This window comes from Girardinichthys multiradiatus, chromosome 10, assembly GCF_021462225.1.
Source record: "Girardinichthys multiradiatus isolate DD_20200921_A chromosome 10, DD_fGirMul_XY1, whole genome shotgun sequence".
Classification (NCBI taxonomy): Eukaryota; Metazoa; Chordata; class Actinopteri; order Cyprinodontiformes; family Goodeidae; genus Girardinichthys; species Girardinichthys multiradiatus.
Window position 1 is genome coordinate 20458086 of NC_061803.1, and position 60948 is coordinate 20519033.

General features: G+C 40.9%; 1 protein-coding gene across 3 annotated transcripts; it reads left to right on the forward strand.

Moving 5' to 3' along the window:
* The first annotated feature begins 10928 nt into the window (after positions 1–10928).
* On the forward strand, positions 10929–60739 carry etv4 (ETS variant transcription factor 4). 3 transcript variants are annotated; one of them, XM_047376911.1, is made up of 12 exons: positions 10929–11121; positions 11621–11711; positions 11835–11882; positions 20376–20429; positions 43341–43467; positions 45091–45273; positions 45390–45787; positions 53246–53314; positions 53939–53986; positions 55668–55840; positions 58377–58478; positions 60225–60739. In XM_047376911.1, the coding sequence occupies exons 1-12, from the start codon at positions 11065–11067 to the stop codon at positions 60450–60452; spliced, it is 1578 nt and encodes a 525-aa protein (XP_047232867.1). In that variant the 5' UTR covers positions 10929–11064; the 3' UTR covers positions 60453–60739. The 3 variants fall into 3 exon arrangements, with proteins under 3 accessions (XP_047232867.1, XP_047232866.1, XP_047232869.1); XM_047376910.1 differs by having other exon boundaries at positions 10931–11121; positions 43338–43467; XM_047376913.1 differs by lacking the exons at positions 10929–11121; positions 11621–11711; positions 11835–11882; positions 20376–20429 and adding an exon at positions 41577–41729 and having other exon boundaries at positions 43338–43467.
* Positions 60740–60948: the final 209 nt, after the last annotated feature.

Below are 60948 nucleotides of genomic sequence, written 5' to 3' on the forward strand. Positions count from 1 at the left end.
TAGGATAGTTTACTCAAAACTGGCACTATGTGAGCAGTTAGTGTGAGAAGGAAAGACAGAGATGTCATCAAAGTGTCTCTGTGTCTTTTTACAGCCATCCAACTTTTGGAACCAAATACCCATTCTCCCAACACTCTTTAGTCTCAAAGCTGTTCCTCTGATTTACAAACGAGGACTCCTTTGTACTGTCAATCTCTAAACATGAAAACATGCATATTTGTGTGGACCTTTACATATGGCTGTATTTATATAAATTATCAAATGTAATTGCAAGGGTTCAATCTGTTGAAAATGATTTGAAATTAAATATAACCCCATGAAAATATATAACAAATATTTCTTTCGAGCAACAATTGACTCACACTTACTTAATTTAGTGGTAGTGTTTAAGTGCTTTTGGCTCAGAATACATGACCCTAATCTAAGCAATTGGTGCAATTTATTAAGTGTCTATACCATGGCTCTTTGTTTTTTATTGACAGAAATGTTTTGAAAGAGTGTAATCTAGGTAGAATTGTACTAGCCTTCCTCAGCCAGTTGATTGGCAGTTTAAACAGTTGGTTTATTAGCCATGCTGCTCTACTCTAAAAATCACAAAAGCTCATTATAATGAGAAATTAGTTAGCAATGAGTGTAAACTGATTTAACTGAGTTTAAACTGATTTTAAACCTATTATTTTCTCATTAAAGGTTTATAACTTCCTTGTTATTTGTTCTCTCTAGCGGTGAGAGACATACGTTGTGAAAGAACCAAATCTCCAGCTGAATGAAAAAAACATCTGCAAACATTAACTGTAGGAAATAACCAAACAAAGAACATTCTGCTGATTTTCTGTAAAGAAATGGTTCTGATCAGTAAACAAATCTTACTGATTGAAAAGACTTTTAAATCAAATGTCAATTTGGCTGTGATGTCATTATACGAAATTCAATTCAGTTTATTTATATGGCCCAGATTCACAACAAATGTCATCTTATGGCACTTTTTTACAACAAACAGATCCAATTAATATAGAGATATAGCAATTGGTACAACATTTCTAAGGATCAGCTCCAAAGTGTAACCTTACAGGGTTAATAAAAAGAATCATTGTTTTTGTATGAGTTATTTACATATTTACAGCAGATCTCAGCTAAACTATAACTGGATAAAACTTTAAATAGAAAACCTATTCAGTATTTTGTTTAAATGTATGTTAGCATGTGGGGTTTTGAGTCAGCTTTGTGTTTGTGTTTCTGGCAGCTTAACTAGGCCGGTGCAGCTGCACAGCACCCACTCTTCTACAGGGCCACCAGTCAAAAACACCCCTATAAATGCTATTGTGTTCACCTGATTGATCTTTCACGGGCCCAGGGCAGGCCAGACAGGCTGACTAAGGAGCGGAATGGCAAAGGAATGGCCGGTGAACAAACAAGCAAGCCAGTGTCTGCAGTAGGGGAGGTTGGGCCGCAGGTGGCTAGGAGGCACGCTTGGTCTGGCGCACCAGCTCTCATCACATGCCAGCAGTGACATTTCTGGACTATGGCTTTACACAGGGAGGAATCCCAGCAACAGCGCAGTGTGATGAGGGAATGAAGAGAGAGACCATGGGTGGGTTTTACAACAGACATTGGCAAAAGAGGAGGAAATGTGTGCAAATGCACACATCTATAGAGACATGCATAAAACATGAAACATACACTTTCTCATTTAAAAGATCACTTTCAGTTGTGTTGTGTTTTCACAAACATACACACCCCCACTGAAGGTGGACTGAGGCAAGTGCAGCTTGTCAAGAGAATGAACAGGACTGCTGGGAATTTACATGGAAGTTACTTTGCATAATTTCTTTAGGGGCCAAAAGCTATTACTGAGATCTATAAATTAAATTCTGGAATAAGGTCTAAACTAACCACCATTTATTCTTACTCTTTGATCTCTAAAACAAAGTCAACTGTTGTAGTTCCACTGTGGCTACAAGACCTTGTGAAAGTGTACAAACCTGTTAAACCTTTGCACATTTTGTAAGTTGCAATTTATTGGAATTTTAGGTCATAGACCAACAAAATGTAGATATTGATTCAGGAATAGCAGTTGTGGAGGGAAAATGTTACATGGTGCCAAAATCTGAGTCCAAAACTATAGGGTGCATTTGTATTGAGCCCCCTTTTATTCTGTCATCTCCTAATACAATCTAGGGCAACCAACTGCCTTAGTACAAATCCAGCTGTTCTGTGAAGGTGTCATGTTGTTTTTAACGGATTTGACCCACATGCAGAAAGCAATTCAGGAGACAGAGTTTTACGGTAAAGTGTTTATTTACAGTGTAGTGAAATGGGCAGGGGAACTGGAACCGGGAAACCAACTGTAAAATAAACAGGATGGTAAGCAGGGAATACTCAGGGTCAAAACTCAAGAATAATAATTCAGCCTTACTGGGTTGGTGGAATGATCCGCCAGAGGGTGAAGCGGAGAGACCAAATAGTTGTTTACCCGTGAGATAGATCATGGTGGAATAATGGTGTGCCAGGATGATAAGATGGTCCAGGGCTTTCAGAAGTTGGTGCAGTGGAAGGAGGAGGGTGGACAGGGTTCTTGAAGAGTGATCCAAGAAGCGAAGAATTCAGGAGGCTGCCAACCGGTGTGGTCCAATGAAGTAACGAAAGACTAGAGTCTTTGATCATGGAGCTGGATAGCTTCTTTCCAGAAGTGGTTAATCCAGACAGAGTTCCACACAAAAAGGCAATCAAGGGAATGATGAACACCTGTCACCTCTCCTCCAGGTTCCCCGCCATCTAGGGGCTAAGCACAGTAAAAGCACCAAACAAACAGATAAAGCACAGATCCTGACAGAAGGTCTTTGAGGTTTGCAGAAATTTTACTGAACAAACCGCATCATGAAGACCAAAGAAAAAGGTAATGGAAAAGTTGTGGAAAAGTTTAAGGCATGGTTAGGTTATAAAACACAATTCCAAGCTTTGAAGCTCTGTTAAGTCCATTATCTGAATATGGAAAAAGTATGGCACAACTGCAAACCTACTAAGACATGCCTGTTCACCTGAACTGACAGGCTGGGCATGAAGAACATTAATCAGAAAAGCAGCCAAGAGGCAAATGGTAACTGCAGATATCCACAGCTCCGTGGGAGAATCTGTTGACAGGACAGCTATTAGCCATGCACTCCATAAAGTTGGCATTTAATGAAAAAGGACCGAGAATAGAATCTCCAAGTCACTTTTGCAGTTTGCCATAAGTCATGCAGGAGACAGAGCAAACACGTGGAAGAAGGTTCTTTAGTTATATGAGCAACCACCCTAATCTAAATTTTTCTCAAGCTTGTCACAGGTGTAATTCCGGCATGGCGTAATACTTAGCTCCATCCATCTTCCCATCAACCAGTTTCCTTATCCCTGATGAAAAAAAGCATTCCCACAGCCAGATAATAGCAGCACCATTTTCACTGTGTGGATAGGATGTTCAGTTTGTTTATGGTGAATAAAAATACCATCATAATACAGTGCACTTTGCATGTAGACCAGAAATCTCAAATTTGGATGGGAAGATGGATGGAGCTAAGTATTACGCCATGCCGGAATTACACCTGTGACAAGCTTGAGAAAAATTGAAATTAGGGTGATTGTTCACTTTCCAGCAGGACAACAGCTTTAAACATATAGAATCAGTTAGATCAGCAGTGTCCTGTGTGTTTTAAGATGAGTTCCTGGTCCAAAACAGTTTATTCAAAGGCAGCTCTTAGCATGTCAAGTTCCAGAAGGACATGCTAATGACTCAGTATTTTGATTCAAGTGTGTTGGAGAAGGACCACATCTAAAACATGCAGGATAAGTGTTGGAGTTTGATACACATGATTTAGAATAAAACATATACTCACGATTGAATGACCCAAAAAATCTCCAGACCTGTATCCAATTGAGAATTAATGGAATGACTTGAAAACTAATGTTCACAAATTCTTTCCATCCAATCTGATTGAGCCTGAGCTATTTTGTGAAGTAATTTGGGCATAAATGTCAGTTTCTAAATCTGTAAAGCTGGTTGTTTGGATAGCTTCCATTATAATTTTAAAACTGTTTTTTTTATATATCTACTCGCTATCTTTATCTGATTGTAAAAATAGTTTTATTACGGAAAAATAAATTTGTAAGGGCAAATTTTTTCCAAAGTGCTGTATCTCAAAAGACTTCCAACTGTAATTGTAGCCAAATGAGGCTTTTCATGGTACCTGATTCAGCGAGACTGACTGCAAAGGTATGTCAACCTTTTCGATTTTTTATTTGTAAGAGTTAGTAGAGAGAATGTATCATTTTCCTTTCATTTCAAAATTCTGCAATACTTTGTGTTGGGTTATTACATTCTTTGGGTAAAAGGAAAAAGAACGTGGACTGACAAGCCATGCTTGTGAACCCCTTAAAGGTTTTATTTTTCTATCCGAAAAAAAAACAACCTCATTTTAGCATGGCTGAACATTCCAAACTTTTCAGATTTTTGTATCATACGTGATCATTTTGTGTCCTGTGACTTTTTCTTTACACTTTACAATGAAGCACTACATTGTCTTTTTACAGCCAACACTATTTGGCTGTAAAAATGAGTGCTCGCTGTAAAAAGACAATCTTGCGCACCACAGATGTCTTGAAACTAAGACATCTTTACTGTAAAGCATGTCTTCTTGGAGCAAATCTTTGAGGAGCAACATGATATGAAGTGTTGCTTCTCAGTGTTGCTGTGAACAGAGGAATCTTTTCAGGAAGGTCACGAATTGAAATAATCCAGCTTGACCTTTGGAGGAAGCATTTTAAAAATAAAAATTACGCAACAAACAGAGTGCTCCCTGTTTTGACTGGAGTTATTTTGAGGTGTGTATTGTTCTTGTAGGAAATACTGTCCTGAATGTAAACCAGCCACTTTGTGTTTCACACTGCAGGCAGGACACAGGACAGCCCTGGGGGCTCCGATTTGGCAGCAGAGATGTGAGACTGTTGGGAACTTACGGAAAGGTGTTATTGTTTTTTGTCATTTTAAAAAGACACTATACAAAACCTTTCTGGGTACTGCCAAGCAAGAAAGATGCAAGGGATGTGAGACTCCTGCACTACTGTCTCAGAGTCTATATTAGGAGTACTTTCCAGTTGGTGTGGTATAGGAGAGAGGGTTGCTCCTCCTTGCTCATTCCAAACAACACAGATTTCTTGACAGAGTGTTAGGTGTAAATGGGGATTGCACCGTGGCCTAGTTGGTAGCACTGTTGCCTTGCAGCAAGAAGGTCCTGGGTTCGACTCCCGGCCGTGGGTCTTTCTGCATGGAGTTTGCCTGTTCTCCCCGTGGCATGCGTGGGTTCTCATTGGGTACTCTGGCTTCCTCCCACAGTCCAAAGACATGTCTCTCTAAATTGCCCCTTAGGTGTGTGCATGTGTGTTACCCTGCGATGGATTGGTGACCTGTCCAGTGTGTATCCCACCTCGCGCCCATAGACTGCTGGAGACACCAGCTTCCCCGCGACCCACTATGGAAGAAGCAGTATAGAAGAAGACTGACTGTTTTTAATGGATCTGAAACTGTTGCTATACCACAGCAGATATGTATGAGGTGATCAAAACTAGCTGAGAAGTGAAATATTTCACACAAACCAATAAAAAAACCCACAAATTTTACTTACTGACACAAGAATTTACTGCGTTGCTTCTTAGCATTTATGCAGGCAATTTAGTATTCTAAAACAGTTTTATGTCTAAATGTATACAACCAGCCATTTGCACTGACTCTGATTTTGGTATTTTTTCCCTCAATTTCCGCTGTTTAAAAAATAGTGCAATACTTCCAATAGAGAACAATTCTAAAAATCTCTATGAAATATCTTTTAACATAGGTAGGTGTTATTGATCAAACAAAGTAAGGAACTTTTTGAAAAATATATTTTGTTGACATTGTTGAACTTTGAAAGGTAAATCTGTGGTCAGACAGACATTAAAGCCATGTTAATAGTCATCCTTTATTGATTTATTTGAGCTGTTCTCCTTCCAAGGTGAATTGATTTTTAGAACAAGTTAAAGCAAGCATTAAGAACAAACATTTTGTCATAGTTTTAAAACAGAAATAAAGCCTTGTTTACTAAAGAGCTGTGTAACACAGACTGCTCTCTCTCAAACACACACACACACACACACACCACACACACACACACACACACACCCACTGTGACATTGCCTCAGGTTCTAATACACATAACGAGAGTTAATAAAAGAAAAGCTCCACAAGATTTCTTTATAGTTGTAATAAATGAATAAATGATCTAATAATTGAACACATTTGACAGTAAAGCCGAGCTTTTTCTTGACAAATGTTAAGCTGGACAAAGCTGTCATTAACTGTCTGGATCTTACAAAAATAATGGAATTTCTATGTTTCGAGGGGTGCAAAGAAGAGAGAAAAAAGTCAGTGTAATATGATCTTGTTTGTAATGGACTCATGTTCTAATTTATTTTTTTGGCTGGTTTTATTTAGAAATATTTGTAGATTATAAGAGATGTGGATAGAGAAAGCACTGTGACCTCATCCTGTTTTTAAGAAGTGAAGCACAAAATTCTGAAAGTAGAAAATGCAGTTATGTTATTTACATGTTATAGCATTTAAAGGAAAATTAAATGGGCAAAATCGGTATCAATGGGGCTCAACTTTACAAAATCAGAAGTCAGAAATCATCCACCAAATTTCTAAATGGTGCTTTTCCAATTGTTAGTCTTCCATTCAGGTATTAAAAAACTGCTACGGAATTGATTGTTAGGGTCATGCATTATGCTTCCAGTAATCTGTATGTGATGTCCTTGCATTATCAGGTTCCTGTTTCTTCATCAGTCACCATCGGCAATGGAATGGGAGGAGAGAAAAAGCTTCAGAGAAAGGAAAAGAGCAGAACCCAAGAGGTGTTGTCGACAAGCCTTTCTTACAACACCCTCCCCCAAAGACGCCTTGCCTCATGAGTCTGTCTTCTCTTCTTTTCCTCTTGCTCTATGTGCGTCTTTCCATCCATTTCGTATTTAATTTGACTTTTTTTTTTTTAAGTATTTCATTCTTTCTTGCTTCCATTTCAGCACTCTCTCCATAACTACAACATTTGAGGCTGTAATAACATTTCATCCATCCATCAAGCACAGCCAGCTTTGATCAATAAGCACTTTGAGTCCACTCCACAGTGCTGCACTGGTCTTAAAACGTCTCCCGTCTGTCTCTGTCAGTACTTATCTCACTGCTGACGAAGCTATATTAGACTCAGAGGTGGATGACTATTACAATAGATTTCACAATGTTTTCCAGCACTTTGTGTGTGTGTGTGTGTGCGTGCGTGCGTGCGTGCGTGTTCTGTAAATGAAATACATGGAAATCGATCAATAACTACTGCCAATGGTCTTCACTTTTACAATTCATCCTAAATGGTCTAAAGATGTTGTAAATCTTGTGTGACTTGTAGCAACATGATGTTGTCAGCATAGCAGCATATATCTCTACAAGTATTTTCCATGCATTTGCTATCTGCTTGCTTTCTCTTAAATACATAATCTCATAATGCTGTTGACTTTGGTTCAGATTTTAATTCAGTTATTAGTCACATACATTTAATAAAATGTAATTTAGTTTTCGCCTCATTTAGTCAGCTGCATTGTCTTTAGTCTTAGTCAAGTTTCGGTCAACTAAAATATGAAGCAATAGAAAAATGCATTTATATGGCCATAAAATAAAACATTTCTTTACGCACAAGTAACATTTTTACAGAGGATCTTTTTAGGAAGTCAAAAAAACAATGGTTGTTTTTTTTTTGTTTTTAAGATTTTACACATTTAATGCAATATATTTATCCTGTATAATTCAATCCTGTTAAATGTAACAACTAAGAAGTTTGTTTCTAATTGGAAATTAGATGGTCATCTCTCAAGTGATTAAACAAACATTATAAATGGAGTACTAATTTTGTTTTAAATAATTTAGCAGTTTTGTTTGAATTTGAAAAGAAGCAGGCTTGTTGAAAATTATTTATTTCCTTTTCAGTAATCAAAGGAAAAATCCTTTTTGTTATAGCAAACAAGGTCTTCTTATTTTCACCGACCATCTTTTATGCATGTTTCTGGCTCAACTGCGTACACCATGGAACAATTAAGAAAAAAAATTTTTAAGGGTAAAAAGTTATTCGAGCCATCCTGGCCATTGATTACAGGGCCACAGAGCCAGACCAGCATCTCAATTAGATTAACTTTGACCTTTGACTAGGCCCCTGCAAAGCCTTTATTTTGCATCCTTCTTTGAGCAAGTCAGAGGCAAACTTTGAGGTGCTTGGGATTGTTGTTTCGCTGCATAATCAAAGTGTACTTGACCTTAAGGTCACAAACTGATGGATAAACATTGTCCTTCAGGACTTTTTGCTTGACAAAAAAATACTCATGGTTTCATCAATTATCGCAAGTCCTCTTGTTCATGAAAAGCCCCAGAACATTACACTACCATCGCTATGTTTGGCTGTTGTTATGATGTTCTTTTTCCTAAATGCTGTATTAGTTTTATGTCAGATGCAATGCATTGTCACTCGCTGGAGTTGTAAAGCCTTGCAAATAGCTTTGTAACTCATTTCAGACTGATAGATGTCATTCATTTTGTTTTTCATGTGCTCTTGAGCTTCTTTAGAATGAGGCATGAAATGTTGCTTTTTGCGATATGTTAAAGTAAAGTCTACTTTATGTTGACAGATGTGTCATATTTGGTTTATTTCTTGGTTAGTTAAAATCAAAGCTTCCCAAAAACATTTGTTTAATCACAGTTAATTCATGACTTAATGGTCGGGGGGGTTACTATTTCACATAGGGCCAAGTTGTTTTTGAGGTCCTTTCCCTTCACAATGAAATCATCTTTTAAAAACTGCTTTTTGGGAGCTCTCATAAAAAGTTTGAAAGAAATCAATAGATTGTTCAACAGCTTTCACATCAACTTATGTGGAGTTTTTAAGAGTGCAACTAACAACCATAATTTAAATTTGTTTAAGCCTGCCTCGTACTATAGTGAAATTTATCAGCATTAGAGCAGACCTGATTCAATATTTATAGCCTGTTATGTATATCTAAATGGGCATCTAAATATCATTAAACAGGAAGTAACTTGTACAGTGCAGATGAGGCACCAGGAAGAAGAAGACACAGATGTTCCTAACATGCTTCATGAAATATCTCTGAATCTTATTCACTGCTGAAACTAAACGTAAATCCAATCTAAACTCTATGCCTTATGTTTCCAATAGTGCCATAAAGAGGGGGCGGGAGGTGGTGGCGGGGTGTACACTTCCTTCTGGAAATAGTAAAGTAGCTACTGATTCTAAAATTGATAAGGTCCAAGAATTTTCAAAATTTATTTCTTTATTGGTTTGTTTTTCTGTTGGTCAAAATGTAGTTGATAACAATTAGGAGAGTGGCAGCCTTTAAAAATACATATTTGGGAGGCTAACAAAGCTAACATGTCAACACAGCTGATTTTGGTATATAGCTACTTTAGCTGGACTGTTAGGTCGTTTAACATTTTATTTTATAAAACGTTTGGAATTATATTTTATTTGAAGTTGAATGTGGCTGGCTGCCCAGGGCACCATCCTCTCAGAGGGCAGTGATATGTGTGCATCATGGTTGACAGACTATAAATGGCATTGTACTACATGGAACCAAGATTCCAGCGATTACTGTTTTACATACAACCAGATAGGTTTAGATTGTTTCCCCTTAATTAATGAAAACTTCATTTAAAAAGTGCTTCTTCATGTATTTACTCAGGTTATCTTTGGCATTATGAGACATATAGGGGGGATTTGGGGCAGAGGGAGGGGTTTGTCTATGGCCCTGTCATACAAGAACTGCCCCTGAGCATTTTAAATGCTGTGATTTCCTTGTGAGGTGGACTTAAACCACAACATTTGGAGAATGGAAATTCGTGTGCTTCTAGACGTCGGTTTTAAAACTCATTTTTGAAATACCCAGAGAGTGGAGAGGTTGTTTTTCTTCCAAGGCTCTGATCACAGCTCTCATAACAACAGAGCCAGAGGCAGGAAAACAGGTAAACAACAGGATTGTTGCATTTTTAGGTTTTCCTAGGCAAAGGTGAAAAAACATATCAGGACTTTCATGCGAAGGCAAGTTTTTATGAATGGGGTTTTTCCTCCCTCTCTCTCTCTCTCTCTCTCTCTCTCTCTCACCCCCCACCCCCCTTCCTTTTTTGTGAATGAAAAACAACTGGAAAATCCAGTAGAAAAAGCCCACAGTCTGCTAAGAGTTTGATTGGCTGCTTGAGTGACATCTCCGCCCATTGTTGCTAGGAGCCCGACGATTAGCTGTGTGATTGGCTAACAGAGCGAACCGAGACTTCATTCAGAAGTCGGTGAATTCAACCGCATAAAGGCAAGAAATTCGAGTCCTTGAGAAGAAACCAACCAATCACAGACGTGCAAAGGAGCCGAGCTCGAAGAGTGAGTCTCACCAAAATTAGGTCTGCTGGAGAAATAACAGTTCACTCCACACTTTTAAATCAATTCCACATAAAGCTAATCTAAATTCAGATGAATTTGGAGGGGCGGAAGGAGCGGGGTGAGGACTCAACGTGAACGCAACATCTGTTTCCCTTCACACTTTCAGGACTTGTCTAGAAACAAACAGGGAAGACGTGGCAAGAAATAAATAAAAGAGAAGGCAAATGAAACCATTCAGAATTTTTTCACCGTTATAAATATGATTTCCAGTGCAAAAAAGGAAAATCCCATCATTTGATGAGTGAATGTGGAATAATTGTTTATTTGCTTGTGAAATCAACGCGCACACACTCACTCACTCACACAAAAGTGCACAAAAGATATTTGTAAAGAGGGCCGAAGCTCACTGGGTAATCACTCGCCATCACTTCCCCTCGGCATTTTTTGTGAATGGAGCTCATTATGCATGCAGCCTCCACGCAGCTCCATTCACAAACAGCGCTCCCTCCTCTTCCCTGCAGCCTGCGTGGATCCCACTCCAACTCAGCGCAAATGACCGCAAACGGTTAAACGGATGGATTATAAGATGGATGGATATTTGGACCAGCAAGTGCCTTACCCTTTAGCAAATGTACGTTTTACTCAGTTCTTATTGTTGATGCTTTATTTGATAGATGTGTTTTTTTCAAGCCTTGTTGTTTCGCTGCTTGTCGCGGCTTTATTCGTGCCTGCGTCGCTTCTGCACGAGTTTTGACTGGGATAAAAGTGTTTGCCTGCCCTAACTACGACTTCCAGGATAGAAAAGCCTCCACAAAGCTACTTCTGTGTGCATTTAAAAGTGATTGTCGAGTTCTTTTGTTGGTTTAGTTTGTTCCAAATGACTACTTTGGTCAAATAATCCCCCTAACTGACATATGCGTGGTTTTCTTACGCATGATGAGGTCTTGTTAAATATGCATCACAAAACATTTTACTGTATTATGCGTTTTTATGATTTTTCCCGGTCAGACGTGCACAATTGGTGTCTGCTGCCCAACTGAAGAACTGTAAAGAATCGCCGTGAACTGTTTTTCACAGTGATGTTGTTGAAGTGCCCTGTTGGATTCTGTTAACATCTATTGCTTTTGCAGAAGTCGCAAGGAAATGGGCCCCTAAATAGACTGTTGATGGCAGCAAAAAGGAAATTCATGGACACAGAATTACCCCCTCAGGAATCTGAAGGTAAAGAGTGAGAAACTCAACAGATTTGTAATTGACTGAAATGATGTCAGTTTGTCAGAAAGTGAAACCTAGCTGTTTTATGGTGAATATTCACTCTTGCCTTTCTTTTCTGTTTCCACTCAGACCTCTTCCAGGATTTAAGCCAACTACAAGAGACATGGCTTACAGAAGGTGAGTCTTCTCAGTGCATTTTTATCTGTGCTGATTGTGACAATCCTGCTAATTAATTTAATGTTCAACACAAAAGCACAGAGGATTTGATGTGGTTCCTAAAACAGACCCGAGTCTTGCTAAGAAACTGATATTTTATGATGAAACACGCACAGGGTCAGCCTAAGGCATAAGCAAACTAAGAATCCTCGATTTCTCACAGAATCCAGATACCTTATGTTTTGTTATTTTCAAGAAAATGTATCTTGCTTTTAAATTTGCTTCGAGAGTTTATGTAAAAGGATTTACAATTATTTAAAATGTATATTATATGTATATTTATTTACAATTTAAAGCAACTGACATGTAATCATAAATATATTCATAGTTTCATAGCTATGTTAACAGTCATCATTTGTTTCAAAAACATGTGGTCACATGTTCCACCTGTGATTACACCAAAATTCACAGTGGAAAATGTTTTCTACAAGGAAGATTTTTCATGTATGGAAGCCTATCCCATGTGTTGTGTTACTACCAAGTGAAATTTTCACATGTGAAACACAAAGGAAAATATATCAAACCTGGAACACATGTTTCATGTTAATACACAATAACATTTCCACATACAAAGTACGTGTTCAATTGTTACTACACAATATTTTTCCCGCATGTGATTTGATACAAATGTGGAAAACATGGGACAATATTCCATTTATTTCACATACAATGTCCAAATGTGAAACAGGGTTTTTACATATTTTGAAAAAACTTATATTCACATGTGAAACACACACTACTTTACCACTTTAAGTTACCTAGCGGTCTGTATACCGGTGTATGAATGTACAGTATGGGTGTTGGCAAGTGAAAGAGGTGAATGTGATGCATGGTGTTGAAGTACTTTGAGTGGTTGATATGACTAGAAAAGTGTCCCTCAACTGAATAAGTCAGAGAAATAACAGAGCTTACAATTTATTTACTGCTTTATTAGTGTACATCATGTGAAGTGTAAAGTCTTAAGCTAAATATTGTGATTGCTAGTAAATATTTTTAGGGTGTTAAATACCCAACACAAAAACATTAAAAAATAAATATTTTTGATTAGTTTAACTGGAAGTGGGACCCAAAATCCCATTCTGCTTAGGTCCCCATACAGTCTTGGGTCGGCTCTGCTCACACACACTCACACGCCACACAATCCCCCTTTTTCCCCATGAAAAAGCAGCCTGAGTGAGCACAGACAGGACATTATTGGCTTTGAGCACATCCTACTTTGGCCATGTTGGCATGTGGAGAGCGTGCCAGACTGCAGCCAATGCAAACAAACTGCCTGTTTGGCTTGTGTCATTCAAATGCACATAGCGATGAAATGAGGCCCAGTTACAGACAACTGTCAATGAGCTGACCTAATAACAACACTGCTGACGTGAGCTGTAATACAATAATTTTGCAGCATATGAAGAGGGAAGGGAAAGTACCAAAAGATGTAGGTCATTTGGAGCATCTGTTGTGGTGATCTGGACCCAAGCGTTGATCAGCACAGAGACTGTAAATGTCCATAAAGGAGGACCGCAGTCAGAGGTGTAAATTTTGCTGTGTCTGTTGCTTTGATGTGCTTTGATGTGGAGATTTAAAGGGTGAATGCTGCTCAGTTTTGACATTTATATTCTAATGTGAACCTCATCGGGCTCATGAGTCCTGTTTAAAGTTTCCCTCTCCATCTTTTTTGTTGTTGTTGTTGCCTTACTTGCACAGTGATGAATCTGGCTGTTTTACATTATTGTGTTCTTAAAGGAGATTGGTCCTTTGTGCTCACCTCAAGTCTTAATTGAAAGCATGTGCTTATGTATCCTAACACAACCTTAATTTCCATTAATGCTTTTGGTTTATATTCAAAAGCTACCACTGAAGGCGAAGTAAAGGCTGTGGGTTATTTTGCCCATTTGTCAATTACTACGTCTATTTTGTTATCGTGCTTTGTCGTTGCCTCGTCCTCTTTTCTTACCAATGTGCTTAACCATTTTATTTAAGTTTAGTTCTCTTGAAAGTTAAATATCCCTGATGAATTATGGAGATTATAAAAATGCTTAAATCTCACATGAAGGTGCGAAGACTGATTTAGAGGAAAAAATGAATGCTATTTCCAATGCCCATTGAAAATGTCTGTTAATCTTTTATCTTTTATCAAAGTTGGTCTAAATCCCAGCTATATCTTCAAACCTGCAACAATATTGAATATGATTAATATTTTTCTAAACCCAAACATATATTTATGCATATTTTCTTTAGGAGTGCTGAAATAGATTTACAGTGGCCCTTAGCAATCAGCTTCTGACCATACTTTGACCAAAACTTTGGAAATTTGACACATATGCATAAAGTTTAGAGAGATACCAAAAAGTCCTTTGGCGCCAGCATCCAAACTCTATAGCACTGGAGTCAAACTTCAGTTTTTATATGTTTGAATGTCTAAGGTGTAAAGTTTGCATGTAGTTTAAAGAACTGTGCAACTATCGCCCAAATCACTATGTACTTTCTGTGCCACGTCATATAACTGATTACTTTTAAATGACTTTTTATTCATTCATTCATCTTCTATACCGCATATTCCATAGTGGGTCATGGGGGAGCTGGTACCTATTTCCAGCAGTCTACGGGCGAGAGGCAGGGTACACCCTGGACAGGTCGCCAGTCTATGAGGTTTTTTTAGCTTTAAATATGCAACACATCTAAACAAAATTCTAACCACTGTTTTGTCACTACTCGAGATTCTTACATAAAGCCCAGTGTGATTCATATCAGTTTTTACAATTAATCAGCTCCACCAAAAAATGACAAGGTGTGTTAATCCCTTTCAATTTTCAAATGATCTGATGTTTCCCTAAGAACAAGGGACTGAAAAAAGGTTTGTGACTCTGTATTTCCTCTCCCATTTATCATCCAAAGAACCCTTGGATTAATCTGGTGTCACTGTAAATCCAACTTTATACATAGCAGTTTAAGTTAGCTCTTCTTCCTGAAGCCTCACTTGCAGGTTGTTGCTTGCACAGCAATTAAAACAGTCAGTCAGTCATTTTCTACCGCTTATTCCATAGTGGGTCGCAGGGAAGCTGGTGCGTATCTTCAGCAGTCTATGGGCGAGAGGCAGGGTATGCCCTGGACAGGTCGCCAGTCCATCGCAGGGCAACACACAAACAACCAAGCACACACTCATTCATACACCTAAGGGCAATTTAGAGACCAATTAACCTAACAGGCATGTCTTTGGACTGTGGGAGGAAGCCGGAGTACCCGGTGAGAACCCACACATGCACGGGGAGAACATGCAAACTCAATGCAGAAAGAACCCCGGACGGGAATCGAACCCAGGACCTTCTTGCTGCAAGGCAACAGTGCTACCAACTGCACCACCATGCAGCAAATAAAACAATTACTTGTAATTGCAATATATACTGTAGGCAATCCTTTGCAGAGTTGCACTGTTAAATAAGGACTCCGAATACTATTTTAAACACACCATGGATGAGTTTGTAACATCTGCGGCAGCTTTAAATGTGTTCTGGGACAGAGTTTCGTTCTTCCTAAAGATTATAAAATGTTAATGCTAATATAAAACATCACAATGCAATAACTATGAGTCAGTCACAGCGTACTGAAGACTGGCAAATTTGTAAAGTTAAGCAACAGCAATCAGACACTGTGGAAGCATCTGTACCATTTTGATTGAACCTATCCTAAGGACAAACAGTGCTGCATCCACATTGGCTTTTACGCCTTTTCTCATGCAGCGTCAAAAAGCTGCAAACCCACTTCACACCAGCATCCTACTCAGACAAAGACCAGTACCAATAAAGCTGCAACAATAGGTGTCGCTTCAAAGGTGTCCGTAGACCTCACTTAAAGGTTCAGATAAAAAAATGCACTTTTTAACTAAATGCTACAAATACAGTTGCCTCTATTGTTATTGGCACCCCTTGTTAAGATGTGAAAAAAAGCCTTAAAAGAAATTGTTATGGAGATTTGCTGACTCCAAGTTCCCGCAGTTTTACCATTCTCCTCAATATTTCCAGCTGTTTAAGCTTTTTAATCATTGCTCCAGTGGTAGATATGTTTAAGTAGCCACCTTTTTGTAGATATGTCTTGACTTATGTGGCTCAAAATTTGCCTGCCTTACTTTAACGGGATGATCTCCCATCTTTATATTTTGAAGAATTATGTACTGTTTTTTAACAGGAGCACATTACATCTAGTGACCTTACAGTTAGAGTGCCTCGCAAAAGTATTCACAACCTGAAATTTAAATGGATTGTTTGAGAGTTTGCACAATTACCTTTACAGAACATGCGTACAACTTTAAAGATGCATATATATATTTTTTTATTGTGAAGCAAATAAGGACAAAAAACCAAAAAACTTCAACGTTCATAACTATTCAAGTCAGAAATTTGTAAAGCCACCTTTTGTTACAGCTGCAAGTCTCTATGGATAAGTCTCTATAGGCTTGTCACATCTTGCCACTGGGATCTTTGCCATTCCGCAAGGTAAAACTGTTCCATCTCCTTCATGTTGGATGATTTCACTTGTGAACAGCAATTTTCAAGTCTCAACACAGAATCTAAATTGAATTGAGGTCTGGACTTTGACTAGGCCATTAGAACACATAAATGTTTCCTCTTAACAACTCATGTTGCTTTAGCAGTATGCTTTGGGTCATTGTGATGGCTCTTGCTTGGTGGTGCTGCAGCTTCTGGGGCCTTTTAGAAAATGTGTGTTTGTATTGACAGGTCATGTGACCCTTAGATGGTACACAGGTGGACTTCATTTGACTAATTATGCCACTTTGAAGGTAATTGGTTGCACGTACATAAGTTGCACTTTTTAGGGGCTTCATACCAAAGAGGGTGAATTTATATGCACACAACAATTTTCAGTTTTATTATTCTTCTTTTATTCTTCTTTTTTTTCATTTTACTTGACCAACTTAGACTATTTTGTACAGATCCATCACATAAAATCTGATTAAAAACTAAATAATATTCACTGTTCATCATCTAATATATAATTGGAAAAAATCTGTGCAGCCAATGGTTTGGCTCTTGAAAACAGTCAGAGTTGCTTATGTGGTTATTTGAGGAAATCAATTGCTGACAATAATTTTTTTTAAACAGTTTAATTTATTCTAAATCATTGGTTGAATTATGGGTTTTATATCACTTGCTGTAAAGAACAAACACCTTTGCCGGTACTTCACTGCAACATATTTTTATCTTAGTTTTGGGTTGTCATTTTCTTCAGTGGAAGAAATAATCACATTAAATCCAATAATGACACATCCTTTTCATCTCTGGGAAGTTTAAGTCATTATTTCCTATTATTGGACAAAGCAGCCTTTTAAAGGATGCCATGTCTTGAACTCACAAATAATGTGATGGCTTATTGTTGACTCTCAGAAAGCGATCAAGGCAACAGAAAGCAGGGAGATGGAAGTGTTACCCTATCAAAGCGTTATTTAACCTTAAGTACTGGCTTGTTTTCAGCTTCCCCTGGCTAAGACCTTCCTTTCCTGTTGCATTAATTAAAGACCCTATCATGACTGATTGCAGTTGTGACAAATCCACCGCAGTTGTAAAAGCTGGTTAGCTAGAGGGATATTTTCTTTTTTTTCTTGTTGTTCACCAAAGAAGAGCGGAAGCAAGGGAGAGACGGAAAGGGTGAAGTTCTAAAAGGCAAGAGTTCAGGAACTTGTCACATCTTGTCTCGTTTTGGCCTTTAGGTTTATATTTCTTCGGCTGCTTGACTCCTCCCAGGATCTCCTGCTGGGAAGGAGGAAAAAAAACTTTTTCAAGGTGGTTGGATGTATCTGGGAGAACATGCGTCTGGGCTCATATAAACACACTTCTCTTCTTGTGCTGACTTGCATCTCAAAGCTCCTGACGGGGTGTTCCTGGAAACAAATCAGATCCACGTCCACACACAAAAACTCAGGAAAGTGTGCAGACACAGACAGTCAAGGTTGCGATAATGTCTGAAGCTCATCATTTCTTTTCTGCTGCTTTTTATGGGGTCCTGCGTGTTCTGTTTTGGACATGTTGAAACTAGTGGAAGTGATTGATTGGTGTTTCTGCCAAACTAAATACTGGCCTTTGCTCTGTCTTATACAGGCCCCTCCTGAGGCCAAATGACTAAAAACTTAAAAGAAGATTATATCATTGTAATATAGTAAATCATAGGATACAGCGTTACATAACAAAAAATGCGATTTATCAGAACATGCTGTAGAGCAGAGTCATCCGGTCTCCTCTGCAGAGAAAAGAGTGTGATGACATGAAAGTGGATTTGAATTTCTTATTTCCTCTTTTTGCCCTCTGTCTGTAAGTTTTGGTTTCTGCATTGTGTATCACTGTGTCAAAAACCAAATACTGGAAAAGGGGAGGGAGAGCATTTGCTTGGGTCAGATTCTTGCATGTGTTGCAAACTCACAGTCCTTTCTTCAAAAGTGTCTGTTAACTGAATTGCTTTTATTTATTTATGTTTTTAAAGGAAGAAATTAATTAGTGTTCTGGTTCTATTTTTTTGCCAAAAGTACAAAAGGCCCCAAATACCTCAAACTACAGCTGCCGACAGGTGCAAACGAACAGCAAGCGGCGAAAACGCGCTGCAAACACACAAATGATGGAAATTGCATATTTCATGAATGATGACCAATGCAATGACCAATGCAACAGAAAAACACTGCAAAAGAAACATTCTGTAAACACAGAAAATAGGCAGAAGCAAGAGGAAAAATGCTGCAAATACGAAAACAGCAAATAGCAAAAACAATAGCAAATTTTAAAAAAGCTGGAAAAGGAAAGGTTTTTTTTTTTTTTTGCACCAGACACCTAGTGATCTGGTGCACTTCCATCTCATGGAGTGAATGAATCTAATGTCATAAAAATTAGAACATTTATTTTCTCCACACTTATCCCAAGTTTTCTGCAGCACTATAGAAACTTATAAACCAAATGCTATTGGTTTAAGGTGTAACTCTATCATTAGGGCAAGGCTGTTATTTCAAAGAAATGCCATTGCCCTTCTCAATCTTAGATGTATTTGGACAAATAATTTAGGTTTTTTCCAACATGTTGGTGAGAATCAAAGCACATAGCTCCAAAAAGATAATCATGAATGGGTTTTGAATTGGAAAGTGGTACAATAGTGCTCATCCAGCTCTCCTGCACCTGGGCTTGGCCTTGCCAGCTCTGCTTATTCAGTGAGATGAGTTTCATTGTGGAAGAGTGCCTAATCAGGGCCTCTGAAATTCTACGCCACTGCAACAGGGGTAGCATCACACAAGCTAGATCACTGTATTGATTCATCTATTTTTACAAACTGGTATAAGGTGACCCTATAATGTTTCCTGACATAATTATGTGTCCTTGAAATAGATCAGAAAAATTTCTGACTGATTGACTGGCCTTAATGCAGATAATGTGGTGGGGTAATGTAAGAAATAAATGCAAAAAAATATATTTGTGCATGTATATATAAACACAAATACATTTTAAGTTCTTATTTTTGTGCTTACTTTCAATAAAATACTATTAATATTTATTTTAAAATATACTGTATTTTATTTATTTAATCTTTTTGTTAAATGCAGATACTCACAATTGAACTTAAAAACAGGCATAACATCAAACAGGTGGATATTTCTTACACTAACATATACAAACACTGACTTGTTTATATATGGTCCATAGAGTTGTAATTTTTTTAGTTTGCTTTATTTTTGTTTTCAATAACAAATTAGTAAAGGACATGTTTTGCAATTAACGCATCTTCTTTGATGGACACTGGTCACCTCTTGACTTACTTAACTGGTCTTTTTTGCACACGGACAAGACAAAATCCAAACTATTCTCAGAATTCTGTGCTCCAGCACTTTTCCAACAAAGAAAAGTTTCTTTCTAGTTTAGCCCTGATCACCCTGTTTTTGCCAGTCTGATTCTGCTGTGGAAATGTGCAGAAAGGGGTTAAAATCATCCACAGGTCAAACAAAAAAACATGGCTGTGATTAACATGTTGATGGAAGTTGTGGGGCGCACAGCCCTGTTTGTCAGACTGACGGAAAAATGATTGTGAAATAAAAACCAATACAGGAATATTTCACAATAAAAACTATGGTTTGAACAATTTTTAAATGTGAGCAGTGATGGGAAAGTGACGTGTAATTCAATAAATTGTTACTAGTGTATCACATTCAATCTTAGAGCTTTTAGTCCCAGGTTTGTGCCGCCGGTGTAGGAAAAAATGCGTGACTCGTGTAAGAGTTTTGTGGTCTTTTGAATTGATCTGTCAATTAAAGAATTGAAGAAACTGTTGTAAGCTGTGAAAATCATTTAGTGAAAGTTATCAGAATGATCCCATGACTCAGATTTCACAGAGCAGAGACAATACGGCTGAATGAAGGAGGACTGAGGTCAGAGTTTGTCTAAAATACATTAAAGATCTTTTTTGTTTTCATTTCAGCGCAAGTTCCTGACAGTGACGAGCAGTTTGTTCCTGATTTCCACTCTGAGAACTGTGAGTACTTTAGGTTTTCTGCCTACTTAAAACTATAATGTGAACAATTTGCTTTTGTGTCTAAAGCTGCTGTCACACAGTGCCCTATCTTACTATGCATGTTGGCGTAATGAAAAGCTTGTGTTACACAGGTGTAAAAGTGAAAAAAATTAAGCGAGGCATCCCAAACTAGAGAACATGTTTGTGTTTAGATTCTTGTTGATATGCCATGACTTGATGTAATAGACTGTTCCAGGTTAGTGTATAAGGCAGCTGAAGCTAAAACAACAATTTTTACAACCGTTATTGTTCATTGGTTGCAGGATAATCTTAAACTTTTTCATTATTGTTCTTATTATTTTCTGACTGGTCATGTCATTCCAGCAAAAACATGCATATTATTAAAAAGGATATAAAAACTTTGAGTTTAAGAAGTCTGCAGAAGCTTGGGTTGGTATGCAATAACTGGCTAATATTACAGTAACATCTTTGGCAGGCAAAGCTATATAGAGACAAGAAGTCTAATGACCCAGTCATCCAGTGAATCTGGATTGCAGCAATATGCGCCACCGTCGTTCATTTGCATGCCTTCGAAAACCTGAATAGGTCACAGCCCAGGAAACCAGTACACAATTATTCAGGGTGCAGGTACAAAGGTGGAGCCTTTGTGCACATCGGAAGGTGCAAAATGGAAAAGCAAATTCCTGGGCCCCACAACTGAGCTGCTATTTGAATGAGTTTCCCTTTCTTCTTGTTTGTCCTAACAATGGCAATTCAGGAACTGGGTGGGAGGACGTGTTGCTCTACAAACAGTTTTTTTTCAGGCCATCTCCAGCATGGATGCTGAAATGGTTAACGAGAACTTCAACAGTAAACCCTTCTCCAAACTGAAAGATCCAGGTGCCAATCAGAGCCACTTTCTCTGATTGAAACCATGCATCTTTTGTGTCCAAACGTTGCATGATTTCTTTTTTTTTTTCTTTTCTTTTTAAAAAACAACTCCCAACTGATCGGCCACTGGGTAGCAAAGGCCTTGTTCACTGTGGCTGTTTGTTCACCAACAATGTGAGGAGGAAGTGTAGATGAACCTCAGGGCGCACAAGGGTCATGTCGACTTAACCCGCTGGCCTCAACACCCAATCAGCTGTCAGAGCTTTCTAACGGCTGACCTGGGTGTTATTTGCAGGGTCATGGTGGCTCCAGTTTGATGGGCAGGTCACTTAGCCACAGCAGAGATGCTCCTGGGCTGAAAGTTTCCCTGATCCAGTAGTCTAGCCATCACAATTTTGCCCAATTACAGTCGCTCAAATCTCTACAGTTGTTCATTTTTGCCCCTTCTTCAACATCAACTTTGAGGACAAAATGTTTACTCAATACCTTATTTTTCTCACCATATGACTGGTGCTATGATGAAGAAATACTAAATGTATATTATGTATGTCTTCATCATTGTGTTTTTGTTTTTTTAATATTTTTTTCTTTTGTCTGTTAACTTTGTCGTTTTCCATGCTGAAGTGAAAGGCATTCTTACCGTCAACTCAATGTTCAAAACAGGTGACTCACCTGTTTTGGAAAATCTAAAACACGCACACACACACCACCACAAAAAAACGTAAAGCAAAGCCTTAATCCTAGATGAGCCGGAGCTTCCATTGAATGATGTGCCTTGTTAAAATTAAACATTGTTGTTTACTGAGTCAAGTCTTTACCTGAATGGGTGTGGCAGTGTTAACGGGGGCAAAGAGAGATAGTAAAAGGGAGAAGGGGAAAAAGAGAAATAAACACACGTTAGAGTGTTAAATTAAAGAAGAGGCAGGGGGTAAAGCTGTTATTGAGCAATACTTGCACATCTGGTAAATCAATTTCATCTGGTCCTTCAGTTCGGGGCTAACAAGCGAGCTCTGTATGGAAGGTTATGCAAACAGCCATGCTTTTGGATGTACTTGCAGGGCCACCTTTATTTATGTGTGTTTTAACTGAAAAATCGTGCTCAGTGTTGTTTCCACTGATTTACTGTTATTGCTTTTGAAGTGTTAAAAGAAGGATTTAACTTTAATTTTGTGCTCATAAAGAAGCGAAGGAGGATTAGTGTTTGTTTTTGGACGCTGACAGCACCTTCAGGGGTTATCTTTGTCTTAAATGTAGGTGTCTTAAATTTATAGCAGGGAAAGTTCATTAAAGTAGTTTGGTCATGTTACTAATTGGGTGTTTTTGTGTAAAAAGCCCTAAAACGCCACAGTTAGAGTGCTCAGCAGGGCTTTGCTTGCATCGCAAGCTTACTGTTCTTCGTCCAAGTATGTTGTTTACACTTGCAGCAACTCGAGAGATGTGACCCATTCATAAATTTTCTTCCTTGCGTGCGTAAAAGGAAGTGTGCCTCCCCACCACACCCCTCCTCCTCGCCTGTTTTCTCCCTCTCGTTCCTCTGCAAAACTCTCCTTCAGTCTTCATTCATAAAAAAAAAACCTACAGTAAAACTCCTGACCTCAACTGGATACTCCAAAACCCTCCCTCCCTTCCTGTCTCTGTACAAACTGAGTCAAATTTAAAAATCTGACCCCCACTCTCCCACCCTTCTCTTTTTTCTCTCCGTACCTTTTTCAGCACACACTTTGAGCATTCCAAGATGTGAACTAATCTTGTGGTTTTTGGATTTGTGTAGGGCGATTGTTTAGTTTTGTGCCTTACAGTAATTATATAGGAAGTTGTGGCTATAGAATGCGTTACAGTGTTTCTCCGAGAGCACAGTTGGTAAGAGCAGGACAAAAAAAAGACAAGAGGAACTGAAAGTGAACTCCTTCACCACTCATGATTTGGATTCTGTTTGTATCTGTTCAGCTTGCACAATTCAATGTTCTTAAATGCTTCTGGTAATTTGACATGCACTAATCCGGGGGTTTTGTAGAGCTCTGAACTTCCATTGTTTAAATCACTGATTAAAAAAACGTGTATGAAACAAATGGATGCATGGTCCGCATGAGATGCCATGTGGCAGAAAGCTATATTTCATACCGAAAAAAAGAGATGACCAAAAACTACAAGAGTACAATGCAGAGGGGCAAAAACAAAAACAAAAAATCCTGAACATAAGTATAGGAGTTAGAACGAGAGCTGTACAACATACTGCAACACAATTATCATTGTGATAACGAGTGCAATTCTATTCTACAATCACAATGGACAACTTGGAGAAAATACTTGGTAGAATGTTATATTGCAAGTGTCATGTGTGCAAAGTTGAGATGCCACTTGATCTGTTGGATCAAACACATCTCTCAATGCGCACAGCCAATCATGTTCATAGAGGCAGAGATACCAAAGCTCACAAACAGTGATGAGGACACGATGATGAAGGAAAATAAAGAGAAGAGAGCGCAAAATGTACGTACTTGTACTCGTACTCATCGTCTTCCGCTTTATCCGGGACCGGGTCGCGGGGGCAGCAGACTCAGCAGAGACGCCCAGACGTCCTTCTCCCCAGACACCTCCTCCAGCTCCCCCGTGGGGAGCCCAAGGCGTTCCCAGGCCAGCCGAGAGACATAGTTCCTCCAGCGTGTCCTGTGTCATCCCCTGGGCCTCCTCCTGGTGGGACGTGCCTGGAACACCTCCCGAGGAGGGCGTCCAGGAGGCATCTGGTATAGATGCCTGAGCCCCCTCAACTGGCTCCTCTCGATGTGGAGGAGCAGCGGCTCTACTCCAAGCCCCTCCTGGATGGCCGAGCTCCTCACCCTATCTCTAAGGGAGTGCCCGGCCACCCTACGGAGGAAGCTCATTTCATGCTGTAGGTCTTGGCTAGAGGGGGCCAGCAGGACCACGTCATCTGCAAAAAAAGAGACGAAATCATCTGGTCCCCACACCAGACCCCCTCCGGCCCTTGGCTGCGCCTAGAAATGGCGTCCATAAAAGTTATGAACAGGACCGGTGACAAAGGGCAGCCCTGCCGGAGTCCAACATGCACCGGGAACAGATCCGACTTAGTGCCGGCAATGCGAACCAAACTCCTGCTACGCTTGTACAGAGACCGGATGGCCCCTAGTAAAGGGCCCCCAATTCAATACTCCTGGAGCACCCCCCACAGGGCATCACGAGGACACAGTCGAATGCTTTCGCCAGGTCCACAAAACACATGTTGGGCAAACTCCCATGAACCCTCAAGTACCCTGTAGAGGGTATAGAGCTGGTCCAGTGTTCCAAGGGCGGGACAAAAACCACAATGCTCCTCCTGAAGCCGAGGTTCGACTATCGGCCGGACTCTCCTCTCCAATACCCTGGTGTAGGCCTTACCAGGGAGGCTGAGGAGTGTGATCCCCCTGTTGTTGGAACATACCCTCCATTCACCCTTCTTATGTAGGGGGACCACCACCCCAGTCTGCCAATCCAGAGGCACTGTCCCCGTCCACCACGCAATGTTGAAGAGGCATGTCAACCATGACAGCCCCACAACATCCAAAGACTTGAGGTACTCAGGGCGGATCTCATCCAACCCCGAAGCCCTGCCACCGTGGAGCTTTTTAACCACCTCTGTGACTTCAGCCCGGGTGATGAAAGAGTCCAACCCCGAGTCCCCAGCCTCTGTTTCCACCAGTGAATGCGTAATGGCAGGATGGAGGAGATCCTCGAAGTACTCTTTCCACCGCCTGATAATGTCCCCCATCGAGGTCAGCAGCTCCCCACCCCCACTGTATACACTGTTCGCGAAGCACTACTTCCCCCTCCTGAGGTGTCGGACGGTTTGCCAGGATTGCTTCGGGGCCAACCGGTAGTCCTTCTCAATGGCCTCACCGAACTCCTCCCAGGTCCGGGTTTTTGCCTCTGCCACCACCGGGCCGCGGCACGCTTGGCCCCACGGTACCCGTCAGCCGCCTCAGGAGTCCCACAAGCCAACCACAGCCGATAGGACTCCTTCTTCAGCTTGACAGGGTCCCTTACTGCCGGTGTCCACCACCAGGTTCGGGGATTGCCGCCACGACAGGCACCGCAGACCTTACGGCCACAGCTACGGGCGGCAGTATCAACAATAGATGCGGAGAACATTGTCCACTCGGACTCTATGTCTCCAACATCCCTCGGAATCTGGTCAAAGCTCTCCCGGAGGTGAGAGTTGAATACATCCCTGGCCAAGGGGTCTGCCAGATGTTCCCAGCAGACCTTCACTATGCGCTTGGGCCTGGCAAGTCTGTCCGGCTTTCTCCTCCCCCAGCGGATCCAACTCACCACCAGGTGGTGATCAGTGGACAGCTCAGCCCCTCTCTTCACCCGAGTGTCCATGCGGCCGAAGGTCTGATGATACGACAACAAAGTCGATCATTAACCTCCTGCCTAGGGTCTCCTGGTGCCAAGTGCACTGATGGACACCCTTATATTTGAACATGGTGTTCATTGGTGTTCATTATGGACTATCCGTGACTAGCACAGAAGTCCAATAACAAAACATTGCTCAGATTCAGATCAGGGAGGCCATTCCTCCCGATCACGCCTCTCCAGGTGTCACTGTCGTTTCCCACATGGGCGTTGAAGTCCCCCAGCAGAATAATGGAGTCCCCAGGAGCGGCACTATCCAGCACCCCCGACAGGGACGCCAAGAAGGCCGGGTACTCCGCACTACCACTCGGCCCGTAGGCTGAAATGATAGTCAGAGACCTCTCCCCAAACCGAAGGCGCAGGGATGCGACCCTCTCATCCACTGGGGTAAAGCCCAACACGAGACGGCTGAGCTGGGGGGCAACAAGCAAACCCACCCCAGCCCGCCGCCTCTCCCCGTAGGCCATTCCAGAGTAGAAGAGCGCAAAATGTGCGTTAATCAAAATCAATATTATTTTTACATAAGTACCACAATTTCCGGGCTGCACGGTGGCGCAGTTGGTAGCACTGTTGCCTTGCAGCAAGAAGGTCCTGGGTTTGATTCCCAGCCTGGGGTCTTTCTGCATGGAGTTTGCATGTTCTCCCCGTGCATGCGTGGGTTCTCACCGGGTACTCTGGCTTCCTCCCATAGTCCAAAGACATGCCTGTTAGGTTAATTGGTAACTCTAAATTGACCTTAGGTGTATGAATGAGTGTGTGCATGGTTGTTTGTGTGTTGCCCTGCGATGGACTGGTGATCTGTCCAGGGTGTACCCTGCCTCTCGCCCATAGACTGCTGGAGATAGGCACCAGCTCCCCCGCGACCCACTATGGAATAAGCGGTAGAAAATGACTGACTGACTGACCACAATTTCCTAATATTGTGCAACCTTAGTCAGCACACAATCCCAACACTGCTGGGAATCATGCAATGCTAATGGTATGCACTGTGAATTTCCATCATATGTGAAGTTTTACATTCATATGAAACGTGTGCAGCTCTTTTTATTACATAAACACTTAGAGACCTTTGCAAAATAATTTAATCACCAGAGGGTTATTCTTCTATTTCATTGTTGAAATTTTAGACAATCATTTTGATTAGATAATTTTAAAAGGTTAAAATAATCAGTTTTCTTTGTAAAACATGAAATTCATAAAAAATAAAAGCAGAATTTGGAAAATTATATAACACATTTCATGGGGTTCAAGGTTTTATGTGGCTCATTAAAGGTATTCTAAATGTCTCTGGGTTTCTGTAAATTTTAACTTAGCTATTTTGAAGTCAGTTTATTTATTTTCTCTATCCTTGCATCCTTGCTTGTAAAGAAAGGGATGTTAATTGTTAAGAGATAAAGCTAATAAAGGTAACAAATATTTATGTGAAAGCTATTTTCAAAATACGAGTGCTTGATGACGCTTTGTTGATAGGCTCTGGGCCTTACCTCTTTGAAAGAGAGCATCAAACTAATTCAGAAATCATGTCTGATTTTTGGGAAAAAAAATCCATATTTGTCCTTAAAAGATCTGAAAATTTCTAAGCTCAACAAAAAATGTTTTTCTTACTAAGTAGTATAGTGATACTTAAGACGAGTCTTGAGACCACATTTTCGAAGCTTTGGTCTTTTCTCGTTCTCGGACGTGCTGCATTCTTCTGAAGAACACAGGTGCAACATACTGTAAGCCTTTCTATTCCCCCCGTGAGTTCGCTTCGTTCATCCTGGTCGGTGTTTACATCCCGCCGCAAGCTAACGTGCAGGTCGCACAGCGCATGCTCGCCGACCAGATACTGAGTGTGGAGCGGACCAACCCGGACTCCTTAGTAATCGTCGCTGGCGACTTTAACAAAGGTAATCTCACCCACGGACTCCCCAAATATAGACAGTTTATTAAATGTCCGACCAGAGAAGACAACATTCTGGATCACTGTTACACCACCATCAGAGACGCTTATCACGCCGTCCCACGTGCTGCACTGGGCCAATCCGACCACATCATGGTCCACCTGATTCCTGCATACAGGCAGAAACTAAAGCTCTGCAAACCTGTTGTGAGGACGACAAGGAAGTGGAGCAGTGAGGCTGTGGAGAATCTCCAGGCGTGTTTAGGCTGTACAGACTGGGATGTGTTCAGGACTACTACCAACAGTCTGGACGAGTACACAGAGGCTGTGACTTCCTACATCAGCTTCTGTGAGGACAGCTGTGTACCATCATGCACCAGGGTGAGTTACAACAACGACAAACCCTGGTTCACAGCTAAACTCAGAAGGTTAAGACTGGATAAGGAAGAGGCTTTCAGGAGTGGGGACAAAGACATATACAGAGAGGCAAAGTACAAGTTTGGCAAGGCAGTGAAAGAGGCCAAACGACTGTACTCTGAGAAGCTCCAAAACCAGTTCTCAGCCAACGACTCTGCGTCTGTCTGGAAAGGGCTCAAGCAAATCACCAACTACAAGCCGAAAGCCCCCCACTCCATCAACGACCGACGCCTCGCCAACGACCTGAACGAGTTCTACTGCCGCTTTGAAAGACAAAGGGACAGTCCTGCAACCATCCCCCACGACGCCCCCCAACAGCTGCAGCCACAATCCACCACCCCCATCTCTCCAACCTCAAGAGGGACCTTGGCACCTCCAACCTCCACCCTGAAGTTCCCCCCCACCAGCCCCCTACCCACGCCGAGGACAGCTTTTCTCCATCCAGGAGAGTGACGTCAACAAACTCTTCAGGAGACAGAACCCCCGGAAAGCTGCTGGACCGGTTTCTGTCTCACCAGCCAGCCTGAAGCAATGCCCTGATCAGCTGTCTCCAGTCTTCACAGACATTTTTAACACCTCACTGGAGACATGTCATGTGCCAGCCTGCTTCAAGTCCTCCACCATCGTCCCTGTTCCCAAGAAGCCAAGGACCACAGGGCTTAATGACTTCAGACCCGTCGCCCTGACCTCTGTGGTGATGAAGTCCTTTGAGCGCCTTGTGCTCTCACACCTAAAAGACATCACCGACCCCCTCCTGGACCCCCTGCAGTTTGCCTACAGAGCCAACAGGTCTGTAGATGATGCAGTCAACCTAGCCCTTCACTTCATCCTCCAGCACCTGGACTCCACAGGAACCTATGCCAGGATCCTGTTTGTGGATTTCAGCTCTGCCTTCAACACCATCGTCCCAGTTCTGCTACAGGAGAAGCTCTCCCAGCTGAGTGTGCCCGACTCCACCTGTAGGTGGATAACTGACTTCCTGTCTGACAGGAAGCAGCGCGTGAGGCTGGGGAAGCACGTCTCTGACTCCCTGACCATCAGCACCGGTTCCCCCCAAGGCTGTGTTCTCTCTCCTCTGCTCTTCTCCCTGTACACCAACAGCTGCACCTCCAGTCACCAGTCTGTCAAGCTTCTGAAGTTTGCGGACAGCACCACCCTGATCGGACTCATCTCTGATGGTAACGAGTCCGCGTACAGATGGGAGGTGGACCATCTGTTGGACTGGTGCAGCCAGAACAACCTTGAGCTCAATGCTCTAAAGACAGTGGAGATGGTTGTGGACTTCAGGCAGAACCCAGCCCCACCTGCCCCCATCGCCCTCTGTGACTCCACAATTGACACTGTGGAATCTTTCCGCTTCCTGGGAACCATCATCTCCCAGGATCTCAAGTGGGAGCCAAACATCAGCTCCCTCATCAAGAAAGCCCAGCAGAGGATGTTTTTCCTGCGGCAGCTGAAGAAATTCAACCTGCCAAAGACTATGATGGTGCACTTCTACACAGCCATCATTGAGTCCATCCTCACCTCCTCCATCACCATCTGGTACGCCGCTGCTACAGCCAAGGATAAGGGCAGGCTGCAGCGTGTCATTCGGTCTGCTGAGAAGGTGATTGGCTGCAGTCTACTGTCGCTCCAGGAACTGTACACCTCCAGGACCCTGAAGCGGGCAGGGAAGATTCTGGCTGATCCCTCCCACCTCGGTCACAGACTCTTTGAAACTCTCCCTCTCTGGCAGGAGGCTGCGGTCCATCCGGACCAAAACCTCACGCCTCAAGAACAGTTTTTTCCCATCTGCCACCAGCCTTGGTAAGAAAGCCCGGAAACCACCTTGACATTCTCCACCCCCCCCCCACCCCTTTTTTTTTTTTTTTGCTGACAGGACACTTGTAAACTGTAACTCTATGCGTTACATTAACGCTCAGCTTGGACTCTGCTTTACTTGCACTGCCATACTTGCACAATGATCATCTGCACTGTTGTATTGCTCTTGCATCTTATACTGCTCTATACTTACTCTCACTCACTTAAAACTGTGCACATATATTTATATTATATTGTAGATATGTTTATACTGTTTAATTTGTATTGTATTGCACTGACTACGCCAAAACAAATTCCTTGTATGTCCAAAAACGTACTTGGCAATAAAGCTTTTCTGATTTCTGATTTCTGATACTTTTTTCAGTACAACTCAATGTGAAACGTCTGGCTATATGGAAGTGCTACCAATGGTTTTTTTACTTTAAAAACTTCAAGGCTGCTGCCTGGGCCCCTATATGCAGAGGAGGAGAAGATAGGAGGAATAAAAAACGAGATAGAAACATGTTTTTTTTTTTACTTTACAACACACAGAAAGATGGAACAAGTTAAGCCATGAACCTCCACCTGTAGCATCCACCCACTCTGCCTGGAGCTAATGATAAGTAGGTTAGAATTTAGCTGGATGCATGCAGTCGTCTGGTTTGTCTGTCTAGCTTACTACCAGCTTATCAGATTCATAGGAGAGGTGGCATGTAGTTGAGGGCTTGGTTACAAGTTTGGGCTAACCTAAATGTTGTGGTAGTGCAGCTTAAAACATTATGTGCACCAGTGCAACTAATCATTCTGGAGCACAGTTACAGGTTAGCTTGCCAATGAGTTGCAAAAAGGAAATTTTCTTCAATGTTTACAGCAACAACCGCATCATCCTGGTTACAGGTGGTTTCTCATTGGCCTTGACTCGGTCTCAGGATAGGGGGTCTTGACTACAACACTAATACCAAGACAGATGGAAGAAGTGGTGCTGGGTGAAGAAAGACATTATGGTTTCAGAGACTCTAACCAAACCTTTTGTCTTTTCGGCTCTGCGTAATCTGCTTTGTCATTAATTAAAAACCCTCTATTGTTTTGGGTGCATTTTCTGAATCAGAACTGGCCCAATCAGCCCACATTTGGAACATCAGTCAAAGAGCAAGCGAAGTCCCTTCACCCCCTAAAAAAAGAAAAACATTAGTCTCTGTGTTCTTTCACTTTCCAAAATACAGCTGCTATGCAACATGTGCACCTACACTCAGGTGAATGCCAAAAACACGCAGATGTCATTTTACTTCATGAGGTGAGTTGAATTTGTGCATTGTTGTGTTTTTCTTTTGTTTGATTTATTTGAGAGGGAAATGGCAGATTTCTCTCACGTGAACAGATGATAGTCTTTCATCAACTGCTGCATGCACAAACACATGAACACACGCTCCCTCTTTTCACACATAAACCTCGTCCCTGCTGTTTTATGAATGGGCTGGTTGTGAAAGACTGGCTGAGGAAGCACATTGAGTTAAGGGGAATGAACCTTCATTCATGACGTTGACAATGAGTTATTTCTCTACCAGCAACACCTATAAGTGTATCACTGTTTTTCTTACTCGACAATGTTTCAAAGGTTTCTCCTTTTTTTTGCACATTCTTTCTAAGAAAATGTAATAAATTAATTGCTTTATATGTGGTCTTCTCCTCATCAAATTGTCTATCAGTGAGTCTCAGCAGATATACGAAGGCTACCTACAATTTGCATCTTTATGAGCTGGACTTTGGAAGATTTGGTGATGGTCAGGCATATATTTGTTTTACAGCTTTCAACAAGGGAAATGAAAGCTTCCCAGAGTTAATTCACAGCCGCGCTGTCAAAGCGCGGTGGGGGCACAAGGATTTGAGTCGGCAGCGCAGCTTTGTGAATGGATGGCAGTGTGTGCTCCATTACAGGAGAGTTTGAGGAGGGAGAAGAGACCTTTTTCATGCTTTCTTATCCCTGAAACAGTTAAAGAACTGTTGATGCTCTGCTGCGTCTATGTTGTTGCGGTTTCTGAGACTTTCTAGAGCTGGAATGTTTTCAGTAAAGCTAAGTAAAGACCAAAGATGGGAGCAGATTCTGTTTAACTTGTGTTGACCTTAAACTGGAGACTTCTTTGGGCAGATGAATTATTACAGTTAAAGGACAGAGTAGAGTATTTCCTTATTTTTACATCCCTTCATATGATTGTCTTTTTGAAGCAGTGTTACTTATCAGAGTATTCGTTTATGGGTAAAAAAATAAACAAAACCAAACAGTGAAAACATTTAAAGTATTTTAATAAATATTGTACATTTTCCTTGTAAAAGCACCTTTTTATCAAAGGGTTAAAGTGTTTCGGTGATTGAAATAGATTCACTGAAGTCTTGGAATATATTAACAATTTAGTAAATAAATATTACAGGTCTGCTTCTCAATTATACATCTGTGCACAATTTAACATTTGTATCGAACAAAAATGTATACTTATTGTTACCATAAAATCACAAAAACACTCAAACATGCGGTCACAGGACATTGATTTTTCAGTTTTATGCAGAGTAATAATGTTTACACATATCAAACATCCCAACAGAAAGTTTATTTAATTGAATTCCATGACTATTGATCCATCAACCTGCTATACATCATATATATATATATATATATATATATATATATATATATATATATATATATATATATATATATATATATATATATATATATACCATCTTTGCACAACAAATTTGAAGTCTTGCCACAGATTCCTGATTAGATTTTAGTCTGGACTTTGACTGGGCCATGCTTTGGCCTAATCCATTTGATTGTAGGTTACTGTCCTTACGATCATTGAATCTATTGCAACCTCCTGACAGGTTTTCTGCTAGCATTGCTCTGTCTTTAGCTCCATCCACCCTCCCATCAACATAGCATTTAAGATACAGCTAATACATTCATCACACAGTATTTAAGCACAACAACCAAGTACACTTTTATTCGCACCCTAAACACATACTGTGTTGGAGTGTATGAACATATCACAACCCACTGACACGGACCAGAAGGTGTTTGGGACAAGATGAGAGCCATCCTACAGGGATATTGATCCAGAATCACAGAAGGAGGAGATAAAGAGGGTTGATATATGTCTTGATAAAGATAAAGCTCAGATAAATCAGCTTAAAAGCAGACAAGGGGTAGGAGAAGGATTTAAAGTCTGTCATCAAGAGTTACGGTTGAGATCTTGATCGAGAAGCGAGGGTCAAACTGGAGGGCAGGTTTGGGTGGAATTTGCAAGAAGAAGCTGTGGATGTGGCATTAGCGCTGATAATTCTGAGCAAGGTGTTCCGGCATGGATCCGTTATCTCTTGTTGAATTAATTACCTCCGCGGGTTGCACCTTGTAAAATTCCAACAAAAACGCCTGCACAAACATATCCCTTCCTCACATGTAGCACACCAGGGTGCACAGCTCATTATTTCCTTTCAGTAACAGTACAGGGACTAATCAATGGCTACATTAAAGATTAAGAGGAGGGACAGCTATATTGGGGGCGGCTGACTGATTGAGAGTAAAGAGTCAATATTGAGGCAGATTAATTACATCCAGCCCTCGCCTTTGATGGGATGTCCCTCTCGCTGCACGTGTCCTGAGAGAGGGATTTTTTGTATCTGGTCCACTAAGCTGCAGCAAGGTAGTGAGATTTATAACTGCTCATTGGTCATTTATAAAAAGCTAACGCTGCACTGTTGAAAGTGAATTGGACAGCAGGGAAAACATAAAATGCCAGAGCGTGTACAGTTAAATCTTAATTCTCTCAAAGCTCTAGGGAGAATGGGAATGAAATGCCAGGGCTAAGGAGCAGGAATCGTTCAGAGAAAAAGTGTTCTCACCTCTAAAAAAAATTACTGTGTTCTGTTTCAAGTTCATTAAAAGGAAGTGAAACTATAATGTCTGCAAATTTTATTCTTCAGCTCCCCTTACCAGGATTAGTGTCATTCACATCTACATCCTGTTTGGTAACACATTAAGATGCCCCATGGGTGTTTAACAGTCAGCAATGACCCAGAAATCTCTCTTCAGGCAAGCTGCCTGCCTGGATGTTACCACTACACTCTCCATCAAGCTAGTTACGCTTGTTTTGCAGGTATCTGACAACCATTCTTTAAAAATTCAAGGGGACCGAACCATTATCAGATGCGAGTGGACGATCCATAAATCAGATAGAGCAGACACTAATGGATCCGGCACTCCAGATAGATATTGAAGCTGCTCTGCTGGCTCTCGAAAACGAGGGTGAGCTTGTTAGTGCTGCCCAGCCTGCGTATGTCTCTCCGATTGTGCATTGACCTGAGAAGCATGCACACATGTCCAGCACATGTTTCAATGCACCAGTGGATTGGCTGGTTGGTCTCTGCAGCAAAAATGTCTGGATTAGATTGTATTTCCTCAGTTCCTTTCCTTCTCAGGTGATACACATCATTTACCACCTGTTACAAACTTGTGACCTCTGTATAAATATGAGTCATTTCTGCTCTTGAACTATTGTGGAAAAAAAAACATGTTCTTATTGATATCTGTGATTAAGCTATTCCCTCATTTGTTAGACTAGCCTTCTTGACACAGCAGTTATGCAATATTTTAGCAATACTGCAAGCATGATTATTGTTTAATGTACAGGGGTTGGACAATGAAACTGAAATACCTGGTTTTAGACTACAATCATTTATTAGTATGGTGTATGGCCTCCTTTTGCGGCCAATACAGCGTCAATTCGTCTTGGGAATGACATATACAAGTCCTGCACAGTGGTCAGAGGGATTTTAAGCCATTCTTCTTGCAGGATAGTGGCCAGGTCACTACGTGATACTGGTGGAGGAAAACGTTTCCTGACTCGCTCCTCCAAAACACCCCAAAGTGGCTCAATAATATTTAGATCTGGTGACTGTGCAGGCCATGGGAGATGTTCAACTTCACTTTCATGTTCATCAAACCAATCTTTCACCAGTCTTGCTGTGTGTATTGGTGCATTGTCATCCTGATACACGGCACCGCCTTCAGGATACAATGTTTGAACCAATGGATGCACATGGTCCTCAAGAATGGTTCAGTAGTCCTTGGCAGTGACGCGCCCATCTTGCACAAATATTGGGCCAAGGGAATGCCATGATATGGCAGCCCAAACCATCACTGATCCACCCCCATGCTTCACTCTGGGCATGCAACAGTCTGGGTGGTACGCTTCTTTGGGGCTTCTCCACACCGTAACTCTCTCGGATGTGGGGAAAACAGTAAAGGTGGTCTCATCAGGGAACAATACATGTTTCACATTGTCCACAGCCCAAGATTTGCGCTCCTTGCACCATTGAAACCGATGTTTGGCATTGGCATGAGTGACCAAAGGTTTGGCTATAGCAGCCCGGCTGTGTATATTGACCCTGTGGAGCTCCCGACGGACAGTTCTGGTGGAAACAGGAGAGTTGAGGTGCACATTTAATTCTGCCGTGATTTGGGCAGCCGTGGTTTTATGTTTTTTGGATACAATCCGGGTTAGCACCCGAACATCCCTTTCAGACAGCTTCCTCTTGCGTCTACAGTTAATCCTGTTGGACGTGGTTCGTCCTTCTTGGTGGTATGCTGACATTACCCTGGATACCGTGGCTCTTGATACATCACAAAGACTTGCTGTCTTGGTGACAGATGCGCCAGCAAGACGTGCACCAACAATTTGTCCTCTTTTGAACTCTGGTATGTCACCCATAATGTTGTGTGCATTTCAATATTTTGAGCAAAACTGTGCTCTTACCCTGCTAATTGAATCTTCACACTCTGCTCTTACTGGTGCAATGTGCAATCAATGAAGACTGGCTACCTGGCTGGTCCAATTTAGCCATGAAACCTCCCACACTAAAATGACAGGTGTTTCGGTTTCATTGTACAGCCCCTGTAGTTGTGTTGTGCCATATTTAAAAAGTGATGATGTAGTATAATAAATCTACTAGTATTTAAAGTAGTTCATCGGAAAGATTGTAGACAAGGACCAGGGCTTCTGGAATTGTGTTTTTTTGACAAATGTGTCTAGAACTGGGATTTCTGAACACCAAAACAGAGGATGTGATTGGTATAAACCTAATGCAGCATTCCAGAAAAAAGAGACTCGTATAAAGTTTGAGGGATGGAGGTTTCATAGGTTGGGGATTATTTGCTGCAGCAGGTCCTGGTCAGCTTGGTTCATGAGGAAAATGTAAGATCATTTGTAAATAAAACTAAGCTGAAGCTGACCTGGACCCTGCAACATAATAAAATGATAATGACCCAAAACAAATCAGTAAATCCTCCCAAAACTGACAGAGAATTAAGAAGAAAATCATTTTGAGATGCTATGGAGTGACTAGAAATGGTCAGAACATGCACGAATCCCCTCAGATATCTTACAGCTGAAAGGGAGGAGTGGGGCAAACGTTCCTCCAACCGATGTTGTTTTGATGTTGTACATGACTTTAGACTTGCGCTCAGTGAACATAATCATGAATAACTGGAAAAAATATAGGACAACAGTTGCCTCTTTCAACAGACGTGTCAAGCCCATGTATAGACAGCTTCTTGTTACCTCAAAATGAATAACATATGTCAATCAATCAGTAATTCAAACTTTACCTATAGAGCAGACTTCATACAGTCAGGTGAATACAGTTTTTACAGAGGCTAAAAACAGAGGTTTTTCTCATGCTTCTAAATAGGGGATGAAAACAGCTGACAACTGCATGTATTGAGCTAAACAAACAATGTCATTTGCAGTATTTATGACTCCTTTGCTATTCTTGGTATTCATCTTCCACCTGTGGGAAAACCAGAAGTATTAGCAGTATATTACACACAGGCTAAATGGAACTGTACATGAAACACCACATCATGTAAGATAAGAAGCAGATCTAGTAATAGCCCTGTGTGGAATCCTGAAAGAGTATGACTTGAATCTTATTTGTCTAACCAGATCCACCGAGTGTGTGTCGGGTTTCTTAATGGGACAATCACGTGTTCCTTTCTCACTTTTTTCCTGTCACCTGGTTTGATACTGACACTCAAGTCCAGTGACTGATTGTGAGTGGGACTGCCGTGTGCTGCAGAGTTCCAGAGGCTTAAAACTTGGCCAAGCTGGATATAAACATCCAGTTTAAAATTCTCCAGACGCTCTCTGTGTCCACATGCTGTATTTCTGCGCACACTGAAAGCCTTTAATGGGAAGAAATAATCTGTCCAAAATCGGATGGAAGAGTTTACAACTGCGTCCCCTGGAGTGCATGAAGCAGCTCATTCACCTGCTATGATAACATGTTTTCTATTTTATACAGTATCTCGTAAAATTATTGGCATCCCCAGAGTTTTTTTTTTTCCACATTTTTTCACTTTACAACAATAAAATACAATGTATTTTATTGACATTTTATGTGATAGACCAACACAATGTAGTGGATGATTGTATGATGGAAGGAAAACAATACATGGTTTCCAAAATCGGAAAAATCTTGCATGCACCCAACTGAGTAAAGAGCCATTGTTTACTGCATTACATTTGCTAGTATGGTTCTACCAAGACTGAAAATTGGCCTGAACTGTGACTGGATTAGTCTAACACGTTATTATGCTTTGATCTCGACCATTCCTAGTTATCTTGTGGTGTTGTCTTGCTAGAAGGTGAACCTTGAAATGGGCCTTGACCTTGTTGAGTACCAATATGCGTATCGGTGTAAGAATGAGTGTTTGTTTGCGAGTGCTGCTGGGTGACGGTGGCTCTTTGAGAACTTTGAGTGTACAGTATGACTAGAAAAGTGTTATATTCAGCTTTGGGCCATGCTCTTCCCATATGTATGTGATTATTGAACAGAGCTCTATGAAATGTATTAGGTTTGGGATATTGATTTATAATGTAACCTCGCTTTAAAACATCTCTGATTTATACTGAGATTAAACTACATACATTGTATATAGGGTATCAAAACAAAGGGGGGTGGACATGTGCAAACACCATTCAGCTTTTCATTTGCATTTGTGACAAAAGGTGAAATTTAGAAGGAGTTTGTTACTCTGTAGTTTTTTTTTATTCTTAACAGTTTACCATGTTGCAGATTAAGTTGAGATTTTCATACCATGTCTGCATTGTTAGAGAAGAGTTTGAGAGTGTGTTTGTGTTTACGGGGCAGCGTTGGGGTGGAGGGGGGATTTGGTCATCCCTGCTCATGCGATCTGTCTGTGGTAGGTGTCTGTTGAATGGGAGCCTTACCCATGTAATGATCCATCCACTTCCTAAAGCACTCAACCATGACCATCACCTTTCACCCTGCATCCTCCCCCATCAAGGCAGCATTTACATATGTAAACGTCCATCTCAACCCTGTGTTTTGCGGGGTGGGGGGATCACATCTGTAAAAAGGAATTAAAGCAGGGTGCCAAACGTGACAGCAAAAAGAATAGCACAAAATAAGGGAAGAGGAGATAAGATCTTTGAGTAAGGAGGAATCTCTGACCTTATCGGTTAAGGAAGTGATGGGAAGCTGCTACCTTTGGGACACAGTGTGCTGTCTGCATTATCTCAAAATTGTCTGCTTTAGAGGGCAACAACGATTGTGTTTGGAATCTGTCTTTTCACTTCCAAACACCCTTCAGTATCTCTGTGCTCAGAGTGCGTAAGCTCACACAGCAGCCCTTCACCTTGTGTGTTGAAATATGAGGGTCTCTTTGAAAGGTTGATGTATGTAGAGAAAAAAATACGAGGTCATATTGCCCCAAAATAAAAGCAGGAAGCAAGGGAAACCTGAAGAGCATAACTTTTCCTGGATCTGTTTACAAAACTGCCAGCACTTTATAAACTTTAGCTGCAAATCTGACATCCTTTAGACAGTAATATTTATTGTAACATCCACAATAGTTTATAATAGTTGCTGGAGAACAGAACTGATATTATTCTAAGAACTAATTGTGGATCTGGTTTTCAAGGTCAGAATTCATTGGATCATTTTAGGTTTTGTAGGTTTAGTTTTAGAGAGGTTCTACAGAATATGGTCTTTTGAGGATAATTATTGCATCTATTGTGATTCTTGTCCAAAGTAGTAACAGCACCTACTTAGGTGGTGCTTTTTGCTGTAATGTACTCTTTCCTTGGCAGAGTTTATAAGGTTTTAGCAAAGATAAACTACAACTAGAAAAAGCAGCTTTTGAAGGGGTCCAAGCCCTGCTTCGCCCACGTCTCTCCTGATGCACCTCCCTCCCTCAACCCCATGGTCCTGGCAAGCATTGGTGGACCTAATAGGTAGTTGACCAAAACAACACCAGCTCAAACAGAGCAGTGACAGAAATACAAATTGCACGAAAATCTTTGTAGACTCAGCATAGTTTAAATGTCAAAAGATGTTAAATTTTGATGAAAGCAGATGAAAAAAATGTAATTAAGAAAGTTGTTTCTGGATTTAGAAAATTCCTCTTGCCTTAACAGCTAAATTTTCAGTTAGTTGAAAATCCATATATGGAAGCTATTAGCTTACCATAGTGCTCAACCTACTCTGATATTTATAAATACCTAAAGTAATCATATTCCTAAAGAAATGTGTATAATTTAGAGGTGGATATTGACCCAAAAGTTTTAACATTTTATTAAAAATGCAAAAGTTGCCATTAAAGACTTAACATATTTTTGCAGGACAAAGTATTTGTCTGCTACAATCTCAATTTATTTCATGCTTTTAAATGAAAGATTTTTTTGAAAGCCAAAATATAACTCGTCAATAGCATTAATCTAGATTTGAAAACTTGACTTGTTTTCATTGGCAATCTATGATCAAGAAGTGGCAAAATTTTCATTGAAAAGGTCCAAGAGTTTCAGAGATAAAACTACTTAACATATGAACTTATAAAAATCTGGAGTCATAAACTGCAAGATGGACCAAAATATTGCAGCAAACCCAATATTTAGGTTGCTTCAAGGCATATGTCCTATTTTTGGGAGATCGTCAGGAAAAATTGGACGATTTTTGATGATCTTTTAAAAAAGTCCATAGGTTATATTTAATCCACTTTATCCATTCATTACCATATGGAAGATGGAGCCTTAGGGTGTTACATGAATATGTGTACAAACCTCTGAGCACATCTGTCTCATTGTTTTTGCATAATAAACCACCTATTGTCTGGAATTTGCTTTTAGCTAGCAATGACACTTTGTTCACATATAACTCTGATTTTATGAGGTTTTCAGAAAATAGTTTGTTTTTATTCTGGAAATTGGTATTTGGCCTTAAAAATCCCAATCAGGGCATCTCCAAATAATTTCACTGTTATATCATATTAAGGTTATAAACAGCAACATTATGAGTTTATTTTTTTAAGGCTTACTCATCAAAGTCAGTGGGCAGGCTAACTCTGTTATAGTCCAAATAAAGACTACAAATACTGCTGCATTCGATTTGTACTTGGAAGTCTGAATTTCCGACCTTGAAGTGGAAAATTTCAACTGGAACGACCGCAAACATTGGAATTACACGTTGGAAAGTCAGGGCAACATGACCAGACCCAACTTCCGCATTCAAGATGGTTGGTACGTGCATCAGCAGTAGTAAAACTTTTTCACTTGCAACATTTAGTCAGCCGTACATCTACTATTTTTCAGTGTTTATAAGATGAAATGTTTCAATGCTGTTTATATGCACGAAATACCGAGTAGAACAGCATTATTGTCATTGTTATTGTTGAAAGACTGCTGTTACAGTTGCTAGCAATAACGCTACAACTCAGAGATGACTTAAACTTCGACATCCCAGTTCCAACTTCTAAGGTTAATGGAATGCAGCATAACAGATACTGGGCAAGTTAACCAGTCAGATGTGAGGAAATATTTGACAAGTCAATGTGACATTGAAGTTACATAATTATTCAAGAATAATTGATTTTAGAACTAGGGATATGATTGCTGATACATGAATTTTAAAGTGTGCAAATTAATGAGTTGTACTTACAACAAATTTGTATCATGGAAGTTGATGGGGTGCAACATGATGGGATACGTAGAAGTGACACGCTGGTGCTAGAGGTTGCAGTTTCAAGCATTCTGGGCTTCAATCTGTCTATCCAGTGCATCTAAATGCACTGGATAGACAGATACTGTATAGAAATGAACCAACAACCCTCAGATCCACAACCTCCAGTAACAACAGAGGAAACCTGTGTTTGGTGCACTGATTGTTAGTTTTTGCCAACTTAGCTGAATTTCAAAAACTTGGCAAAGATTAGGAGCTTGGACAAAGATAAGATTGTGTTTACTTCAAATTAAATCTATCTCAACTCAAGTGAAATTAAGCTAAAGGAAAATACAAAGACCGAACAACCTTTCTTTTACATTTAGGATATACAAACTTATACCCCCATCCCCCATTGCAGCTAACATTGTTCAGGCTGTTCAGCTTCAGGATGTTCAGCAACATCAAGGGCAATATCCCTCCATATCGTATTAGTTTGCTCTGCATTGTGAGTCAAGTTGTGCACACTCCCTCTGAGGATTGTTTGCAGTTCATGACCGTGCCTGAGAAAAAAAGAGAGGAATGTCAACAGACAAACACGCTTTTATTATTAGAGCGGCAGTCATGTGCCACCCTCTGTGTGAATGCGCCGGCAGACGCAGTGTTGGAGATTCAGAGGAGGCTGGAATTCCCACTGCGTCTGTCTGGGAAATCTGGGTAAATGCTCTCTAATCCTGTTGATCCTTGGCTAAAGCCAACACTTCCTCACCTGCCCGCCTGCCATGGGAGAGTGACTGCAGCGCAAAAATAGGAAGGTCGTGATGATGAGAAGCGCCACTCAGCCGTCAATTTATTATGTTTGATCTTTCAAAGGCAAATGAGTCAGCGTGAAAAGAAGAAAATCTAAACACGTAAGCTTTTATAAATTTGTTTCTACCTTAAAAAAGATAGAAACAAAAGTAGTCAAAGGTACGAATTAAACATGAAAAATGAAAAATTACAATGATATACCTTTTTAACCTTTTTACAGTTTGTCACATTGCATCCACAAATTTCAGTGTATTTTGTTTGGATTTTCTGTGATAGACCAACACAAAGTGACACATAATTGTGAAGTTAAAAGAAAATTAAGCACAACTTTCAAAATTTCGAAAAGGAAGGTGAATCTTCAGCCCAAGTCTTTTGCAGCCTCTGAATTAATTTAGTGTGTTTAGTTCCATCTTTCAATTCTAAACTCTTTTTTTGTTTACTAATGTTCTCTAACAAACATCAGATGCCTTCATGGAACAGTTGGATTTATACTCAGATAAATTAACTCCTAAGCCAGCGGTGGCACTGACTCTTATTTTGAGTAAAAGGAGGCTGAAAACAAATGCATGCCACACTTTAAAAATTTTTGTTTGTAAAAAAATTTGAAATTTATTTATCATTTTGGTTTGAATACTTTTCCAAGGCAGCATTTAATCTTCTCCCTTGCTTTTCTTCTCACTTTCTACCTCACAGCCATTTTGTGCTTCATTCAACGAGCCAGATGGTTTTTTTTCTCCTTTTTTTTTGTGAATGGACATTACTTTGTAATTACCTGGGCTGTGCTTTCAGTGTGGCCTGTTCCATCAGCTCCACGCCCACAGCAGACACACACACACACGCACACACATTCACCAGACAAACAAGCCGACGGACACGTCACACACACACATTAATGCGTGCCTCCCTTCCCCAGCTGGAAACGCACAGCTGCTGCTGTTTACCCTGTCGAGACCAGAAAACATCCTGTACAGTTCTTTGGGTGAAAACCTCCCCTCGCATAATAAACATCAGCCCTCTGCACAGTTTGAAGCCTCACTTTGGGTGGTTTCCATGGCCATTGAAGCAAAAGGTCCCCTTCAGCAGTAGGGCTTGATAGACTGTTCAACATGTGGCACTTTGAGTGGACTGTTTTTGGTGCATGTTGCTTCATCGGGTTATGTTAGATTATCAGTCAATGCAAGAAAACAAAAAGATGGTTAACATCTGGATGCGAACAGGAGAGAAGGTTGAGCCACAGATTTACTGCATGTGCCCCTCTGAAGGAGATGTGATGTATGCTTCATCAACCAACAGACATCTCGCTGGCCCGTATGCCTGTTTAGCTTTCAGGCTGACTTCAGCAGAGGAAGTTTTGGCTGCTGTTGTGTCTGGAAGAGAAAAAGAAAAGTGGGCAAGGACACTTTGGTCTGCTGGAATGCTGAAATCGTGTGCAAGCATGTGTGTTTTCATGTCCGTGTTTGTGTAACTGTGTATTTATACGTGTCTGTTTGCTGAACTGTGCTCCCACTGTCAGTCGCTTAAGTGTTTTTTTTTTTTCTGGACTGGCACAAAAAATACATTCCAGTGCAGACGGAAGACTTCGCATTTTGCCTCAGAGCTTACCGACGGTAGTATCGGGGCAGGGCTGAATGACAAAAGAATAGGAGCGTCTTTTGTTTATGTGCATGAGCTAACCTTTAGGTCTGTTTTCTGCTTATCATCTCTTGTAGCAGTGGCATTTCACAGTCCTCCAGTCACCATCAAGAAGGAACCACAGAGCCCAGGTTCTGACCCCAGCCAGTCCTGTAGCCACAAACAAACCTTCAGCTACCCCAGCGGAGAGCAGTGCCTTTATGCCAGGTATCATGGTTTTTGACTTTCATTAGCAGAATAAAACCAAAGTTCCTATGACCATCAGTAATGTCTTTGGAAAAACTGAGAACAGCTTTGCTTCTTCTGTAAGATTTAAAATGGAATGTAGGAAGGAGGTGGTTCTAATTAAAGCACTCAATTAAGTGATTATTCTCAGTGTGACCACCTCTAGCACTCCGCAGGTGCTTGGCATTGTGTTATCACAATGCCAAGGAGGAAAGACATCAGAAATAAACTTAGAAAAGCAAATGTTGCTGCCCATCAATCTGGGAATAGTTATACGGATGTTTCCAAACAATTTGAAGTCCACCATTCTCTGTTGAGAAAGGTTATTCAAAAGTGGAACACGTTTATTAAAGCTGCTAATATTCCCGGGAGCCAATGTTTCTGCAAATTCACCTTGTAATTTTTGTAATTGCACTAAGACCAAAGGTTCGACCCCAGACGCCACTGACCCACGTTAGTGTGTTAAATGTGTTTGCAAAGGTTGCAGAGAGAAAGCCTTTCCGCTCTTGTAACATTCATATGGGAGCACAACTTAGGTTTGCAAAGTAGTAGCATCTGAATGAACCAGACCAGTTGAATACTCTTGGGATGTTTCTAGAGATGCTTGATCATGAAGCACTGGGCCATTTTTGGAGAAAACCATACCAACTTTAAAGCACAGTGGTGGATGGGTAAAGATCTTGATTAGGACATGGGAAACTTGAAATAACTGAGTGGACCAGAAACCCTTCTGTATACCAAAGTATTTGAGAGTCAGATGTTTGGTAAGGTCTAAAGATTGGCCCATACTGAGTCTTTAATAGGACAAGGATCCCAAACACATCAGAAAAAAAGCTGTATCAGAATGGTATAAAAAGAAAAGAATAAAGATGTCGCAATGGCCCAGTCCAAGTCCAGACCTCATTCTGATCAAAGTGGTCTGGTGTGACTTTAAGAGAACTGCACAAAAGACTGGCTGCAAACATCAATGCACTGAAGCAACGTTGTAAAGTAGAGTGAGCCAAAATTCTTCCACAGTGATCAGAGCGGGTTACAACTGACTAAATCACATGGTGTACTCAGTTTTTCCAATGACTGAACATAATTATCTTTACATTTTCTGTATTCTTTATATAATACATAACAATTAAATTCCATATAAAATGTTGCCTCTTTTTCCAGGATTCTCTTTTGTAATTACTTATTGTTTTTCAGTGTTAGATATCGTTTTACAGAAAATATAAATTTACAGTTATTCAGTTTAATTAGGAAGTTGATTGGAAAGAAATGTGTTGCTGTGGAGCTCTGCCTGTCAGGCTGCCACATTTTTAGCTTTTTATCATTGAAGTAGAAGCAGTGCGCTCAAGACACAAAAAGAAAGATGATTTATTGCCTCTTCCAAAAAAATAAATAAAGCAAAAAAATTATTCAGTTGGCTTTTTCTCTGCAGCAATGGTTATTCATGAGCAATAACCTAGAAGTGGTGAGCATACATCAACATCAACCACGCATTATTGATAACAGAGCTCTAACCAATCTTCCATTAGCTCTGTTTGTTGTACTGACTGCAAAAAACTAACATCCCCCCAGCTGTTGTGACATGAGTTTTTGCTCTTGTTTTAACAGTGCCTATGAGCAGAAAAGGGCTGCAGGAGGAGCAAAGACCTCCTGTCCAAGTACTCCCATGTCTCCAATGCAGCAGCATTACTCCCCCAAACCTGCTGCAGCTGGACGGCCTGACGCTGGCTACCTGAACCCAGCTGCCACCTCCCAGCGCCTTCCCAGCAGCAATTACCACATTAACAACAGGTGATTCAGCAAGAAAATATTCCCTGGCATTTTATATAATGTGTTAACTTTTAAATATTATTCAGTAAAAAATCTAAAATAAGGTCTAAAAGGTAAACTTGTGTTTTATCTTGCAGTTCCAGGTTTCAAGGCACTTCAGCAGATCCTATGTGTCCTCAGTTCCCCCAACCAGCACAGGCCTTTCAGCGCATGCCGTCTGCCCCAGCCGGGCATGGCACTGTTGGATGTGGCGGAGGAGGGGGTGGAGGTCCAGGGGGCGGAGGCGGTGGTGGTGGGGCATATCATCGGCAGCACTCTGATCCCTGTGTGCCCTACCTGCAGCAAAGCTTTAAGCAAGAATATCTGGACCCTTTGTATGAGAGAGCGGCTCACATGGCAGGACCGGGCCACGGACAGGGGCACGGGAATGGACCCCACCCACATCCGCATTCACATCCACAACCACATCCACACAGGTTTCCACCAGCTCACATGATGGTTAAGCAGGAGCCCACAGACTACACCTATGAGCCTGGTGAGTGATACAGACAAATGTCTAATGTTTGGCTTTTACAATCTCGTACCTTGCTTAGATACAGCAGCGTGCAAAGTTTAGTACCAAACCTTGATTTTGTACCCACATCAAAAGCACTGTGTGGTGGAAAACTAACACTAAGCTCCGGGTGGTTCTGACCACACCAGTGGACAAGACGTTCCACCTCCTGTCTGTACCCAGACTCATTACTGTCTTGAATCAGACCAATATCAGTGGTGTCATCTGCAAACTAGAGGTGTGTTACAGAGGGTCCCCTGAGGGGGAAGAGGAGTGGGGAGAGCCTGGGGGGTACAGGTACTGATGGTTCTTGTGTGGTAGAGGATGTTCCCTATCGTCACGCTCCTGGCGTACATCCTTGGGTGGTTTCTTGATTACAGACATCAGGGTGACAGGTCTGTAGTCATTTAACCCCGTGATGGTGCGTTCCTCGGGGTTTAGGATGATGGTGGAGCGATTGAAGCACATGGGAACCTCACACAGCTCTAGAGGCTTGTTGAAGATATGAGTGAAGATGGTTGCCAGTTGGTCAACACAGACTCTCAGGCATGAGGAGGAGACATTATCAGGCCATGGAGCTTTCCAGATGTTTTGATGGTGAAGAAACCTATTTACATCTTCCTCAGAGACAAAATCCAGACAGGAGGACTGAGAAGAGGAGAGTGGTATGATGCATGGGGAGCTGTTGTGTTTGAATGCAAATAGGACAAGGTGGTAGGAGGTCTGAATGGCTGCTTTTCAGACCTGCAGCAGAAGCTGTTATGGTCATCTGCCAGATGAGGATTCTGCTCAGGTTGAGGTGGATGGGCTCCTTTAGGCAGTGAGGTTTCTCAAACCATTCAACCTGCAGCTGGGTCATTAGCAGAGAAGCTGTTTTTTAGGCTTCTCGCTGCAGCTTCTCTTAGCTGCCCTGATCTCCTTGGCTAGCTTGTTCCTTGTCTGCTTTACAGGGCCCTGTCCCCATTGATGTAATTCTATTCCTTGTTCCTACACAGCTTCCTTCATAGGAACCATGGTTTATTGTTGTTGTATGTGTGAAAGGTCTTGGTCTGCACTTACATGTCCTCACACAAACTGATGTTTAATGATGCTGAAAGAAGTCAAATGTTTTTGACTTGAATGAAGAAGCCATTAAATGTCAGAAACAGAGAGAAATCCTGGGCTCTATCATATCGATCGATCGATACTGGAGAATAAAGGAATGTTCCTATACAGTAAAACTACATTTTGGCCATTTTACCAGTCTATTTTCGCAGTGAGAGGAAAGGTCTTTGGTGAGCGTGGCTAACTGGAGAACAAAATGTACAAGAGGAAAACAAACTTTTTCCCCTGAATGCTGACTGCCTCTTAGCCTCTAAGGCTCCTCCTTTCAACTCTCCCACACTCTGCAGCAAAAAGAAAAAAAGTTTAGTTTCTTCTACCCCACGCTGCATCTTCACTCCGCCCTCTGTGAGAGAGAGGCAGAGGAATTTCATTCAGAAAATGGAGGGCACTGGAAAGACTAGAGTCCCTCGCGGAGTGCTCCTGGGTTTCAGGTTGCACCAGCGGCTTCCTTTTTCTGCAGGCAGATGAACTCATAATGGAAAAATGAGTGTGCCGTTCGTAACTCAAACCTCTCACTGGCTGGGCTGCAGGAGGGGGGGTTAGAGGGCTCAGGCACTTTAACAGCAAGCTCTGTAAGCAGCTCATCTACTCGCTATGTCTGAGATAATCAACACTTGACACACGCTCTGTCCTTATTCACCTGCAAGATGCTCCTGAGCTGAATGTGAATATTTCAGTCCACAGTGCCTGCACTGAGTTGAGTGGAAGGCTAGAAAAAGTGTGCCTGCAATTTCGGGAATATCATGTTTGATGCAAATGTTGGGACATAAAGAGGGGGAAATTACAGGAGGATGTTTTTCTGTGGATAACTGAAAAGTGGAGAGTTGAATTTGGTGGGGTTTCCTTAGAAATGTCTCTGAGTTTAACAAACCTCCGGGCCCAGTGTCACAAAAGGTTCATTATTTAGGGTTAATTCAGCCGGAAATCCTGGTTAAAAGTTTTATTTTGGCCCCACACCTGATTAAAATTAGAGAATTTCTTCACTTTTTAGACATTTAAATATTTCAAATAATGAAAATTGGCCTTATTAGGGATCAGAACCGCCATCAATGATAGTAGGTTGTAATATAGTCTTATTTCTTTTTTACACTGTCTTACCTTTTGAAAATAATTTTGTCATTTCCAAAACCTGTCATTGAGCAGTTGGCAAAACCAGCCTTTGCTCATTTGTGTCAAATATGTTCTGCAAAACGGATCCCATTTTAATTTCTAACTCATAGTAATTTCGTACATAGTTTTCATACAGGAAAGCTCTGGGTAAAATGTGGGACCCTTTTGTGTTTTACATGACATGTGCAATTCGAAATGATTTTTTTAATACCCATTTGATACAAACATATGCCTCTATTCCATTCACAGTTCCAGCAACGCACAGCTTCACTCCGCTCGATCGCGCTCCCCGCACGAAAGCTGTTAGCCATCAATGTTCTGCTCTGTGCCACTGTAAACTCTTATTGTCTTATTGTGTCTTATTGTGTGAGCCTACCAAACATGAGATAAGTTTTAAGTACTAGCATGCAAAGTAAAATAAACACTCATCAATGCACACCATGTCCTCCAACAGCGATTTCGAACCACTGCCACAAGTTTTGTTATGACCTGCTCCGGCCATTGTGATCCTTGATATTTTTGTAGTAGTTCTTTAACTTTTTTAGCTCTCCCTGGCACTGTGGTGTGCAGTAAAATCAGTCTGACGAGCTGGTACCAAGGAAGCCAGTAATGAGCTGGAAAAGCTAGTAATGGAAATGGTCACAAAATGGGCTCAGTGTACAGGATCTGGACAGAGTAGAGCCTATGGAAACAGGGCAATAGGGTACTCAGCTGATTTTGCCAAAATCAGTAAATGGGTACCATACAGGAACCCAATTGTGAGCCCAATCTGCCTTGAGTAAAAACCATATGGAGCCCATGTTCATATTATTTTCATATTAAAACAAAAACTTTTATCTCCCAGTGTTTTTAGGGTAATTAAATCCAAATCGCTGTATTACATATCTGCATTTGTGTCTTAATGGCACAGGAAGACATACTGCCATTGAAATATATTGTTTTGGTGTCACCTACTGAGCATTCAGGACTGTATAAGACACAATTATATAATCAGTTTAGCAAGACTGACTGAGATTTCTCCAGCACAGTTGCAGAATCAATGCAACTGCCGCTCAGCTGTCACAAAAGCACCCAATAATAGCATTGACTAATCTATGCAGTATACTATCTGCACCGATGAATATTCACTGACCTGGTAGAATGCCTGAAACTGACAGCGTGACCTTTTTTCTGGGTAGCATTAAAATTTCATTTCCACACACACACACACACAGTGTGTGGAAATGAAATTAAAATTTCATTTCCACACACTGTGAGTGGATCCTTCAATATGGAAAAACTAATAAAACCAGGTAGTTTAGCAAAGGGAACGTACCCCTTTCGGACGGAGGTGAACACTGGATTTATCGCTCTTGATCACAACATAAAACGTACTGCAAAGATGTGACAGGACTTGATGTTCCACAAAATCCCCTTCATTTTGTCACATCTAGAGCTTTGAAACATGTTTTTTTTAATATGCCAGCATACATTGCAAGGTAGAAACATTGTTACAGCAGACTATTTGAGCGATTAGAACTCAAGGCTTCATATTGATGCACCTATTTAAACAAAAAATAACATCAGCTTCATATGTTGCTGTTGATGACAGCAGTTACATGCTTTTTAAATGGGAGGAGAAAATGTGTCCCCAAGCTTTAACTTAATAATTCACAATGGAAAACAGTAATGAGGCTGACGAAAGATGTTTTTCAATAAATGGAAAATTAAGGCCAGACACAGTAAACAAAATTAAACACAGGCCACCACTTTGCAGTCCAGTTTAAAAACAGAGTAGAGGCTGAAATTTCTAGTTTGAAACCCAAATTGTCATCGCTATGCCAATTTTGGGTACTGTCGTGTCACTTGAAAGACACAATCTTTCCACTCACTGCACAATTAAGCCTGGTGCTCTCACACCCAAATCTACCCATCACTGCCCTTTGCTGCCAGGCATATTATTTACAGTATGGTCGAAAGCTGCTGCCCTACAATGGAGGGTTTGATTTTCCCCAGTGGCATCTTATCACAACCACAGTGCTGCAGCTGCATTCCCCAGGAGTGAGTCACTTCAGTGAGAGCCACAGTCAAAGGGCTGTGCAATTCAGTTGTTAACCACTTTCTTTTCTCATGATTGATAGCTGAAATAAAAGAATACCAGCTAAACACACATATAATAGACACTGACTCATCTTCTTTATGTGTGCACAGACAGGTAAAGAAAAAGAAAAAGCACACACACAAAGATGAGCAGCTTAGCAAAAGGAAATAAGCACAAAGGCTTATTTTGGCGAATGCAGCTTTTTGAGCCACTCAACGTCCCCCGACAAGGTGCAGTTACTAAATGTGACATGAACTGACTGCTGATCGCTGATTGGCCATGGGACCAGGAGAAGGGTTTCACTGCGGTCATATGTCCACGGTTTTGAGCTTTAGAGTTCTTATCCTCATTATTGCCATGCAATAATGAGGAGACAAAAACTTCATCATAAAGCCTAAAATTCTAACTCCTTCAGGGAAACCTTGGAGCATTACCAGTCCAGACAGTGGCGTCTCTCCGCTTCTCCTGCCACACCCGCTCACATCAGAACCCCTGTGCCATATTTAATAAGTTCTGGCCAGGCTGTGTTCCAGATAATTATCCCAGTGGATCATCAAACAACATATATAAGACTGTCTTTCTTTGTATTTGATTTATTTATGCTTTTAATTAGAAATTATTTATGTATCATCCCCATCGCATGACGCTGCCACCTTCTTGTTTCATATTGAGGATGTTAAGTTCAGAGGGGTGTGCAGTGTTAGTTTTCCTCCTAACAGTGTTTGACATGTAGACCAAAAAGTTACATTTTGGTCTCATTCGACCAGAACAGGTTCTTCCACATGCTTGTTGTGTCCTCTAAATGGCTTTTGGCAAACTACAAACAGGGCTTCCTATCGCTTTCTTCAAACAATGACTCTCTTCTTGCAAGCTTGAGTTGCACACAACAAATAGTTGTTCTGTTATTATGGATCTCTGCAGCTCTTCCACAGTAACCATGAATGTCTTGTCTGCTCTATGATTAATACTCTTCTTGTCGGGCGTGTCAGTTTAGGTGGATGGTAATGTCTTGGTAGGTTCATACGCCGTCCATTCTCAGATGATACATTAAACAGAGCCCCATGGGATCTTTAGAGCTGTTGGGATATTGTTTTATATCCTAACTCCACTTTAAATGTGTTGTACGCGTTCTCTAACAATCTTTGAGGCTTTCACAGAACATCTGTGGTTATTTATTTATTGACTAAGCGGGATCAGAATAAAGGGGACTGACTGTAACTTGCCATAGTTAGATTAGATTTTTTCTTGTAAAGAATTTCATAAATGTTTCCTTGTACTATACAGGTCCTTCTCAAAATATTAGCATATTGTGATAAAGTTCATTATTTTCCATAATGTCATGATGAAAATTTAACATTCATATATTTTAGATTCATTGCACACTAACTGAAATATTTCAGGTCTTTTATTGTCTTAATACGGATGATTTTGGCATACAGCTCATAAAAACCCAAAATTCCTATCTCACAAAATTAGCATATCATTAAAAGGGTCTCTAAACGAGCTATGAACCTAATCATCTGAATCAACGAGTTAACTCTAAACACCTGCAAAAGATTCCTGAGGCCTTTAAAACTCCCAGCCTGGTTCATCACTCAAAACCCCAATCATGGGTAAGACTGCCGACCTGACTGCTGTCCAGAAGGCCACAGTTGACACCTTCAAGCAAGAGGGTAAGACACAGAAATAAATTTCTGAATGAATAGGCTGTTCCCAGAGTGCTGTATCAAGGCACCTCAGTGGGAAGTCTGTGGGAAGGAAAAAGTGTGGCAGAAAACGCTGCACAACGAGAAGAGGTGACCGGACCCTGAGGAAGATTGTGGAGAAGGGCCGATTCCAGACCTTGGGGGAACTGCGGAAGCAGTGGACTGAGTCTGGAGTAGAAACATCCAGAGCCACCGTGCACAGGCGTGTGCAGGAAATGGGCTACAGGTGCCGCATTACCCAGGTCAAGCCACTTTTGAACCAGAAACAGCGGCAGAAGCGCCTGACCTGGGCTACAGAGAAGCAGCACTGGACTGTTGCTCAGTGGTCCAAAGTACTTTTTTCGGATGAAAGCAAATTCTGCATGTCATTCGGAAATCAAGGTGCCAGAGTCTGGAGGAAGACTGGGGAGAAGGAAATGCCAAAATGCCAGAAGTCCAGTGTCAAGTAACCACAGTCAGTGATGGTCTGGTTGCCGTGTCAGCTGCTGGTGTTGGTCCACTGTGTTTTATCAAGGGCAGGGTCAATGCAGCTAGCTATCAGGAGATTTTGGAGCACTTCATGCTTCCATCTGCTGAAAAGCTTTATGGAGATGAAGATTTCATTTTTCAGCACGACCTGGCACCTGCTCACAGTGCCAAAACCACTGGTAAATGGTTTACTGACCATGGTATCGCTGTGCTCAATTGGCCTGCCAACTCTCCTGACCTGAACCCCATAGAGAATCTGTGGGATATTGTGAAGAGAACGTTGAGAGACTCGAGACCCAACACTCTGGATGAGCTAAAGGCCGCTATTGAAGCATCCTGGGCCTCCATAAGACCTCAGCAGTGCCACAGGCTGATTGCCTCCATGCCACGCCGCATTGAAGCAGTCATTTCTGCCAAAGGATTCCCGACCAAGTATTGAGTGCATAACTGTACATGATTATTTGAAGGTTGACGTTTTTTGTATTAAAAACACTTTTCTTTTATTGGTTGGATGAAATATGCTAATTTTGTGAGATAGGAATTTTGGGTTTTCATGAGCTGTATGCCACAATCATCCGTATTAAGACAATAAAAGACCTGAAATATTTCAGTTAGTGTGCAATGAATCTAAAATATATGAATGTTAAATTTTCATCATGACATTATGGAAAATAATGAACTTTATCACAATATGCTAATATTTTGAGAAGGACCTGTATACTGATTAACATCAGACTGAATGGACACTCTGACAGTGCAACAGTTTTAACTGATAAATGCAGCTCTCATTCTCAGTGATACCTAATGTAGTGGCTTTGAAATCCCTCAAACTAGACATTACAGTGTGTACCCCCTGGCATGAATGAGCAAAACTGATATTTGGTTTAGTTTTAAGAACAATGAGGGAGGAAGGGATAAAATAAGATTATGGTACTGTTACTGACCTGCAGCTCTTTATATTTTGTATCCCAGATGTTCCTGGTTGTCCCTCCATGTACCACCACAATGAGGGCTATCCAAACCCCCAACACAGCAATGAAGGTAATCATGACCTTTCTATTTTCTTCCTCAACTTTTACTGCAATCCCCTTTACACTTTGTCATTAAAGTTCTTTCCCACATGTGTTACAGTTTCATGCAGCCAATCCCCTCCTTCTAAAAATCTTTATCTACTATGAACCTTTAGTCATTACAGCTCTGTGGTCATTGGCTAACCAGTGAACTGCATCCATGTTTCCATTGGCCAACCAGTGGTGTGTTCATGTTTCCATTGGCAAAAACTCAAAGCTCACCCCTGCCTCATGAATCCTTGAATAAACACAACTGGAAAAAACAGAATAGTTCTGGCAAAAAAGGAAAACAACCCTTCCCCTCGCTCAGACTGTTTGTTGGGCCATTTTTGGTCAAATACAGCTTATCAAAGCTTTCTTAGATGCCCCAAAACACTTTTAGATGATGTAGTTATGAATTGCGCTCCCTTTCTTTAAAGTATGTTTTAAGAAGGATGTGCACTTATTCCATCAGTGCTATTCCACTATGAATATAGCTCCTTGTATTTTTGCGAGATGGTATTCAAAGTTTGGCACAGATCCTGAATGTACTGCCGAGCTGATCTTAGATCAAGGCTGCTGAAAACTCTGACCCGGCTCGCCTCTTGTCTCTCAGGCTATCTGTTCGAGAACGACTCCCGTGTTGTTCCAGAGAAGTTTGAAGGTGAGCGCACAAACCCTTTCCCACCCATTGACACACCTCAGTACCAACAAATGAGTTGTTGGCTTAGGGCAACAGGTATCAATGATGAGGTCACTCCGATCTCTACGTCTACTTTGTAAAGACACCTTAGATCCCTAGCTGAGATGTAAACAGGTTTGGACACTCAAAAGCTTTACTAAGTGGATTTAGTTTCATCATGTGGGGCTCCTCTGTCACACAGACGAGCAGTTTCCCATGGCTGTTTGTTGAAGCTAAAAGTGATTGAGTGAAAAGACTGAGGTGTCAGCAATGGTTGAACCAATGAAGCGTACGAGTTCTATGAGAGACAACAGTGGTAACCTAGCCACAGTTCTCATGTTTCTACAGATGTGTACAACATATCCAGTAACAGGTAAACAACTGAGAACCGAACGTGCATACATTAACCTTCTTAGAGCTTCATTCAGAGCTGGGTTTTTCCAGTTCCTAATCAAAATACATTTAACTTTAAGTTCTCCAATATTTCCCACTATTTTTTGATATTTCTCAGAGTGACACTTTGTTGATCTGTATGTAAGCCATTCTATCTACTTTGGGAACCCAGATAAAATATTAGTTAATATGAATTAATTAATTAATTAATTAATTGATACTTTATTGATCCCCAAGGGAAATTAGACCCTCTGCATTTAACCCATCCCTTATAGGGAGCAGACGAACCCGGCCCCTTGTGTCCCCTCCGGAACGCAAACCTCCTGCTCTAACCACTAGGCCACCACTCCCCTAACTGATGTTACATAAGAAACATTTCAGATCTGCTTATTATCCATAAAGGTGCATTTGATGCCTGATAGCTTTAGGAACTCTTGGCATTACATTAAGCTTCTTGCTTTCAGTAAAAAAGGTCCCCGTGTGAAAGTAGCAGGTAGCTTAAAACAGAATCAATAACCACTATGGAGTGGGTGAAAAACTATTTAAGTGCCTCTATTTTACATGTCAGTTCAAATAAAATTAACGCTGACCATCACATTACAAACAAGCTTGGTCTTCATTAGTTACTTTCTGCAGAAGTATACACTACTATTTTGGGTTTGTCTAATAAGCTGATTAAACAAATGGTTAGAAAGATCATTTATGAAAAAGAAATATGCAAAACAAGTAAGAAAGAAAAATAAAACAAATATGAACAGAAAAACAATATTAAACAGATAAAAAAAAATAGCTTTAAGATATTAAAATTGAATAAAACATAACAATGAGTTTTCCATAAACCTGTGTTTGTAAGAATAAAGAGGAATCTATACCAACATTTAGGCTATTTTGGTGTGAGACCTTTTGGATAGCTCCGTTGAAAGCAAAAACAAATCCAGCACTTAAATGGGAAATCAACTATAATCCACTTTTATGTAACAAATAATTATTGTTTATGGAAAGTTTGCATATTTCATTGTTGCATATACACACACTGTAATATATAGTTTATTCATGTTACTTTGTTTCATAATATATAGTTATCTTCTTTCTCTTTATTGATTTATTAATGGCCACTTGCTCTTTTGACACTGGGACTTTTTGTCCCAGTGAGGAGCCTGAAAATGACCTAGAGAAGTAAGGATGCCTGAAGCATCTATGTGCAACTACAGCAACCCCTTTCTGGCTTCTTCTTCTAGAACTGAAACATGTCTCTATGTTTCTTCTTCAGGTGAGGTAAAGCAGGAAGGGGGTGGTGTCTTCCGTGAGGGAACGCCTTACCAGCGACGTGGCTCTTTGCAGCTCTGGCAGTTCCTGGTGGCCCTTCTGGACGATCCAGGAAATTCCCATTTCATCGCCTGGACCGGCCGCGGCATGGAGTTCAAACTAATTGAACCAGAAGAGGTAGGTCTGAATTCTCTGAACAGCAGAGTTGGAGGAGCCATAAACAGTAGTTCATTTTAGCAAAGATTCTGGTAAGACTGAATCCAATTTCTAAGTGTTATCCTTACCACCAAATTTGAAGTGACCCCTCAGCGCAAGTCACAAGGGATAGTGGATAAAATATTCCTCAAGACTCCTTTAAGAAACCCAAACTTCATAATTTCCCAATTTCCTTCACTTTAAACAGAAGCAGGTTTTCTAGCAAATGTCTCAAATTTGCCAACACTCTGGTATAACACTTACAGAGCATTTAAGAAAAAGAACACCATATGAACAATGAAACATGGTGGTGGCAGTGTGATGATCTGGAGCTGCTTTACTGCTTAAGGACCTGGAAAAATTGATGGCACCATGAATTCTGCTTTTTATTACAAAATCCAGATAAGGAATGTCCTACTCTGGCAAAAAAGCCCGATGAAGCTTAATTTTGTAACCTTGAGCTCAAGCAACGTTGACTCTTGCAGCAGGACAATGACCCAAAGAACACCATCAAGTCCATCTGTGAATGGCTTAAAACAAAACAAAAAAACAAAAGCAAGGTTTTGGAGTGACCTGGTCAAAATCCGGAGTCAAATTTGATGCGGTGCCATGACCTCACCCGAGAAGTTCATTTTTAAAAACTCAAGTGTGTCTGAATTAGAACAATTCTGCAAAAAAGAGTGGGCCGAAACTACTCCACAGTAAAGTAAAAGAGTCATGCCATTTATCACAAACACTTGAGGCAGTTGTTTAAGCCAAGGGTGGCACAAACAGGTTTAAGTGGCAATTACGTTTTCACATAAGGGTGGGTTGGTTATCTCTGTCAGATATAAAAAATTATTTATTGATAGGTAGGTAATTACTTTGTAAATAGTACAGCTTTGCTCTTGCAAATCATTTTATTTCTGCTCTGAATTAATGAGGCAGATTGCATAAATACATTCAGATGCAAACATGCCCATCAGGTCTTGGTTTTGCTGAAGTTAATTTATTTGAGTTTTGTTTATTAACAAAACTTGCATGTTAACCATCTGTTGGAACATTCCCAAATCATAAGCTTTTCATTATGGTGATATGATTTTAAACAATTTAGATTATTTATTTGCTTAGAGAAAACATAAAACAAAACTGCAGGTAGAGCTCAATGGAAGGGAGGATTAATTTAACGCCTCTGACCTGTTTTTGCAATAACTAAAGGAACAGGTCGCTGTTTTCTATTTTTTGCCTTTAAAATTAACGTCAGCTGTCAGCAGATGGTATTTTTCCATTTTTCCAATCTAAATAATGCAAAGAATTCTGGAATGGAAAACTATTTGCTCATGCTTTAATTTACATAAATTTCAATGGACCTTTCCTCAATGCATAATCCCTCATTTTAATGTGGACAACTGAATCAAAAAATAGAGACACTGTTTGCTTGGTGAAGCTGTTTTAGGAGCAGATCTGCCTTTCCATCTAGGTTCAGAATTAGCAGGAATTTAGCACCCGCTTATAGCTTCATGAATTTGCCCAAGTCAATCATGTTATGCAAGTCTAGAAAACAGTACTGGAAGCTGCTTAAAACTGCAGATTTGATTTAATATGGATTCAGCTATGTTTGGAGAAAGACATGAATAATTTAAACGTACAGTTTCAGGCCCATTACTGTACAGCACTCTGTTCACAGATCGAGTTAATGGCATTCCTGACTAATGTACAACACTGATCTGAACAGAACACAAGTTATTTTTGGATTTAAATTTCTATACTTTTTATCCCGATTCCAACAGTTCAGAGTGACATCTGTCCGCCTCCCATAGGCCCCCAATTTATTTTTCAGCACACGAAATGCTGAATTGATGAGCAAAGGACAAGCGGCACCACAGATATATCCAACCACCCCACAATCTCTAATCTCTCACCTGAGAGACATTTTCTCAGTGTTTAAGTCTGCAGTTTGATTTATCCATTTAGGTAGTTTTTTTTTAGACAGACAGGTCCATATTGTGTTTTCCATTATTTCTTTACTGTACATAAAAAATTAATGAAGTTTTAAAGGAGCAATTAGGCCTGAGAGCGTACTCAAGAGATCAAATGGGGAAACTGGGGGATGAAACTCCTCTTCTTCAGTTGTGAATCTTGGAGTGTCCCCCATCTAACCCCTCCCCCATGATTCTTCAGAAGCGTTTGTCTCCCTCTTGGCTGTGTGAGCTACCACCAGCTTAGTTGAGAGTTTAGTTTAAGAGCGTAGCTATATCTTACAGCTGTTCATTGACAGCCATTACTCCCCTTTTCACTGCAAAACACTGCGGGACTCTGGTTGCATTGAAGTGGTAATGGGTTACATAAAAAAGGAAGTGAATCCACATGTGGGACTCGCCCTGGTCTTGGCATGTTGACGCAGTTGAACTCAAGACTAGACAGGACTTTGGTTTGCCGCTGAGGGCCCTTAGTGGTCACAGTGCTGAATTACATCTGCGATTCATGAACGTTAGGGCTCTGCTGACATATGGATGACTCTGACTTTTCTTTTCTTCAGGTTGCCAGACTGTGGGGCATGCAGAAGAACCGTCCAGCAATGAACTATGACAAGCTTAGTCGTTCTCTGCGCTATTACTACGAGAAGGGAATCATGCAAAAGGTGCACAAACACACTCACTGAGGGGGGCAAATTAAATAGAATGCTGTGTATGTTACACAGCATTGCAAATGTTTTTATAACCTTTAAATGTTTCCACATTTTGTCACATTATACATTATTATTACAACAAAGTTTAATGGATTTTATGTGATAGACTAGCACAAAGCAGTGTATAATTGTGAAGTGGGGTTAGGGATACATTTTTTGACTAATTCAAAATTAGTCAGAAATAAAACCTACAAAATATGGCGTCCATTCATATTCAGCCCTCTTTACACTAATCCCCTAAATAAAATTCAGGGCAAGCAGTCACCTTAGAAAAGCAAGTAATTCATATGTTCACCGTGAGTAATTTCATCTCAGTATAAATCCAGTTGTTTTGTGAAGATCTCAGAGGTTTGTTAGATAACATTGGTGAACAAATGGCACCATAAAGACAAAGGAGCACAGGAGACAGGTCTGGGAGAATGCTGTGGAGAAGTTTAAAGCAGGGGTAGGTTATAAAAATATTCCCAAACTTATAATGTCTCACAAAGCAATGATTAATCCATAATGTAAAAAATGGAAAGAGTATGGTACTGCAACATCATTTGATTTAAATGAAAATTATCCACCCAAAGAGAGCTTAATCCGAAGTCACCAAGACATTTAATCTGAAAGAACTGAAGTAGCAGGCTAGTCAAATTTGCTGAAATGTCATTCCAGGAACTCAAAATGGTTCTCAGTAGTTTGTATGGACTCCACATGCATGTATACATGATACCTGCCCTGCTGATGGGTTAAGGACCTCCAATGGCCCTGTCCAGCTCTCCTATGGTAAATGGCCTGCACTTGTATAGCGCTTTATCTAATCCAAGGACCTCACTACAATCAGTCATCCACCCATTCACACACTGACAGTGGTAGGCTACATTGTAGCCACAGGTGCCCTAGGGCAGACTGACAGAAGTGAGGCTGCCATACAATCAGTGCTACCTCTGACCACCATCAGCAGGCAAGGCAGGTGAAGTGTCTTGCCCAAGGACACACCGATTGAGACACACAGAGCGGGGGTTCAAACCAGCAGCCAACCAGTTGCAGGACAAACTCCTACCACCTGAACCACAGTTACTCCTAGAGTAAATGCCTCTCTCCTGGAATCTCCTCCATGCTCTTGAGGCTGTGCTGGGAGACACAGCAAATCTTCAGGCAGTGGCACCTATTGACGTGCCATCCTGGTAAGGTTGGACTGCCTGTGCAACTTCTGCAAGGTCCAGGTATCACCTGATGCTATCAGTAGTGACACCAACCCTGGTCAAATGCAAAACTACTGAAAAGCAGTCAAACAAATGGGGGAAAAATGTCTTTTACCTCCCCCTGCACAACCATTCCTGTTCTTGATGTCATCTCTGATGTGCAAAGCTGGTAGAGACATACCCCAAAAGACTTGCAGTGGTAGTTGGAAAAAAATGTGATTTTCAAAGTCTCATGAGGTCTCAATATAAATGCACATTGTTGAATTTTGGATATTTATTTGTAAAAAAAAGTTGAAAACCACATAGAATTTTCTTTCGACTTCACAATTATGCGCCACTTTATGTCGGTCTATCACCTGAGCTCCCAACTAAACAAACTCTCAGACAGTTCAAGGTGTGTGAATACTTTTGCTAGGCCCTTGTTTACACTTAGAAGTCTTAAATGTTGTTTTTTTCCCCAGGATGTCATCTTATTTAAGTTCTCTCTCTCTCTCTCTCTCTCTCCCTCCAGGTGGCAGGTGAGCGTTATGTTTACAAGTTTGTGTGCGAGCCTGAGGCGCTCATCTCCCTGGCCTTTCCTGACAATCAGCGGCCAAGCCTAAAGGCCGAGTTTGACCGCTATGTCAATGAGGAGGACACAGTGCCACTGTCACACCTGGACGAGGGAGTGCCCTACACCCCGGAACAAGCCCCCCAAAACATGGCCCACCAGCCCTACTCTAAAGGCTACATGTACTAAAGCCAGCCCACCCGCATTACCTTCTACACCCATGTTCAGAATTTCTCCTGTTGTACCAACTCATCATACACACCCTGAAACCCCACCAAGCACCTCTTGCACATGCCCACCCATCCACTTGTATATAAGGCTATGGTGTTTTTGTTTAAATTAATCTCATTAGGGATTTTTTGTTTTGTTTTGTTTTTGAAAGCTGTATTCCTCCCACATCTGAGGCCTATTCAATACCTAAACATTAATGTGGTTCAAAAGATTGCTTAATAATAAATACCCATAATAATACCCCACAACTGGAGTCCAGACTGTTTTTTTCTAATTAGTATTTCTGCTGAAAAGCATGTGGATGGCATTTTGATTTGTTTGTGGAATGCTTCTTAACTGATTTGGTTTATAAAGGGGTTTTAAACAAAGGATAACCTGACATGTTTGATTAAAACGTTGCATTATTGCAGAAGTTGGAATGCAAAATCATTTTCTAGAATGATCCAACAAGATT

Bases quoted from the DNA above. Each gene is read 5' to 3' on its own strand.
- etv4 (XM_047376910.1), top strand. From the start codon at position 11,065: ATGGATTATAAGATGGATGGATATTTGGACCAGCAAGTGCCTTACCCT. The intron at 45,788-53,245 runs GTGAGTGATACA...TTTGTATCCCAG, and splicing joins AGACTACACCTATGAGCCTG to ATGTTCCTGGTTGTCCCTCC. The intron at 58,479-60,224 runs GTGCACAAACAC...CTCTCCCTCCAG, and splicing joins AGAAGGGAATCATGCAAAAG to GTGGCAGGTGAGCGTTATGT.